The 72,089-nt window shown below is 32.2% G+C and overlaps 1 protein-coding gene across 1 annotated transcript; it reads left to right on the top strand.

The window, feature by feature from the left end:
• The first annotated feature begins 29,138 nt into the window (after positions 1 to 29,138).
• On the top strand, positions 29,139 to 64,592 carry LOC137397144 (tigger transposable element-derived protein 6-like). The gene is made up of 3 exons (XM_068083433.1): positions 29,139 to 29,799; positions 30,009 to 30,191; positions 64,390 to 64,592. The coding sequence occupies exons 1-3, from the start codon at positions 29,139 to 29,141 to the stop codon at positions 64,590 to 64,592; spliced, it is 1,047 nt and encodes a 348-aa protein (XP_067939534.1).
• Positions 64,593 to 72,089: the final 7,497 nt, after the last annotated feature.

Below are 72,089 nucleotides of genomic sequence, written 5' to 3'. Positions count from 1 at the left end.
ATTCCAAACTTTTTCCAAAGAACTAACAATTTTATTCTGACAAATAGTTTTACTAAAAACACTGATTTTTAAGCCTTTAATAGGCAATGACTTCTTGTGGAAACACCTATTTTAATTGTATTTTTTCAAATTTTAACAATCTGTTAATAATGTTAATGATCTGCACTAACACTGTTATATTTTCAAAAAAAATGAAATGGCTAGCAATAATCAAGAAAAGAGAACAGTTGTGTAGCCATTGTTAAAAAACTTCCTGTGTGGGTTTATAATTTCTTTCTGCAAAAAAGATTCACTAAAGTTATGTACTGTGAGCTAATTGATGAAGAGTTGCATTCTGAATAGTTTGCCTACAGAGTTGTTTTTGTTTAAGAAACTGCCAAAACAAGTTTAAAGTTTGGTTTAAATTAATACTTGCTGCCAATTCAAATTAGTTTACCAGGTGCTTTCTGTGAATGATATTTTCAACATCAATAAATGCAAAAGTTACGTTGTTTAATATAACTTTGTTAAAGATTTTTAGAAGAAAGAGCTTAATATTAAAAATACTTAGTTTTAATTTGCAGAGTAAAAACATGCAACATGCTCTCAAAGTTAATGGCAAAACCAATTTTGGTATCACATGCATTAGAATTATTGGCTGATCAAAGTTCTTACAAAATTTGCCTGATAATCTGCTGCTGTAGTTTGGGATTGTTATTAGTTCAAAAGTGTATAGATTTAGCAGTTTTTAAGAACATTTTAAAAAGGTTTTCTGAATTTATTTTGAAGTAATTGAAAACTTTAATAGCTTCTTTAGCAGCCTCAAACAGAATTAATATACATAATATGAAACATTTTATTGTCAATACAGCTTATAGCCCGGACGGATGTTAACTAAATCATTTTTCCCAAGTTTTGCCTTTTAGATAAACTTTTTAGTAATCTTTATTTAAAAATCATCGTAATATGAGCGCATGCAGACAAAGGTAATAAAAGTTCAAATACTTTGAATTGTTAGTCAAATTATTCAGAGTGACAGACATGCATTGACAAGGAGGGACAGGACTCGAAGGGTTAACTCATCCTAAAACCAAACACTTTAACAGTTTTGCGTGATCATGATTTTTCCAAAAAGCCTTGATTTTCTGTTACTGTATGTAAGGATTGTTTATATTGCAAAGCTGTAAAATATTTAGCATTTTTCGGTGAATTTCGATTAAATATTTTTCACAGTTATGCAAATTTAAACTAAAGCATTAGAAGTTTAATTGCTGATAGTCATAAGAAGAATGTACATAACATACCTTCTTTCTTATCGTCTATACTGTTTATACTGCAACTATGTATTGACTGAATTGCATAACTAAAGTGCAGCTCAAATCAAGTATGTTAATCTGAAACAGTTCTTTGGTTTGTCATAACTTAAAAGAGTAACAGAAATTTCCAATATATTGTTCATATTATTTATTATACAACTTAGGCATCTCTTTATTAACAGTTTAGTAATGATGGCTATCATGGAAGTTTAGATTGCTCTGGTTTGTACTACAATAACAGTATGAAATTCAGCACCCCTGATCGTGATCAAGACACCGATGGAGGCAACTGTGCTCAGTATTATAAAGGTATGGAGTTTAGCTAGAGATTTATCAGTTATTTGTTAATGTTTTTACTGCATTTGAGATTGGGTGTTATTCATAAACATCTTTTATCACTGTCATTCAGCTAAATTGTTATCAATAAACATTTGAAAAGTATTTGAATAATTACCTTTACAATTGCAAGTTTTGAAAGATTGTAATTAACCGTTTAGCTGATACTAAACTCTGCTCTACCGATGGCTCTACACGAATGAATCTGCTTTACTGAATTCTTTCTCACTGATGTAACTTTGTTTATGATCTCAAAAACTTGAATTTGGGTCATGAACTCAGTCAGCAAAATACCAGAAAGCTGAATAACAGCGTAAAACTGGAATCTCATTTTTTAGATTTGAAAGAGTGTGTTTGCTGAGCCGCAGTAAAATCTTTGAGCTGAAGTAAAGGTTAAAGATTCCAAAATAATAGAATCCTGTAACAACATATATTGCACTAAATGATGCAAAATTAATTTAGGAATAATGATTGCCATAAAAAAACCAATGTCTGTCAACAATATTTGTAATGAATTCAACTTGTTTATATTAGTCTACTAGTGTGTTCACGGTTCTTATTTATCTAGAAGAGTTTCCAGAAGGTTCAAAATCACTCTAGTAAAATGTGCTCATACTACATGGTGAAACGTTAAGAAACTTTTTTTCACAATCATATCACTATTAGCTGGAACTACAAAAGTTTTATTGTTTTGTCATTGTATTCTTTGTTTAGTGATTGTTTTTCAACTATTTTAAATATTTTCAATCTTGTGCTCTTTTTAATAAAGCTGAAAGAAAACCATGTTGACTTTTTCACCCTTTTTGACTTTTAGTGTACAATCCTTTCTGTGAATTTAAAGTATGAACTTAGACAGTGAAAAATACAATAATATTATAACTAGTATAATGGATGATACTGAAGTATTTATATAGACTCATGTTTAATGCAGTAAAAAGGAAATTGGAGGTAACGTATCATTTAGATATCATAAATTATTTTTCTTTCTGAGTTTATATAGTTACTTCTACCATTTCAAGTTGAAAAGGTATCACATTTCAAGGCATTTCATCATGACTGCACTTTGGGTGGCTGGTGGTACAAAGCCTGTCATCACTCATTGCTAAATGGATTGTATGGTGCTGGTGGCAGGGGAGGGATAATGTGGAGGAGCGAATCAAACCACTTCACTGAGTCTGTGATGAGAGTAACCAGAAATTAGAAGTGTGCCTGCTTTTTGTGTAGTACAGCAAAAGCCTTACCTAAAAATAAACACCTAAGTTGAATTATTTATCGCCTTTGTTGGGAGAGTAAGTAGAATTTTGTTGAATTTATTACAGATGGCGGAGTTAATGTTTGTTTCAAATTTCAAATAAGTGCATGTAAACAATGACAATATTAGGATATAGGCATTTGGCTGAATAAATTATTATTATAAACTTAATGATTATGGTGTGAGACTGGGATAAAACTGCTCTGGTCACTTCTGTAGTCATTTCTTTAGTCTTTGATTAGTTGATTGATAATGCAATCAGCTCGTAGTGTATATCTATTCTAAATGAAAATGATCCCCTTTTTGTGAGGTTATTTATTACAAATTTACATAGTATTTTGCATTTCATTGCTTATTATAAAAAAACATTGCTTTGCATGTTAATTTGTTAGCCATAATTCTTTTAGCAGTTTGTGCTGAGACCTGTATTTTATAAATACTTTAGCTCAGAAGCTATATTCCATCACAAGTAAGAATAAATGAACAAATATATTGCTGATGGTGGCAATGAGACCGTTGTTAGTTTTTTCAAATATCAATTTAAATTTTTCACAGCTTCTGCATATACAGTGTAACAAACATCAACAAGCATATTTATGAAATCAGGCAGAATGACACCCGCGTAGACCTAATTTTAATCAGCAAACATATCAGCACATAAAGTAATGCAAATAAAGTCTGATACCAAGTTTTTAAAAGGAAAATTTTTTGAAAAATAGTCAACATTTTTGGATTATTCGCAATTTCAACCATTCTACTTGTTGGCTATGATTAAGTCAGATGGTAATGATCCTTTTTGTTTTAGTTGGCCATTTATTTGGTTTCCTAGTTTTGCTTTGGGCATAAATAGTGAACACTCTTCAATTGATTTTATTTACAAATTAAAGTATAATCATACTAATCAGTGTAGTATGATTACTGACATGTTAATCGTTAGACCTCGTGTTCAAAGCAGTGCAAGCTAGTGATGGACAATAAGCTGTCAGTCAAAGTACCAAGTTCTTCGTTAAAAATTATGAATGTTCTGTGAACCTGCCATCACACAGAATAAATCTTTGTTGAGGGTCCACTTTAATATCTGTTTGACAAAAACAACAAAGATTTGTGTTGATAAAACAAGTTTGAAGATTACTCAGATGTTTTCTTAGATACTTCTAAAGGACACCCATGACACTTGTATATATGCTAAGATTAGTGTATATGTATAAAATAATTATTATTAGTAATTGATAAATTAATTGCATTGAGAGTAATCAGTTTTTTCTAAGAAATACTTGTAAAAATAAGCCAATGAACTGCGCCTGAAACATTGGGTTTCTTAGAATGCACATTGACGAAAATTATATAATTTAGGAACTGTGAAAAAAATTTAAAAATGTTGACACTGCATTTGGTGCACAAACTTTTGGTAAAAAGGTGACCAAGAAAATAACTTCATCAGTAACACAGATATGTCAGTTTTTAAATTTACATTTTACGATAAACAATGCTGACAGTGTTGAAAAACCTGCTTAGAAAACAATTCTCAGTACATCACCAAAACACAAAAAATAGTTAACTTTTTATTTTCACTAACAACTTGAGACAAGTAATTAAGTTAGTCAAGCAATACAATTTTAAATAATGTAAAAAAATCTTGCCAAGAGCATTCAAAAGTTATAGTCACCAGCCACTGGTTAATCTCATAATCAAATCTGAAGATAAATTAACACTTTCTTTAGATAAATTCATACTCTCATGTACATTCTAAACGTTCAAACTTTTTCCAATAAAAAAATTTGATGTTAACTTGCAAAAAACAGCATACAATGTAGATATTGAACAAACATTGAGGAGTTAATTTACTTTGAATCATATTTATTAGGTAGATAACTCCCACAGCAAATATGCTGCCACTTAGCTAATGTAATGCTCAAGTGACTTAAAAAAGGTTAGTTACATAAACTGTTACAAAAACACTAAGCAATAACTGCAAATGCATAAAAAATGTCCTTTTTATGTTTCCCAATTAAAAAAAAGACGTTTTTACTAAGGTTCTCTATTACAAAAAGTTAATTATTGGCCAATAAGAAACTGTTATATCCTCTGCATTTTGTAGTTCATGAAACTTATCTGTAGCGGTATTGCCATTACATTTGAGATTCTTTTGGAAGTTTTGCAACTTTTTGCAGTTTTTGCTTATAATTTTTTATACCAAAGATAACTATATTTGTAGGAATAAATGTAACTAATAAATAATTATAGGCCATGTTTTATGCATCGTTATATTTACTGTTAAATACTTTCTAAATAAATGGCTCAATAAATTATACTAAATTGTTGGTCGTTTTCACGTTAAATGAGTTTCTACTAATTTCAAATTGATTTGTATAAAGTTCAATGTTTGTCTTTCGTTCATCTGTCCAACCATAACCATTTAGTATTAGCCACAAAAACTTACCATCATATCGCTTTTGAACTTTTGAAATTCAGATCAGAAATTTGCTAACAAGTGTGCATAACTACAAGGCTATGCTGTTCTTATAACACTACTCGTTCTTACCATATATGGTATATTCTTTTTTAACTGCACAAGCTGAACTATTTATTAATACCGTTCACCCTTGAGTTCTGATGTCCTTGGTAAATCATGTATGTCAGATATACGGTATACTTTTGAATATACTATTCACGCTCATTTACATGTAAGTATGCTGTCACTATCACTCAAGTTATCATATGATAAGTGTGATTTATTTAATCATTTAGCATTATCAAGTATTTTATATAGTGGTAAAAGTGCAAAAAATACAAAAGGCCAAGTTTAGTAGATAACTAGAGAATAGAACCTATTCAAAACTGTTGAGCTAGGAACAGTACTTTCAGCCTGTCCAAGAATCAGCTGTATGCAAACTGTACTTTGTCTCTCACTGTAATATATATTTTATACACCAGCTCTTTGTGTTGTTAATTAACTTAGTCGCAGAGCCCGAGGTGACAACTCATGAGCCTCGGCCTCCAGATGCATTTTTATAATACAGTGGTCCCTTGCCATGAATTTTAATTTTATTCCAAAGCGAGAACCGTAGAACAAAAATGTTGCCTAGAAGATTATAGAAATCGTTTGTAACCCTCTAACGCTAACATCCCATAGCCAACGCCTTCAAAATTTAAATGGATGTGGTACATACTAAAATATGCAGCAAAATACTATATAAAATTAGTAACTGCTGATATGATACATAATCCTCTGTCTATAATAACAGCTCTTTCTCTTAACTATCTCAACTACCAAACTTCTCTTAGCTGTAAAGCCTATTTACCGCTCATTACTCATATCTTGATTGTTTTTTCTCACATTGTGTGAGCTTTCTCTGTCTCTATATCTCTCAACGACTATTTTGACCCTCATTTTTATTATAGCTGATGTTATGGTTTCTCCCTAATCTGTTGCTGTACGTACTATGAGATACTTGGCTTTTCCATTTTTATTTTTGTTGTATCGGGTTGGATTACGTCATTACCCACAATAAATTTAGTCATTTGACCTCTCTTTAACATATGGCTACAAAGCCTCAAATTGTTGCAAACTCCATATTCACTACATTGTCCGCATTGTTCTCCATGTATAGAAACACACCTCTCTCAGCTATTGTTCCGCTGTTATATATGTTATTGTTGTTTATACAGCGCCTACTTTCTCTGTCCTTACTATACTCTCAAATTGTTGCTCCATACCTGCCATAATCGTGCACACCATTTCTATCATCATTATTTTCACTGCCTCTAGAGCGACTTAAAAAGACTAACTACCTTCTGAATAATATATTTCATTGTCATACTTAGACTACTGTGCTTGGCTGTTGTACCAATCACCTTTGCTACTTTCTTCTTAATTTAACTTCTCAAGTCAACATGTCTACTCTTGGCTTTAACAAATTTGTGCAAGTTGTATTCCATCTGAGTAGCTCTCAATGCCTCAATTAACATACTCCATGTGCAATCTGCTTTCATCATTGAGTTTAAATTTACTCTTGTATCTCCTAACCCATTAACTGCAACTATTAGAGCAAAGCTTAGCCAATCATCATTTTAGTTGACTAGTCATATCTACTAAAACTCACTGCAAAAAGTTTTTGATCACTTTCACCAGCTGTCTGTTTAGCCATCAGGAATTTACGCACTTTCACAAACATAGTTTTCTACCTAACATACTATTCCTGAAAGGTTACTGCCTCTACTTTATTCCAGTCATAAAATTACAGTATCTTAAAAATTACATCTTAAGGGCTGTATCAAAAATTAAACCCGAAGTTAAATCTGTCTAAAGTTACAAAAATGTACCAAAAAGGAGGGTTTCATTTTTCCACTGACTTATATGTCATCTAATACTACCCGCTAAAAATTCCCCTGTTCTACAGCCCACGACCAAAGCGATATTGGAAAAAAGAAAGGGTGCTGATGATTGAGAAATGCAATATTAGCAGTCAAATTGCACTGCAGGGCAATAGGATAACTGCAATGGTAGCTGTAATGTACTGGGTGTGGATGTTATTATGTACAACAAACAGCAATAATGAAAGGAAGAGATTATATGTTTATATCTTTCTCTCTGCAATAGGAGAAATGCAATATTAGAAGTAAAATGCACTGATATTGTTAGAATAACCAATAGTATTAATATAGCAATACAGTAATAATAAAAAACCAATGCACAAGTTTGTTTACATTTCAAAATGTCATAGCAAACAATATCAAGTAGTTGTGATATTTATATAGACTTTTAGAAAATATATTTAACAGAAATATTTAGAAAAAACAATAATAGTAACAGATTGCCCAACATCGATCACTATATACTTTGAATTTGTAATTTCAAATGCTTAATGAAATGAATAATGTTAATTGCCGAAGGTTTCGGCAATTAACATAGGAGTACAGAAATCGTTTCAATTTTGCCGATTTCAATTTTTTCATTTTCATTTGCCGACACGTTTGAGTACTTTTGTATTCTAACTAATGTTCAATGCAGTGTAAGTAAAGAAAGTGATGATGTTATTTTTAACGGTTCATATGAGATTATTACAATAATTAATTATAAGTTTGGATAACTACAGAACAATGACTACGTAGTACAGATTTTCTAAAAATCTAACGCAGTGTAAGTGAAGGGAATGATGATGATATTTTTTTTAACGGTTCTAATGAGATTATTAAAATAATTAATTATAAGTTTGGTTGACTACAAAACAATGACTACGTAGTAAAGATTTTCTAAAAATCTATAAAAATATCACAAATTCGTGATATTGTTAGCTATGACATTTTGAAATGTAAACAAAATTGTGCACCGGTTTTATATTATTACTATATTAATAATATTGGTTATTCTAATAATATCAGTGCATTTTACTTCTAATATTGGCTAATATTGAATTTTTCCTATTGCAGGGGGAAGAGATATAAACATATAATATTTTCTATTCATTATTGCTATTTGTTGTATATAATAACCCTCACACCTAGTGCATTACAGCTACCATTGCAGTTATCCTATTGCACAGCAGTGCCATTTGACTGCTAATATTGCATTTGCCAACCATCCGTACCCTTTCTTTTTTTTCAATATCACTTTGGTCGTGGGCTGTATGACAGGGGAATTTCTAGTTTAGTAGATGTTATATTAGTTAACGTAAAACCATAAAGAAGTTATTTTGTGTTAGATATGATAGCTGAAATCAAATTCAACTTGCAAATAATATTTAGGTTATGTCTATCATAACCTATATTTTAGCATGTCTTTAACATTTATTAAATTCCCATTTTACAGCTGTCATAGAAAATATTTTCAAATTAAAGGATATTCCGACTCTTTAACGAAAAGGGTTAATACAGTCAGCATATTTGGTATGGTTGACAACAAAATTGTTCATTTGGAGTCTCTTGATGCAGAAATAATTATGTGAAACTCATGACAGTGTCAGACACTGCTAAAAGGTTTCATTACTAGCAGTGTTTGCTTTAAAGCCCTAAGTTTATTGACGAACAAGTTTTAATTTGAGTTTTTAAAGAACTACATTTACATTTACAAATGCCGAAAATATTTTACATAGTATTTTAGATTGTAAAAGTATTGTATTTTAAAATAAGTTATGATATGAATTTTATGGTTTTATTCAACAATAGTTACAAATAGGTTTTATAAAAATGGCACGAAAAACGATCCAAGCTCTACAACAAGAAACTGATGACAATTATATGTATGCGGAAACTAGAGAAGCCTTGAAGTTGTATATTTGGTACAGGTAATATTGAATTGGTACAGGTAATATTGAATTTATAAAAGGTTATAAAATACCCCATAATATTTTCGTATACACTTATTATATTGCACCTTTATTTTTATTGAAAAGCGATTTGAAATGTTGTTTCATATCACAGTAGAACCTCTTATAACAAATAATTCCTTTTATTTAAACTTCAAATAACATGAAGATTTAATGTGATGTTGTTCCATACTACAAAAAAAAGTCATAACGTAAAATCAGGTCAGTTTTCCAATTAAATTTAAAGGGTTACTAGTTTCACTCACAAAGAAAAAAATAATGTATGCAAAGTTATTTTGAAATAATTATTGTTATGCAAAAACTTGCTATTTTCCAAAAATGTCATATTTCTATTAAAAATACCACTTCCAGTACTTTTAAGTTTGTCTTGATTGTCAGAGGTGTTGACTGCACAAAAATAGATATCTAAGCAACTGTTCATAAGTACTAAAAGGCGGTCGACAGGCGCAATAGTTACATTGTTGATCTACCAATCAACATGTCATGAGCTGGAGTATTGTCAAAACTTATCGTTTATCCTAGCCGTTACTTATATGTACAAATAGGAAACAAACAAGTATTATCTCTTTTTTATTAAAGTTTGTTGATGTTTTGTTTGCTGTAGATGTGAAAGTATTTATTTTTTTTTTGTATGATAAACTTGGCTGTTAAGAAAAACTAAACAAATTGTTTTAAATTAACGTTAAAGATTCGTGCTTTCTATCAAATTGTTGTGAAAATACTGAAGTCATGTTCTATAAAACCCATCAAAACGATCAAAAAAGAGGGACAAGTCTTTAATGCAAACCACTACAATTCCAGTTACAGCCCAGCCAAGGAAATTAACCCTTTTGCTACTGAGCATGTGTGGCTCGGAAATCTCAAGCGTCCCGAGCCAATTACTAAGGCGATTTGAGCCTTTGACTTGACTGCATAAAAACTGCAGAAGCTTAAAGCAAAATTTTTGTAAAAAAACAAATCATAAATGTGCAGGAAAGCTGTGAAATCTTATTTACAAGTTGATATTGTTTCTATGTAAATGGCTTAACAATATTTTACACCACAAGCCTGAATCTGTTGAAGCTATGAACTTTTTTTATTTTAATATGCAAATTTCCATTACATTTTTCTAATTGATAAGTGTAACTGGCAATGTGGTATAAACACTACCTGTATGAATTTACAGACTGACAATGATTTTCAAAAATAATTAGTCTTCAAAGTGCATTGAAAGTGGAGTTATGAGCTCCGATGCATTGCAGGCACACCTTCCCAAATGCTAATTGCCTGACTCCAATGTGTAGTGCAGCACGAATGCCTGACGTGTTCGCTGAAAAAATGCTGAAACTTACATGAAAGTTGGCATAAAGCTATAAATGAACATCAATTGGAAAGCTAAGAATTTTTCTACAGGCAGCCATTTCCTTTTTGCAATTCGCCTGTAAACATTTTAGTCAAAGTTTCAATTTGTTGAAACTTTAACCTTATTATCATGAAATATTAAGAACAAACACAATTTTATAAGCGAAACTGCTTCATAAGAAGTCATTGCATGTATTTTATCAACTTCAACAATATTTTTATCATCTAAAGTTAATAAGTGTTCAAATTTAAAACTGTTCTGGTGGTTTTTGAAAACAATGTAAGCTGTTTTTTTTTACATTTAATTGTTAATTTATTTATTTGACACCAGTGGCTTAGTCTTTGAAGATCAGAATTAAATTTTGTGTAAGATTCATTCAAGTCAGAAGAAGAAAAAACAAATTTGTGTCATCAGCATATAAAATTAGAGTTAGATACTGTAAAGACTGACAATAATCATTTATATATAGCTACTAATTACACATTCTCTGTTATTAAAAGATTTTAGAATTTGATCAGTAAAACATAACATTACATCCGATGTGCATCTTCTTCGCCTAAAGCCAAATTGATTTCGATTGAGAAGGTTTTTGGATTCTAAGAAATCAAGAATTTGCTGATTTACAAGTTTTTCCATTATCTTACTAAAAATAGGTAAGATAGAAATAGGACGATAATTTGCACATGCGTCGCAAAATCTTTTCTTGTGTAATTGAATAACTTTCACAGCTTTTAATTGTGCAGGAACTTTTCCAGATTCAAATACAAAGTTGATTATTCTAGATAGCGGCTTGGCTATAGCACAAGATATAGTTTTGGTAAACTTAGCAGAAATATTATCGAGTCCAGAAGATTTATTTTAATTCATATTTGATATCTGTTTTAAAACTTCGTTTTTACCTGTATGTTTAAATTGGAAAACTAAGGAATCGTAATTGACCTCAGCTTCAGGACTGCTTTCAGGCTGCGTAGCAATGCTATTAAATTTAAAAACCAACTTATTTCTAATGCTACATAAATATAAGTTAGATTTATTAGCTATATCATAATCACTTGAGGCTATAAACAAAGGATTTTGAAAGCTAATCAATTTTGTTGGTAGCTTACGTTTTGCACAACTTGGTTTATTTAAAAGCTTGTTGTTTATAACATTCCAAATCTGCTTAGAATTACTGCATTGGTCAAAAGCTTGTGAAAAATATCTAAACTTTGCATTCTTCAATTTTGTGCTTAAATAATTTCTAAGCATGGTATATTTCCTTCTCAAATCAGGGTTTAATGGAGCATTTTCAAATCTTCTATAAGCTTGATATTTCTCTCTAATCATCCAAAAAAGATCCCTAGCTATCCATGGTTTATCAGGCATTGTATATTTGCTTAAATTTATGTTACCGTTGATTGTAGAATCTTTTAAACATTCAAACCTTGTAATGTGAGCAGCAAAAGACAAGAAGCATTATTTACTACAAGCAGAAACAGCAAATCATGAACTGCTAGATTGAAAAAGATATAACCAATAAACCCTTTGATTAGGCAGTTGGTCTGTAAAAGGCAGTGAGAATACTAATGCAGAACCAATATTAGATAATAAAATTTCAGCAAATGTATGTGCAATACCTAGCAATAAAATGCAATAAAGCATTTGAAGAAACTAAAATATCAATTTAAAAATGTTGTGGGTGACTCCTCTGCCAGTCTCTCTACCTTGCTCCTGCTCATCACCAATGAATACAGTTAGCTTGTCCACATAGCCTGAGACATAATCATGAAAAGTGAACAATCTTATTCAGAATCAAAATCTCTTAGATGGAGTATACTGCTTTGGGCAGAGCTGGCCATTTCAACTAAGCAAGATTTCTACTATAGATATAAATTTACTAAAAAGCAAACCGGAAGATAACTGGTCGAATAACATGGCAAATTTACTTCTCAGCTTTAACACATTATTATTTTCAAAGTCTTCAAACTTGTAAGTAAAATGCAAAGTAAAAACTAAACATGCTTCTTGAAATCATTTTATAAAAAACCTGCGTAGATAATAAAAGGTTGTGAATCAGCAGAACAACAGAGTAGGCTCTTTGAGAATACACACATGCAAAACTAAATTAATAACTCACCAAATATCTTTATAATTAACCGTCTCCAAAGCATTGCAATGTTATTGAAAGCAATATCTATTCATTTCGTTAAATATAAAGTTTTCAATGGCCGATGTTATGGAAAACTTCAAATAATAAAAAAATACCTGTTAAACATTTCCAACTTATACTTCTGCCAAGCTGTCATCAAAATGTAAATCTGTTGGTTTTAAATCAGCTCCTTTTGGAATTCGTCATTATTCCCTGTTTCAACGGCGTCTGTTTCACTCCCAATATCACAATCTTATTTTTTCTGTTAATGTTTTTTTACTTCTATAGTTTTACCTACCTTCTTTCGACCTAAAACTCTTTTCTTCAATTCAAAATCAGGTGATGTTTTCCTCTAAACAAATCACTTAGCAGTGCTTGAACAATTGTGTGTGTTTATGATGAACAGCTTTTCATGAAGGAAGATCAAATGTTTACCATGTGTACTCTTTGCAAAATCGTATTAGCGATTATTTAGAGCCTTAAAAAAGTAGTACAAAACCTAATGAAATTGCGCAAATTATTAGTTGTACTTTTTATTGCTACTTTTTAAATAACTAAAAGAATTTGAAAATGGTCTATCAAAGACTGAATGCTGTTGAAAAATTGCAAGATTAGTACGCCCAGACAATGGTCTCATCCTGACGTTCTTCAGCTTTGGTACAGAAAATATTAAATTTAAGTTTAATTATTTATTTTTTGCATGACCAAAAGAGTGAGTTTGAAAAGATCATGAGACAGATTAGGCAGTTTGCATGTAATTAACTGTTAGTATAACATAAAATTCCTGCAGCATGAATGCTCATGTATCAGATTATTTTCATTGTTGAAGCTGTTACTGTAGCAATCCTTTTACAACTGTGGATAACTCTTGCCAAATATTAAATTGGTAAATTGGTTATTCTTTTAGTTCTGTTTTTGTTTGTCGTCAGCAGATTTATAGGAAACGTTATATGATCATGGTTTGTTGTACTATGAATATATGTTTTATGTTCCATGTAATGTTTTATTACCGTTGATGGTCTTCAAAATTACAAAGATTTTTGTGCACAATCTTTGTACTTCCTTTGATATTCTCCACACTAAAATGATAAAGTAAGGCATATCTAAAATGAACAATAAGGTATTTATAGATAGTTTTATACTAGCGTTGTTTTTATGTTACACTATATGTAGCAGAGCTTCAAAAGAACTCATGAAATTGTATGTTGAATAGTCCATGTACATCCATTGACATAGTGTAGCAGATCCGGAACAGTTAGTTTGTTAATAGCAGTTGGTTGAAGCTTGCCGATGAGAAGGAATTGTTGGAAAGTAAAGGCATTACAAGTTGAGACAATCTAGCAATTAGAAAAATAATAGTCAAGCCGAATTATACATTTAGGATGAATTTTTACATTTTAAAGTTTTTTGCTAAGCAACCTGGAACACTGATTGAGGCTAAACAGAAAATTATAATCATACATGTGACTGTACTGATAGACTATATGATATAGATGTTACATATTAGGCACCATTAACTTACTCTTTATGTTAGAAACATATCTATCTCTCGAAACTCGCACCTAACACTGCAGGCTGCTGTTAGTATAAATAATTACTAGTTATAGTAGATGGATACTAGTTATTCGATGCTGCACAATGCATTTTACAATCAATGTGTACTCAACAGATAGTCACCTACTTTGATGATAAATGTTAGTGAGCACATTGCATGGAAAACATTTTAAAACATGATTGATTTTTGTAGGTTACAAAGATCAAGTTTTAAAACATATCTCCTAAACAAGCAAGAATTTGAAAAGTTTTTGGTACATGAAAAAAAGCCTTTGAAGTGTCAAGCAAATTTTATAACATCACTTCTGTCTTTAGGTATGTATCTGCCTTTAATTATGATCTCATCTGTTTTTCTCAAATAATATTTGATGTACCATAATTATTTACTTGTGATTTGCTGAATGTTCTGTTTCTATTGTGTGTACAATTTTAACCAAAAAAAACTAGTAACACTACATGACAATCTATTTGATTATCTCTGAAAACCTTCTTGAACTGTAATCTAGATCTTACCATTAAGGTAATTGTCATTATACATTAGTTTCTTAATCTTTGCAATTTTAATGGTTTTGATTCATGATATCTTTCTTTTATTGTTTAACTCCATCATATTGAAATAGGTTATAAGTCTAAAAATGATTTCCTTTGCACATAATAGATTCTAAAAAAGAGCAAAGTAAAAACTAAAACTTACTAAAAAAGTGTGGTTGTATCAAAAGATGGAACCTTCCAGTGAATCTTGTTGATCAGCTGACTAACGAGCACTGCTGCAGTAGCCTAAAGCGTGGCAATGTGTGGGTAATAAGAAGGCTTTAGCTCAAAAATTAGTGTTTGTTGCAAAGTTTACGTTAATCAGTTAAGGTTATTTACTCAATGAATCTGATAAAATAAAACTAATAACTTAAGCTAGTCTAAATATTTGCTACAATATAAGCGGATATAATAACCTACATCAACGTTAGAAAATAATATTGCATAATGATCTCTCACGCAATCATTAGTGTGAAGCAAGCTTTGTAACACTAGTAGCTATAAATAATTGGCATTTGTGATGAGCATGACCACAATTTTTCCTTGTATAGACAATTCAGTGTGTAGTGGTTACCACATATGTCCAAAAAAAAGTTCCCAGTTTTAATGAAGTGAAAATTAGATTTTTATTTTAAATATTTTATTCTATATATCTGTACAAACTAAATAAAATTCTCAATTATAAACATTTAAATGTGAAAGTAAAAAAATTGTTCATAGATACTCACAATACTTAATACTTTGCTTTTATTTATTAGTATCGCTAACATGCCTTCTTGGTCGAATCAACAATGTGGAATTGTTTGCATAACGATACGATCAGTTTAAGTTTTGTTAGGAAAAAAGGCCCTAAAAACTTTAGCACGGCTGCAAATAGATGGCTGAACAACTATGATTGTTAAATAATATCCTCCTGTAGGCTAAAATTAATTTTATGAAGTGTTAGCATCATTTTAAACTCTCCAGCTCTCAACTTCTTAACTATCTTAACTTTTCCTCTCATCACAATTTGTCTCTAGCTATACTCACAATTTGTCTCTAGCTATACTCACAATTTGTCTCTAGCTATACTCACAATTTGTCTCTAGCTATACTCACAATTTGTCTCTAGCTATACTCACAATTTGTCTCTAGCTATACTCACAATTTGTCTCTAGCTATACTCACAATTTCTCTCTAGCTATACTCACAATTTGTCTCTAGCTATACTCACAATTTGTCTCTAGCTATACTCACAATTTCATTCAAATATATATTACTATGAGTACTATTCTTCAGAACTTATTAGCTTTGCTATCATATTGACCTTATCAATATATCTCAGTTTTTTCTCATAATATGTTCAGTTTTTGCTCCTGATGACTATAATATGTGGTTGGTTATTTTCAGCAAAGAGCAATCTCACAAAAAGTGACAGAGATGACGTTAAAACAGTTGGAGCACTATGCACCGACTTCAATACTAGGGACGTAGCGGAATGCTTGAATGAATCATTCAAAGTTTTGTTTACAGATGGATTAGTTTATTGGGAAAAAATCCTTCTGGTAAATATTTTTAACTCTAGTGTAATTTATTGCTTGTACACTTTCTCAACTCCTTAGTTCAGACATGAAGTTTAAATCAACACATTCAAATTTAGAAATGTCTGCTGAAGTTTGTATCCTTGCTTTGCATATATCAACTAAAAGTAAGCATCTATATTTTGATTTAAAGTTATATTTGTAAGGTCCATCGGCATATTTGGCAGGTTTGAGTTATCTATAGATATATTTCATTTTGTTAGATGCCATAAAAAATTGAAAAAAGACTCATTTTGTATCATTCATTGACTTCTTTAAGGTACAAAACTAGCTAAAACAATACATATAGCATCGCATGGCGTCTTTTCTAACACCAGACGTAATTGAATCTATTAGATCTTGGGTCTCTGATCTTGAAAAAAAAAACAATAAAAGCCATTAAGTCTTCCTGGTAGCTCTACTCTAGACCTGGAACAGAAACAAAACACACCTCAAGCTGTGTACTATATCAATAAGATTTAAGTATATATATTTATTTTTTGTCATTAATACATTAGTAATTAGAACACATTTTTATACCAATAGACCTAGAGTAATCATTTCATATCAAAACCACGAGAGCGTCTAAGTATTCATTAGAATGAACTGTTTTTATTTGTAACCAGTTCATAATACTAAATCTTGGTTTGTCGTTGTGTGTCAGTAAGTCTGTGTCTCTACATGGGTATCTACATTGTTTGGTCAGTTTTATGCAAATTTCGCACGCATATGCTCAGCGCCTTTCGATGGGTTGGCAATACTGGTTAGTTTTAAAACTTGTTCCGGCTCATGAGAACCAGAACCTTAAACACCTGTCTACAAGTTAGCTGATTCAAAATTAAAGAAATCAAGAGCATGGCCAGATATATTGCAACTGTTTTAAAAAAATTATATTTTTGCCAACTCTGCTTTGTATCATAATACCAAATATATTTTTATCTGTTTCTTTGGGTTGATTATTTAGTGTTTCAAATTGAGTTTAAAGTTGGGTTTGTATTTCTATCTGTAAATATTACAAAATAACGACTGCTTTATAGAGAAACAAAATAATTTTAGTTACAAATCACTTTGAGCAACTTCAAGCACTCAAGACATTTGATATTTGCATGGCATTTGTGCAGCATTAGAAAAAAATTGGTATCTTTTGTGACCGACATCTGAAAATTTAATTTAAAAAAACTCATGTTTGTTATAACTTTTTATATTGCTGTGAAAGATTGTATCTTTGTAACACAAAACAAATAAGTAGAACATTCACAGCCACTTAAAATAATTCACAGAACATTTAACTTACTTTTCAAAGTACTTACTAAAACTATTTAGAAAAAAGTTTTACAATGGTTTTGCCAAACCCTTTGAAATTTGGCTGCTTTTTGTGTCTGTCACCCTGGTCAATTTCTCTAGCTATCCAAAGTTGTTTAATTATTATTAAATAAATCAAAATGTGCTCAAAATCAATGATATCTGGTAAAGAATTAGTAAAAACGGGCAGCTCTCAGTATTTGTCACAAACAGAAAAAAGTTTTTTACTGCTGTTTGGGCTTAAACCATAACAATTCGTACATTTTTAGCACTTGTCAAAATATTTAAAGTTGCACCCTAGCTTTCAAGCACACATTTACACCCTCATCAAGCCATCATTTCATGGCTTAATGAGTTGCATCATCGCTCTCAAGCACACATCGCACAAATCAAGTCATCACTTCATGACTCAAAATAAACTGGAACATACTTATTAGTACCATATAGTTTTTCATTCCCCTTTGATTTGTTTGTTTTTGAGACGTTGTTCTAATAAAAGTTTTTATTATATTGAAGAAGTAGGTGAAGATACCTACTACTGAAATAAAATGGATGTAAAATATATCGATTTGGTGCAAAAATAATTTTGATTGATTTACACAGATACTTAAAAACAGCAATGTTGCTACTCAAGCTGTTAGGGTTTCTGACCCAGCTTAGGCCATGTCAAAATACCAGCCATGTGTGTTGACAGGGTTAAGCATAACTTGTTAAAATGTACATGCAATACCTAGCAAGTCACAAAGAAATGTTCTATTGCCAAGTTAACTGTACACAAAGCAGCAAAAATCTTGTTACGCACCATCGAACTTCAATGATGGCACAAACTCCCTTTTTACATCATCCTTCCCTACCAGGGCGATACATGTCTACAGCAAAGTGATGCCACCAACCTTATGGCAGTGCCTACCGTCACCTGTCTACAAGCCAAACAAAATGTATTGCTGCTACATGACGGTCTCTTGTGCCCAAATCTACCCTCATACATTTCGAATCAGCAAAAGCATGACAAGTCAGTAGGTCAACTCACTGGTTCATTTCTCTTAGAAGAGGCTTCTTCAGCCACCAATTTGGGTAAACGATATTAATATAGAGAGACCTGTAAGATATTCATCTGGCTTTACTGTTATGAGCCAGTTTTTTAAAAGCTCTGGCTTTCTATCACAGCCAGCTCATGCATTACCAGCTAATGACAGGAAAACCTCGGATATTGACATAATATCCCACACTGAAATGATTAAAAGTGTTGATAGCATTCACAACCTACCTTTTTTGATCTGTTTTTTTCTAAAGGCTTGAGAACTGTACTTATTTATTAAGATAACTGCCTGCTGACCCTGTAGTACATCTAAATACTATGTTCAATAAGCACGACATATTTGACTTTGCATGAAATAAAATCGATTTATACTATAAAAAATTGGTTTACTTACATAACAATAATTCATTAATGTTCCAGGCTTCTTTTGAACTTTATATAAACAAGTGGTGTTAATCAATACAATTTTTATTGCCCAAATTTAAGAATTTTTTTGAGGGTTCATGTTGTGCATTAACATGCCTTTTTTAAAAGAATGTTATAATTAACTTTTGTTTTAGGTTTTTGAACTAGCTGGAACAATTGTCAGCTATCAACCTCATCTTATGAAGTTAATGGTAGATAAACTAGCAAACCTCTTCAAGTCCACTGAAATTAACACCGAGGGAGATACCGTCAACAGGATAATTTTGCAAACTGGTTCATGGGTAAATGTCGCAGAGTGATAATTAGTGTATAACCATAATTTACATTAACATAATCATAACTAACCAACAATAGGTTTTGACTTATAAAGATAATGTATATTTGTGAATTCTTCAGGTGGTCACAAAAGTGATATTTTTTGAACAGCTAAACGTAGCTAACTAAATGAGAAGCTAGTTCGTTAACAAAAACAATATAGGTAAAACAGAATATGTTAAGCGTTTCTAACATTTTAGACTTTAATCATTAGTCTACTGTGAGACCAGCATAGTTGAAAAAGACTATTGCACCAAAATATTCATTAGATAATTTTCTCGCTGCTAGAATTTCTTACTTAAATATGTCAGTTGGTAGGAACCTAAAAGTAAGTTTTGTATATTTTATATTAGGGCGATTATTGAGATAATGAGGTAATAATAAGAAATAAGATTTTCATCAGCAGAGTTATTATTTAATTAAATTGAACATACTACATTATCTCATGTTACAAAGTGGAAAATTTTGCTTTCGGTAAGCAGGGACGAAATTACAATAAAAGAGTTCAATAATGAAACTATCCGAAAAAATGATGGTAATTTTTTAGGCCGCCCTAAATGGTTACAATTCATCATTACTACCAGTGGTAGATCTTGAAGAAAACTCTACAGCTACCATTGTCACTCAATTGACCAACGGCAGATACGCTGTTAAAACAATCACATCTAAAATATGCCAATGTAAAACTGTCACAAAGAAAACATTTCAGCATGTGTGTAGATGCAAAAATTGTTTGCTTTATATCTGTATGTTTCCTAAGTGCGATTTCACTGCAAAGTCAGATAACACAGTTTATGGCCACCGTATATTCACACATTTACAAGGAAGCAAAGGTACAGCTCAGAGCCACACTGATCATAAGAAACCCTCAGATTTAACGATAGAAAAATCCTGTTCTTGTGGCACAACCGTTCCAATTACTGATAGGAAAAGCTGGAAATGTAAAAATTGTCAAAATTACCTTTGCATGTACTCTAACTGCTCTAAAGAGGGAAATATGAGGACTATACGATCCCATCAGAGGTATCAGCATAGAAATGAAGAGTTCTCGACTATTAACAAAGAGATGTATTGCGTTTGCAAACAACTAAAGAACAGAGAATCTGGGAGATTGTATGCGGAATGCCCCAACTCAAACTGTAACTATATATGGTGTTTAATAGATCGATGTGAAAGGATATTTTTAACAATGACAGCTCTGTGCAGGCATCGAAACATAGACCATGCAACAAGTTGTGCTAAACAAATTAATTCATGTGGTAACTGTGGAAAAGTAGCTAAAAAGAGAGATGGCAAGGGTAAAAGCTTTGCCTGCAGAAATTGTGGTTATTTCTGGTGCCTCATCGGTAACTGTACCAGGGAATTCAACACAAAATATAGTCTAGAGATTCACCAAAGATGTGCTCACAAAGTGTGTAGCTAGTCTGTTTGAGATAGTTTTAATGCTCGGTAAAACCTATTTAAACCTGATGGTTTTGAAAAAATCTACTTTACAATAGGAATAAAAAGTTTATATGAGGCATGAAATTTGGATTTAATTATAAATTAATAAAGTCACAAAGTTCACAATCAACCTCCATAATTTGTTGTGATCTGATAAATACTTTTCAAAGTCTATTTTCAAATAAACTAGAAGTTTATAGTAGTAATGAGCTTAATACTATCATGATTAAAGTTTCTTATCAACTTTGCATCCCAGTCTTAAAAGTTACAGATACTAAAGACTTGACCCTTTCACTGCCAAAGACGCATTTATGCGTTTATGCGTTTTCTATCGTTGAGTGCCGTAAACACATTTTTGCGCAATTCCCAGCAATTGCATAGTAACATAATTTTATTGATCCTTGACATCATAACCCACGATCTTTAGGACTTTTATGATATTGACAGTGTTTTCTAAAGATTTATCTATAAACTTACCATAAAGTAACAGATAAATTTTAAATTTTTATTTGAGAATTTCCAACCTAAAAACAAAAATTTTTCTTAGTGTAAGTTTTAATAAGTACAGAGCAAGTCAGAAACCAGACAATTAATCATTTTGATAATATTATAGCCAATTCAGATTCAAGTTTTCAAGGTTATACATATAATGAAAAAAAAACAACACTGACTCTGATAGTGGGGAAAGTAATAGTTTGTAAGAGTAAGGAACCTTTAGCTTTATTGCGATCGTAAATTTACATAGCTTTATCATCACACAAAGTATAGATACATTAAATTTTCTGCATAGAAGTGTTGTTTAAACTGTTGAAAAAACAAAACATGTAACAAAAATATTCTAAATAGAATTTGAAACTTAACAAAATATTGTATATTTATAATGAACCGATATCGGCAAATTTTTGGTAAAATGGCTGGCAGTTGGCCTAAGCTAAATTTTTACAGCCATAAATTTATTAGGGATTCAAAATAATGTTGTGGGCTCTTAGAATCAATTGCTTCACTCAGACTGCATGATCCTGATGATTGGTCTATACAGCTTCATTTAGAGTATTCAGTGTTGTCTGAGCTTGCTGAAGAGAAAGGACAAATTATGCAATGTGCATGTCAACAACTAATTCAACTTGGTTGAAGTTACCATAAGTTTTTGCATTTCTTTTTGGGATTTCATTTAATGGAAAAACCATGGTCACATCCATCAAGCAGTTGATCTCAATTTTTAATTTTTGATCAAAAATGTTAATTTAGTGTGCTCTATTTCTAACCCAATAAATCTACACCGTGTTTGTGAACTATTCAGATGGTTTTTTTTGTGAAGTATCAGTTATTTTAATAACCAAAAAAGTTATAACATAGCGCTCAACTGAGTTTACAGATAGCTTTGTTAAGGTCATGATTAATTAGTTATCCAGTAATTTCGGGTCAAGTTTTCTCAGCATTAAAATAAATAGTTCAATGTTGGACTAAATAGCATGCCTAACAATCATAGCTTTATACAAACAGAGAAAACCACTAACTGCACAATTTAATTTCATATAAATGTTGTTTATATTCAACCACTAAATCATTTTGATTTCATAAGTCAAGTAATTCTGTTTGCTTTTGCATCTGTTCTACTCTCTTCAAGACTGTCTTTTTCTCATCAATTTTGATATACTGTAGCTTTATGTCTGTCAAAATATCTGCACAAATAACTGTTTACTAGTTAATTTTTTACTTATTTGCAGTCCATTTTTTGTGGCTTTTTCAGTCTCCCGTGTGCAAGTTATCTTAAAAATTATGTCTCAAAATTTTTGACTCGCATTGATTTATATATTTATTTGAACCTAATAAAAAAGCAGTATAAAATATTATTTAAGAACAAATACAAGCTAGTACCAATGATAGCGGTTATAAATGATGCTTTTTGAAAACATTCGTATATGCGGAATTCTGTACCTCAAGCAAAAAACCATAATGCTATTTTGAATTGATTCAAATCCTTATCCCGATATGTTTTAGTTTGGCATAACCTGCACACCTTTCTTTAAATTTACAACTTTCCAGTGCTGAAAATAATTGTACATGCACATATTTTCAATACTCCATGGCAAGTATATCTGGAAGCGGCGATAACATAGAAGTTAGTTTTAAAGTTGTGCAAATGCATGCCAATAAACAAAAGTTAACCTTGGTGATACTTTCCAAATACATAAGTTTTTGAATGCCATGGTATTGAAACTTATGACTAAACACAGACTGCTAAGCAAAGATATTTTTTTTATTTCCGACAAACGCCCTTAACAACGATAACATTGTTTCGATGCCGACAGTGTTTAGTTTTATAAAACAGTAAAAATTTTTCATTTCTATACAGAGGCTTAATTTAATTTTAATACAGCCGGTAATTTTATTTTATTTTTTGGCATAACGTGGCTCTCTTGTAATATTTGCAGCTGCAGTAAAGTATGGTCGCACGCCAGACTAGCATTGTTATCTTATGAATAATGATGGAAATACTTATTTCACCTGCTCTTATGAATTGAACCAAAATTTTTCATTGTAACAAAAAATGTATAAACAGAAGTGACAGGTATTTTTCGAACAAAGTTTAAAATTTTTATCTCATATTGACAGTATTTAATGTACATTGACCAGACTTGGTTACAGGGCCGCTAAAGACCAAAATCGAGTTCAACTAATAGTAGTTTCAACTCACTCATACAGCTGCGCACACAGTATGATTCTTATTTTTTAGTTTTAAACAAAGCAGTTAAAAAATTAGTCATTTTTGTTTGTGCAAACTCTTTAATCTATCGTTATTGCTAGTGGCTGCATAAAATACCGCGTCAATTTGCTAGATTGTATTGAAAAATGAAAATGGCAAAAACAGTTTTTTCTAATAACAGCACCTAAAAACTTTTATCAGCATTATTCTACTTTTATTTTACACTGCTAACTGTTTTCAACCCAAATTTTATAGCTGTGTTTAAATATAAAAGAATTAGCAAATATATTTTAAGTGCTGATGACAACTCTTTTCTTATGTGGTAATCCTTAGGAAGTTGTTTAAATTGAAATATGTTTTATAAATAAATGATAACTCAATCTCAATGAATGTGAAAAAATTTACCATTGGATACACAGTTTTTGCTATTGGTAGAAAACAAAGTGGTCCATTTCGTGGTCCATATTTGTGAGGGAAAACTCTTGTTAAATAATATACAACCAAAATTTTCAATTTATTGCATTATTTTCAACTAGTGTTCTGGGGACATTTATTGGTTACTGCCGGCACAGTTGATACTTAAATGTAACTGAAAACTAGTTAACAGCATACCGCTTTAAAAATATGACAGTTGAATGAATTAAAACATACAAAATATTACAGTGTCTTTTTTAAACTTTATCATTTTGAATGATCTTCCGCGTGGGAACCGGTCTGTAAGTATGTCTAAAGTCCGGTCGGTTGTAAGTGATCCATGCATTTACGGTAATTTAATGTAGCCATACGAATATGTAGTAGCTCAGTATCAGTGTATTTTAACTGGGCGTAAATGATATGCTAGGCCTCTCTCAAAACTATATCATTTTTATTTTTCAACAAATTAAAAAAAAAAAATTTATATATCATTTATGAAGTTATGAAATCATATTTTAATTTTGATTATTAACTGAAGTTGAAACTATTACTGTTTGAGAAAAGATATTGTATGCCAGACTTTCATAACTTTTGTCTGAGTAAAAAAAAGGTTCTTGAGAGGAGAAAGTGGTGAAAATAGAATATTAGGAAATGATATTACAAATTGTGTAGCTAAAGGTTTGAAATAAACTAGCCATTTGCAATAATTTGAAGTCAGTTTGGAATGGTAATAGTCTAGATGTAGATTTTATACTATGGGTAGTCTTGATGCAACAGAAAAAGTTGTGTAGATAATAATGATTGAAGATATATGCTCGGCTATGAAGTGAAGAGTCATGAAAATGATAAGAATAGAGCAAAATGGACGATGCATAGATATAGCAACAAAGAATCATAAATCTCAAAACATGGAAAAAAAAGTGGAAAACAAAGCCGGAGATTTCTCGGTAAAATTGCAAGCATAGCAATTTACAAATAAAGGCTCACCCTCATTCCAATAGTTTTCTTGTGATCTAGGATGTCATTCACCAACAAGTTGTGGATATGCAGGCATATATATATATGAAGGCTAGATATTTTAGTTATGTCAAAAGTTGAATTAACACAAATATGCTAAATATTAGCTACAATAATTGTTAGCACAGTTGCAGGGTTAATTTTGATGTTGGGAAACAATTCATCAAGTGAGAACCTCAACGGAAGAATGACAAATGTCACAATTTTTCCAAATTGATATATGGGCGTCTTAAAGTTCAAAAACTTTTCTAGAGAGAGAATCCCAACATTATATCATGGAAACCTTTTAGCTGTTGGTCAATAAAATGTTACCTGTGAATATCATCAGTAAAAAGTGGTAGCCATAATTTGGTGTGGCACAACACGGCCTAAATTAAAACCCCTACACAAATATTGATCATGTTACTTTGGAAAGCACTGACACCTCTTTACACATTATGTTTTATTAGGTGATACTGTTACAATACTATAATGTTCTGACTTTGGAAACTATATTGCAGTAAAATATGGAGTTTCAAGCCTCTAAATTTTAACCAAACAAAAAACCGATGGTTCTTAAAACGTGCTCTCTAACGAAGACCACTTCATGATCACCATGCTTTGCGACATAAATATTTTTAGCAGTTGAACATAAAAATTTGGTCAAAACATCACATATGAGTACTTCTCATAGGACAATTTCATTATTTTCCAAGGTAATACAGACTATCCTCTTTTGTTTGGAATGACATGCAAGCGTGGAGGCCAAGAGTATGCTTCTTTAACCATAGCAAACCTCTGGCTTGTTGCATCAAAACTGATCACTCTGATTGGACAAGTGAGGAAAGGGCAAGTCAGGCTTGTAAAGAATTTTTAGGTTATTGGTCCAGGCTAAAAAGTGTTCCTGCGTAAGTTCGATTCCATTAAAGAAAAATGGCAATTTTCTGCAATGTCTATGTTCATGCCACTAATCTTGTGGCATCTCAGCAGGGTTTTTTGGGTTTTCCAACTCAAACTGCTTATCACACTCCATGTATGAGTAACCTCAAAAAGAGAATACAGTCAAAATATTGCTGAACCATTGTTTTAGACGTACTAGGTAGTGCATGTACCGGAGTACAATGTAGTTTTTGTTACGGCCGGCACACCAGTCACAGAACACAGCGAGATTTTGAACATCAGGTGAGCAGGCCTCTACAGAGGGATTAAGCAATGAACAGCCATCATCTGATCCTTTCTTTGCTACAGTTTTGTCATATTCATAGAAACGGGATTTCTCTTAGCCAAGCCTATGAATATTACATGATATGCATGTTAGCTGGGGTTACTAGTATGCTTCATTTGTGCTGATGTTTGGGACAGGAAGATTATTTTGGTAATTCATGCATATTGCCATTGAGGTGCGGTATTTTTTGGGCCTGCTCATTCGCTTGCTGCTTGTGCATGTAAAACTGGTTTGCCTTTGTTAGGTTTAGGGTGTTGTCAGCTAGCGCTTGTAAGAGCTGTTTGGCCAGTGACTCAATTCCTGGTTTTTCCCTCAGCTGAGTGTCAATCAGGGACATATTGGCTCAAAACTCATCACACGTAGAACATGAGTCTGTGCGTGGACATCTGAAGGAAATGTTTTATTCGTTTACAAAGCTTTTTCTCCAGTCCTCATAGCTGCACTATGTGCCTGGGTTTTTTAACATGTTGAAAAACTTTGTCTCGTTGAATTCTGCATTTTTTTTATTGCAACCTGTTTTGCTCCTTGACATCTTTTGAAATATGACAACTCAACTTAGCAGTAATGGTAGTTGATAAACTTGGCTCAACTAGGTTATCACCTTTAAACTTTTTCAGCAGACTCAGATTTGCTCTTGCATTACGCTTACAACTGCCAAATTATTTGGTTGCTTAAATTAAGTTAGACCCAACATTTTTTTTCTCAATTATTTTCCATGTAGACTTTAGCATCCTTAGTCTTGTGTTTACTTTTCAAATGAATGACTTCATTTTTAACCATGTTCAAATCGCTACTATCAGTTTTCTAAATATTTTTTTGGTTTCTTTACCTAAAAGTTTAACATGCTGGCTGGTTACTATCAGCTCATCGGCCCAAGTATCAAATATAAACTCAACATTTTTCTCTAAACTTTCAATTACGGCAATATTCTTTGATTTAATAACTGGTAATCTTTATTACCAGTCATTATTTAGTAATCTCAATATTTTTCTCATAGCAAGCAAATCTTACAGTTTTGTCTCTGCTGCTGTCACTGTACATGGCAACACCTATATTTGTCTTTCACCGCTCATTCTGACTGTCTCTCATGCCTGTTCACTATATTCAATATATGTATCTTTCAGCTCGTAATGTTTTCTGTCCTTCTACCTTTTTCTATTACCATCTCAAGTCCCCTTCTTTTAATAACTGTTGTGCCTATTCATCTTTTGCTCATCATACCTATTGTCTCTTTCACACCTGTCTATAGCTTTATTCCTGCATCTACTCCACTCATATCTATCTCATATCTCTGTGCTTTTTCTGTATCTATGCCTTCCAAATATGTATCTTGACAGCCATATATATTATAGCTTCTGTAAAGGCTACCTCTTAGCTTACTTTAGCAGCTCGTAGCTTATACCTTGCTTATCAATGCATATCTCAGCAATATGGGAATGAATTACCTCGTTTTCCGCAAAAAAACATCATTGGAAGGACAACTCCACAACTTATAGACACCTATGATTGCAATTATGCTAACCTCCATCTTGACTACATGATTCACAACTTTCTCCCTATCTACAACTATACCTCTTATTGCTATTTTCGCTATGGCAAAAACAAGCCTAGTTTCCCGACCTTGCTACATTCTCAAATCATCATCCCATACCCAGCATCTCACTCAATACTACTATTATCATCATACTTTTTACTACTTGTAAGACTACTTTCAAGAGACTATCTACCCCTGAAATATATATTTCATCACCATCATTAAACAACTGTGCATGGCTGTCATACCAAACATATCTGCTATCATCCTCTTAATTTCACTTCTCAAATAACCACATCTAATCTAAAGAACTTGTAGAGATGAGGCTCTAAATAATCTTTCAAAGTTAATTGCCATCTCATGAGATCCTAATGCCTAAGCTAATATACCTGAATATGTTTAAATATTTGGGTGTATTAAATATACAGGGAAACATGGATGACTCGCCCTCGAATATAAAAAACACATGGTTAACTCGAATGGATTTGCTTGGTTCATTCCCACGCAATGGTAAATGGCTTTATATAACTCGAACAGTTTTTTGCCGAATTCACAAACGTGGTTTCCATTCAATTTATTTTGAAGGAGTTTCCACTAGTCACGGAGCTGAGACTACTCTGCTTTCTCAACAAACCGCTTTTTATACGCGTATAGTGTACATATAATTTCCCCCCGTACAGTATAAGTGAACCAAGAAAGAAATCGTATAAAAATGATTAATAGGGTCGCTAAGACGTTCGCTTATTTGCGGCCAAGCTATAAACGTTACAAGGTATTAGCGATAAAAATTTAATAAAGAAAGACACAGCATGCGAAATACATATTGTAACAGCGATTATATGTGGATACATGAAGATAAAAGGTCACAAATAGGCTTCTTGGCTTGGTGTCCGCTACAACAGACATCCGCTTTACGATGGCATCACGCAAACAAAGAAAATCGTAGAAACCTTCTGACAAACTTAAAGTACTCGAGAAAATCGAAGCAGGACAAAAGCTATCAGCATTATCAAAAAGAGCAAATCTTTCAAAAAGTACAGTGTCAACATGGAATAAACAAAAAGAAAGCATAAGATCGTTATGTGACCAAACTTCATCAAGACTAAGAGATCGTTCAACGTCGCACAATGATTTGGATAGTGTATCATTGACTTGGTTTAGACAAGTGCGTAGTGAAGGCGTACCTATCGAGAGGCCAATTTTGTTAGAAAAGGCTAACAAGTTTTTACAGGATTTAGGAAAGAATACTACTGTTTTTCGCGGTTGGATCGACAGGTGGAAGAAAAGGCATTCTATTGGCAGTCAGATAGTTGTTGGAGAGTCAGCTGCAGTTAACGTTGGAGAAGTGGAAAAGTGGAAAGAAGAGGTGCGTACTCCATTACTTCAAACATACACTAGTGATGACATATTCAATATGGACGAAACCGGGTTGTTTTACAAGCTCATGGTCGACAAAACGTTGCATTTTAAAGGGGAGAAGTGTAGTGGAGGGAAGTTGTCAAAAGAAAGAATGACTGTGGCACTTTGTGCTAATATGTCGGGCACCGAGAAGGAAGTTCCTATTGTAATAGGAGAGTTCAAAAACCCCCGCTGTTTTAAAAGTGTTACTAACCTTCCATGTCGGTATTACCACAATAAGAAGGCTTGGATGGTGAGTGACATCTTTCAAACATGGGTAAGAGATTTTGATCGCCGGATGACCAGAAAAAACAGGAAAGTGCTTCTCATCATTGACAACTGTCCAGCACACCCAACTATAAATGGGCTTATGTCAACCAGGCTTCTATTTACACCAGCCAATACCACAAGCGTGCTGCAACCTATGGACCAAGGAATCATTCGAACTTTTAAATCTTACTATCGTCAGCAAGTTTTGCAATTCACTGTTGATTACATTGACACTCATGGAAAGAAGCCAGATGCTTCTATCAATGTTTTGCAAGCTATACGCTGGGTGCATAGAGCATGGAGCCATGTCACAAAAGAAACAATTGCCAACTGTTTTCACCACGGGTTTGGTCATACTAACCTTGATCAAACAGATGCGACTTTAGCTGCTAATGATAACGAAGAAGGTGACACTGTGAGAAATATAAATCTTCTACTACACACCATAGATTCTACATAAAATGTGACAGCAAGTAAGTAATCTTGAAATAGCCAATGCTGTTACATTATTATGAACTCGACCCGATAAAGGGCTAAATTTATGACTGTCTAAGGTGCCTAACAAATGTTTTAAAAATAATGTTACTTTAGCTTAAAATCAAATTTGGTTTTGCAGATGAGCTTTTAGTGATTGATGCAGACATTACCGTTGCTGAGCATTTGAGTGATGCAGAGATTGTGCAGTCCTTGACATATTGTGGTATTTTCAATGAGTCCGATAGAGAGGATGAGGCTGAGGTTGTTGAACCTGATCCACCTACCTTGGCTGATGCAAACAACGCTTTAGATGTCCTCAGACGTTTTATAGATACGAGAGAGTGCAAGGACTATAATAACTGTTTAAAATCTATTTCTACAATAAGTCACGCTGTTGATTTTTGTCAAAAAATCCCTTGTCCCAGACTAAACTCGATAAGTTTTTTAAATGAAACAACTGATCAGATATAATGCATGCTTTTTTGCATTGGTCATAAATGTTTACTTATGTCCAGTTTTAAAAATTATCAGAAAGAATAGATATTTTTCTATTGGGCTGAGATTTGTTTGCAGTTTTAGGTGATGTGACTGACAAGACGTTTTAAGATTAAAATTGGAAAAATTGATCTCGAGTAAAACGCTCAGAAGAAAAAATGTCTTCTGAGCATTTTAACCGCAATTAGGTTTTGCCAATTTTAATCTGAAAAGTTTCTGGCAGTCACATCACCTAAAACAACACACGAATCTCAAGTGCATAAAAATATTTATACTTTCTGATAAATACTTTAAAACTATACATCAGATGCCCTTTAACTTGCAACACACAACCTATACTTTAGTGTTATATATACATGTAGTTTGTATATGTATCTACTGATAAATACATTCACTTGTGACTGTGCTCTGATAACTTGAATGCTCTAATAACTCAAACACTTTTGCTCGGTCCTGTGAAGTTTGAGTTATCCATGTTTCACTGTATATATATTTATTAATATATGTTTAATATACATCAAATCTTGCCCTTTTCTACACTTATCTATCACTCTGCCCAATGGCTTTAAAAAAGTAAACCAAAATTTTTCTTTTAATTACGAACCCTAAGCATTTGTTAAACTAATAACATTTTGGCTCAAATAAAACAAAATTGTTGCCAATCACATGCAAGCAATAGGAAGAATTTGCTAGAAAATTCCATTTCTACTTATGTTTTAAAACAGGAAACCCGATCGCTATTGTCATGGCAATAGCAAGTTCACCGTGCAATTCCATGCAAAGGAAGCTTCAAAAGACTAGCGTGAGTAAAAGTCACAGAAGGTTTTGTATTTATCCTGCAGAGTATTCTGTTTCTATGATATAAAAATGGCACACAAATTGATCCAAGCTCTACAACAAAAAACTAATGACAATCATATGTATGCTGAAACTAGGGAAGTCTTAAAGTTGTATATTTAGTACAGGTAATGTTGAATCAATAAAGTGTTATAAAACAAAGCATAAAATTTTATATTTTATATTTATATACACTTATTGTATTGTTTTTTATATATAATTATACTCAAAGACAATTAGAGAGGTTGTTTCATAGCACTGTAGACACTCCTATAACAAATACCTTCCAAAAAACATAAACACCAAATAACATAGATTATTTATAGGATGCTTTTGTTTTTGCTACAAAAATTTCTTGCTAACTTAGTGTTTTGTTGGTTTTTTTTCAAGTTTAATTCGAAGGGTTACTAGTGTCACTGCATTTGAAATATTATGTGTGTATTGTGTTATTTCTATTAAAAATACAATTTTCAGTACATTTTAGTCGGTCTTGATAGATCGTCAGATGTGTCGGTCAAACAATAGATAGCTGCACAATTCTTCATTAATACTCAATGACAATCGATTATCGCAAAAGTTATGTCATCGGTCTACCAATTTAAATGTCATGAGTTGGAGTATCATCAAAATTTATCTTTCATCCTAACCATCAGTTGTATGTACAGACAGAAAACAAACAGGGAGTACCACTTTCTATAGTGATCATACTTTAATTTTTTTTATTATTATAGACATAACGGTGTTTACAGGTATATTAGTTTCACTTTTTGTGATAAACTTGGATGTTACAAAAGCTAAACCAATTGTATTGAATGAACAATAAAAATTTACGCTCACCATTAATTTATTGTAAAATTACTGCAGTCATTTTCTATGAACCCGGTTGAATTTATCAGAAAAAGTAAAAGTCTGTCGGTGGAAACTAATACAATTAGCCCAACTAATATAAAGGTAAGCCTAGTCTTTCCTTTTCACATGACCAAATGCATGAGCTTGAGAAGATTACATAATAAATTAGGCCATTTATATGTAATTACCTGTTTGTACAACATAAAATTTTTATCTATTTACTTCTAGACTTTTACAAGCACGTTGTAGAAGTGCCTACTGTAGCAATTGTTTCAAAACTATCTGAAAATGTCTGCCTAAAGTTAATTGTGCTTCAGTTAGTCTGCTAGCTCTAGTTTAGTTAGTTGTGAGCAGATTTGAAGGAAGTTTAAATGATTTTGATTAAAAGTACTCTGGAAAAGCTTTTATGTTCTATTTTATATTTTATTGCTAATCAAAGTATTTTATATTACTAAACTTTTTTCGCCCAATTTATAAAATTTATTTAGTATTTTTAACACTAAACAATATAAAGTAAAATATACTTGAAATATACAATAAGGTATTAATGAATAGTCCTAGATCAAAGTTTTGTATGTTTTAATAGCTGAAGCAAAGCTCGAAAAAAGCTTGAAAACTGTTTTTAGAATAGTCCATACATAGCAATTGGCATAGTCTAGCAGATCTAGAACATATAGTCTGGTCATATCAGTTGGTTGACACTTGCTAATGAGAAGGAATTGTTGGAAGTTTTGGTTCTTACAAGTTGAAACATTTCCTGAATAAAAAAATGATAATCAAGCCAAACTATAGGATGATTTTTTTTAAAAGTCTGTTGCTAAGCAACCTAGAAGACTGAGTAAGGACAAACATAAAATTATCATAAAAACATGACTATACTGACAGATTATGTGATATAAATACAACATCTTAGGCAGCATTAACTCATATCTTAAGTTAGAGACTTCTTTATCTCCTAAAACTAGTCCCCTAATGCTGCAGGCTGCTGCTAGTACAAATAGTTACAGACACTAGTTATTTGATGTCACGCAATGCATTTAAAACTAACATATACTCCACAGTTAGCAAATAAATTGGATGATGCATGTTACTGGGCAAATTCCATTAACAAAGATTTTAAAACACCATTGATCGTTTTAGGTTACAAACAACAAGTTCAAAAATATATCGCCATAACAAGCAAGAATTTGACAAGTTTTTGGTAAATGAAAAAAGCCCTCGCAATGTCAAGAGAACTTTATGACTACTCTTCTGTCTATAGGTATCTGTTTAATTATTATCTCATCTGTTTCTCTCAAATAAAATGTTTTTTGTACATTAATTACTTACCTGTGATTTGAGAGTTCTGGTTTTATCTGTAACAAAACATGAAAATCAATTTGATTATTCTTGAAAACCTTTTTGAACTGTGATCTAGATCTTACCATAAAGTTAATTTTAGTTATACATAATTCTGTTAATCTTTGCAATACAATGGTTTTGATTCATGATAGTTTTCTCTTAATGTTTGACTCCATCATATTAAAATAGCTGACAAGTCGGAAATTAATTATATTTGCACAGATTAGATCCCAATCACCATAAATAGCAAAGTAAAAACTAAAGATTACTAATAGAAGTGTTCTAGTATCTAAAGATGAATCCTTTGAGTGCATCTTGTTGATCAGCTGACCAACAAGCACTGCTGCATTAGCCTAAAGCATGACAATGTGTGGGTAATAAGAAGGTTTTAGCACAAAAGTTAGTGTTGATTGCTAAATTTACATGTACTTTCTATCAATTAGTTATTTTTACCCAAAGAATTTTAATAAATAAAGCTAGTAACTTGAGCAAGTGTAAACTTTTGCTGCAATATAAGTTGATAATTGAACTTACATCAGCATTAGAAAAAAAGATTACCTCATGATCTCGAACACCATTTTTATCGTGAAGCAGGCTTTGCAATGCTAAAATCATCAATGGTTGGCAGATGCTATACATACGACTATGGTTTATCCAAAGTATACCCAATTTAATGTGTAGTGGTTGCCGTATTTGTTTGCAAAAAATGTTCCCAGTTCTGATGAACAGCAAAGTGTACTTTGTGTTGAAATATTCTAATACATATAACCGTAAAACCAACTGACTTTTACAATCACAGGCATGTAAATGTGAAATTAATAAATGTTTCCATGAATCCTATCATTAATAATATTTTACATTTTAATTTTTAGTAACCCTGCCATGCCCTTTTTGTTCAATCAACAATGTGGAGTTATTTGCATAGGCAAATAATTGTCTTGATTTTGGTGAAGGAAAAAGTGCCGGAAAACTTTACCATGGCTGTAAATAGAGAGCTGAACATCTCCGATTGTAAAATAGTATTGATCGTCAACATATATAACATTTATGAAACGTTACTATTCTCTTAGAGTCTCCAACTCTCATCACTTTTTGTGTTACGCTATAAGCACAAGGTCATTCAATTCTTTAACTATGAGTATTGTTCTTCAGAACTTATTAGCTTTGCTATCCCATTGACTTTACCAATATGTCCTATATTCTTCTTATTATATGTTCAGTTTTTTTCATGATGACTGAAATATGCAGTTGCATGTTTTTAACAAAAAACAACTTTACAGAAAGTGACAAAGACGAGGTCAAAACAGTTGGAGCACTATGTGCAGACTTTAATAATGACGAAGTAGCAGAATGCTTAAATGAATCGTACAAAGTTTTGTTTACAGACGAAATAGTTTGTTGGGAAAAAATAATTGTGGTAAATATTCTTAATTATAAGGTACTTTATTGCTTGTACGTTTTCTCAGCTCCCTAGTCTAAGCATGAAGTTTGAATCAATAAATTAGGGCTCAGAATTACTCAATAAGGTTCATATAACTGCCTTGTATGTCGGAACTAGAAGTAAAAGTTTATATTTTAGTTCAAAAATCTATATGTGACATCAACTTACTGAATTAGTTGGTTGTAGCTATCTACATATATATTCTGCATCACTCCGTGCAATGAAAAGTGGTAAAAACTCATTTTGTAACACGCGTTGACTTCTTGAAGGTACAATACTAACTAAACCAATACATAATAATTGCATTGTGCCTTTTCTACCAACAAATATAAATAAATATATTATATTGAGGGTTTTTGGTTTTGAAGTAGCAATAAAAGCCCTTAGGTCCTCCCGGCAGCTCCACCATCTGCTTGGAACAAAAACCAAAACCATTACAAGCAGTGTGCTATGTAAATAAAGTATTAGTATATATTGTTCTTTATAATTAATTCATTACTATTTAAAAATTAATTTTTAGACTGATATACCTAAAAGGTAGAGTAATCATTTTATACCAAAAAGTAAAAGTTTGTAAGTAACAGTTAAAATGATTTTTTTATATGTAGATTGTGTAGAGTAATACTCTAAATGGGTTTCTACATTTTGGCCATTATTATGCATATTCCATGTGCACATGCTGAGTGCCTTTCAATAGGTCCATAATACTGTTTGGTTTTACAACTCTGTTCGGTTCATGAGAACCAGAGCTTTTAAACACTCAGCTACAGGCTGGTCGGTTCAAAACTAAAGAAATCCTTAGCATGATCAGAAATATTGCTAGTGTAGTTAGAAAATAATGCTTTAGCTAACTCAGCTTAATATATTTGTACCAAATATCCTTTTAACTGTTTGTTTGAGTTGATTCGTCAGTATTCTAAGTAGAGTTTGATGTCAACTCTAAATTTTTATCTGTAAGTATTACAAAATAAATAGTGTTTTCTTGGAAAACAAAATATTTTCATTGACAATTCTTTTTGAACATATTAAAGCAACCACAACCTTTGCTAGTTGCTTGACGTTTGCACAACATTAAAAACATGGATATGTTTCGTGACCGACATCTGAAAATTTACTTTAAAAATAATGTGCATTTACTTTTTATACTTTTAAGAAAGATTATATCTTTGCAAAATCCTTGAAATAATCAAAACACTTACAGCGGCCTAAAACAATTAACGGAAGAATGAACTTCTCTTGAGAAAAAACTACTAAAACATATACTCACCAAAACTATTTAGAATAGTTTTACAATGGTTTACCCTTTAAAACTTGACTGTCTTTCTCAATGTGTGTCTGTAAACCCTGGTCATAAACTCCAGCACTCGAAAGATGTTAAACCTTTATTAAATTTATACAAATGAGCTCAAAATACAATGAATTCTTGTAAAGCATTAGTGAAAAAATCTAGCAACTCACACCATTTTTCACCAAAAAAAGTGTTTTACTGCTCTTTCGGGCTACAACCATAACAATTTGTACATTTTTTAAAAATTGGAAAAATATTCACATTAGCATCATAGCTATTGAGCACGCATTCATCATTACTTCATGACTTGAAATTAGCAGTAAAATACTTGTTAATACCATAAAAATCTTCATTTCGATTTTATTTGGGTTTTTCGCAATAAAAACTTCTGCAAGAAATAATAATTTCCAATAAAAATTGTTATTATGTTAAAGAAAGTAGATAAGTACACTTGAAAATTATTAAAAGCAGAATTAAAATTTAATTTAAAAATTAATTTGATTGGTTTACGCTGCTACTTAGAAACAATAATTGTAAACAGAGCCACATGAATGCCGTTATTTCCGATCACTAAGGTTTTTGACCCACCCTGAGCAAGCCAGAATGCCAGCCGTTCAAGTTCAAAGGGTTGAATATAATTTGTTAAAATATACATGTCACAAAGAAATATGCTATTACCAAGGTAACTGTACACAAAGCAGCAAAAATCTTGTTACGCAGAATCAAACTGCAATGATGGCTGCAAACTCCTTTTTGACATCATCCTTCCCAACCAGGGCGATGCATGCCTAAGCATAATGATGGCACCATGCATAATGATGTCATCGATCTTATGACAGCGCTTACTGCAATCTGCATACATGCAAAACAAAAGGTATTGCTGCTGTACGATGGTTTTTTGTGCCCAAACCGACACACATATTTCTTATATGCAAAGGCATGACAACTCAGTAGCTCAGCTAACTGGCCCTTATAATTGTGGCTTATTCGGTCGCCGATTCGGTTCACCCATGATAATATAGAGATACCTGTAAGACAGTCTTCCAGCTTTTCGGTAAAATGTGAGTATTTAAACAGCTCCGGCTTTCCATATAAGCCAGTCCCTGCTTTACCAGCCAATGACAAAAAAGCCTCGAATATTGACTTTTTATCCCACATTACAATAAATAAAATTGTCGATAGCATTCACAAACTACTTTCAGTGTAAATAAACTGCTTTAAAATGTTTAAGAAATTTTTTTACTTAACAAGATAACCACTTGCTGACTTTGTGGTTTGTCTGAATATATTTTTTCAATTAGTACATCATAATTGACTTGGTATGTGATAAAATCAATTGATACCTATCAATTGAAAAATTGGTTTAGTTACATAATAAAAATTTATCAAGTTCACTGGCCCCATTTGAACATCATTAAAACAATTGGTGTTAATCAATGTAAAGGTTTGATTGCTTTGATCTGAAAAATGTTTTAAGAGTTCACAGAATGCAAGTTATTTTTTGTAACACTCATGAAAAGTTTTTTGTACTAAGCCCCGTGCTGTGCAGTAATGTGTATTTCCTCAAAAAGTATGTAATAAATAGCTTTCGTTTCAGCTCTTTAAACTAGCTGGAACTATTATCAGCTATCAACCTCGTCATATGAAGTCATTGGTAGATAAACTAGCAAACCTCATCAAGTTCACTGAAATTAACACCGAGGGAGATATTGTCAACAGGAGAATTCTGCAAACTAGTTCATGGGTAAATTGTTGGAGAGTGAGAATTGGTATATAGCCATAATTAATGCTTACATAATTATAACTAATCAGCAATTGGTATTGACTTATGAAAATAATGTATTTTTGTGAATTCTTCGAGTGATCACTACAGAGATATTCTTTGACCAGCTAACAATAGCTAACAGAACGATAAACTAGTTTGTTAATGAAAACAACATAAGGGAAATAAATATGTAACACACTTCTAAAAATTTAAACTTTAAACAATATTTTACTTTAAAACGACCATAATTGAAAACGGCTATTGTACTAATTTATTCATGAAATAATTACCTTATTGCTACAGCTTGTTACTAATATATTTAGATTGATGTGAAGGCTCAAAGTATGTAAGTTTGGTATAATTTTCAATTGCCATTACTGAGAAAATAAAGTACCAAGAACAAATAATATTCCCACAGCAGATTTAATACTTAACTAAATTAAACACACTCAATTATTTTGGGTTACAAAGTATTGAATTTACTTTCAGTAAGGAGTGACGCAAATACAATAAAACAGTACAGTAGCAAAACCTTCCATAAAAATGTTGAATTTTTTAGGCCGCCATAAATGGTTACAATTCATCATTTCTACCAGTAGCAGATCTTGAAGAAAACTCTACAGTTACCATCATCACTCAATTGACCGACGGTAGTTACGCTGCTAAAACACTCACATCTAAAAAATGCCAATGGAAAACTGTCACAAAGAAAACATTTCAGTATATATATAGATGCAAAAATTGTGCTTTTTATATCTGTATGTTTCTTAAGTGTGACCTCACTGCGAAGTCAGATAACACAGTTTATGGCCACCGTATATTTACGCATCTAAAAGGAAGCAAAAGTACAGCTCAGTGCCACACTGATCATAGAAAACCATCAGGTTTAACAATAGAAAAATCCTGTTCCTGTGGCACAACCATTCCATTTACCGATAAGAAAAGCTGGAAATGTAAAAATTGTCAAAAGTATATTTGCATGTACTCAAACTGCTTTAAGGAGGGAAATATTGGGACTATACGAGCCCGTCAAAGCTATCAGCATTGAAAAGATAAGTTATCAGACATTAACAAAGAGATGTATTGAATTTGCAAGCAACTAAAGAACAGAGAATCTGGGAGATTGTACGCGAGATGCCCAAATTCAAACTGTAACTATATATGATGTTTAATAGATCAATGTGAAAGGATATTTTTAACAATATCAGCTCTGCATAAGCATCGAAAGATAGACCATGCGGTAAAAAAACTAGTACATGTGGAAACTGTGAAAAGGTGGATAAAGAGAGAGATAGAAAAAGTAAAAGCGGTGCGTGTAGAAATTGTGATTATTTTTGGTGTCTCATCGGTAACTGTATCCAAGAATTTAAAACAAAATGGAGACTAGAAAATCACCAAGGAAGTGCTCACAGTATTTAGCTGGCATTTTTGAGGTAGTTTTGTTGCTTGGTGAAACCTACTTTAAATCTAATAATTTTAGAAAAATCATCTTCACAATAAAAGTATATTATTTGTATAATGCATAAAATTTGAATTCAATTCTAAAATGAGCAAAAGCTCAAAGTTCACAATCAACCTCTACAATTTGATGAAATTTTATAAAAATTTCACAAAGTTTGTTTTCAAGCAAACGTAAAGTTTATACTAAAAATAATCTTAATAATATCAAGATTCAAAATTATTATTAATTTTAAACACCCGTCTTAGCAGGTACTGTTAAAACTAGTAAAAAAACATTAATATGAATAAACTAGTGGAATACCCAGTGATGCGCAAATATTCAAAATCAGCTTATAAACAATGAGCGGTAATGTAATTGTCCATCACATGCCGTTGTTTTTGGACATTTTAATAGCTCATTTGAGTAAGCTTACTAAAAAGAGCTGTATATTTGTTCTCACTGTTGATTACGTGTAAATTGAGTCTACCGCTCTCTGTGACGGTGTTCCATCACCAATAGCACTAGGGTATTTACACCAACTTAGCGACATATATTACCTAACGAATTCATTAAGTTTGAGTGGCTTGACTGGTTAAGGGTATATATATTGTTATGTTTCTGCACAGAAGCAATTAAATAGAGTATTAAATTAGAGAAATGGTTTATTGCACACTCCAGAGACAACTGATTTGATAACAGAAAACCCAAGTATTTATATGTTTGGTCATAGAAAAGCTTTGTAAAAAGCTACAAGCATTATTAATAGCTATCATGAGACAGTACTATATAATATTAGCTTGTATGAAGCTTTAGCTAAAAAGCATAATGTTTGTTGGCAAAGTACCAGTAATACTTGGCACTTGCATGACACCTCCTCACTAAGCTAAAGGTTCTTTCTGGTTCTCTTAGACCTTCGGGGTTTGTCTCTGCTATACTCATCTCCATCAGGTAAACGAGGGTTGCGTGGTCTTCTTCTAGACGGAGGTTGCTCTGTTACAGTTGTAGGGGCTGGTAGTTGCAGTTTTGTCTCCTCTGTTATATCAGGTTTATCTCCAGGGTCTTGATCTTCTTCTGTTGAGTATCTTGGTCTAAGTTGTTCAACATGTCTTCTCCAAGTAGGTCCCTTTGGTACCACTTTGACATTGAGACTACGAGTTCCATATATCTTAGTAACAATGGCTGGAACCCATCTAGGTTGTCTGTTGCGTCTAGGTCCATGATACAAGGCATAGCATGGTGCTCCAAGATTGTAGCTGTGTATCTTGCTAACTGTCTTTTCTGCCGATCGGTTGACTTCTCTGGATTGATGAAAAATAGTGCATACTGTATCAACATCATCCTCATCTTCTCTTGCATCAAACTCTTTATCAGGTCCAACTGGCAGTCTTGAGAGGACATCTGCATTTTGATGATGCTGGGTAGATCTGTATTCTATGGTGTAGTCATACTGATTTAGTACCAGTGCCCATCTTGCTAGTCTGTTGGCTGCTAGAGCTGGAACTCCTTTGGTAGGTCCTAGAAGTGTGAGAAGAGGTCTGTGGTCAGTTACCAAGATAAACCGACGACCATACAGGTACTGGTGATACTTCTTTAGAGCAAATATGATTGAGAGAGCTTCTTTTTGTATTTGTCCATATTCCCTCTGTGTGCTGGTCAGTGTTTTTGAAACATTGGCTATTGGTCTCTCACTTCCATCGGATAACGATGAAATAGTACAGCTCCCAGTCCAGCTTCTGAAGCATCACATGAGATTCCAATGTCAAGATCTGGGCTGAAGTGTGCTAAGACACTATCAGTTGATAGCATATCTTTCAGTTTGTTGAAGCTCTTTTCTTGTTCAGTGCCCCACTTCCAGGTCTCTCCTTTGCGTGTCAGTTTGCGCAATGGTCCTGTGAGTTGTGACAGATTGGGTATGAACTTGCTGTAGAATTGTGTAGCTCCTAAGAAAGATCTTAGCTGAGTTAAGTCTGTTGGGACTGGCATCTGTTGTACTGCATCTGCCTTCTTTCCTTTAGTGATTCCCTTTGAAGTGAGTTTGTGTCCCAGATACTCTACTGTAGGTTGAGCAAAACAGCACTTGTCTTTTCTACATCTGAGCCCTCTTTCTTCTAATCTTTGAAGAAGTCGACGTAAGTTTTGTAGATGGCTCTCTGCATTGGCTCCACTCACTAGTATATCATCTAGGTATACTGCTACTCCTGGGAGGTCTTGTGTCAGTTGCTCCATGATTTCTTGAAAATACCCTGGTGCTGAGCTTATGCCAAAGGGCAACCTCTTCTGTAGTAGTACTCCTCGGTGTGTTGATAGTGCTAGTCGTCGTTGACTTTCTGGTGCCAACAATATTTGATTGTAGGCATCTGCTAAATCAATCTTTGTGTAGCAATAGCCTCCACCTAGTTTTCTGATTAGATCTTCTGGTAGTGGGATAGGTTTCCTATGTGTTTCTAGCTGATTATTGATAGTCTTGGAGTAGTCTCCACATACTCTGATCTTCCCTGCAGCTTGACCTGTTGTAGATTTGCGTACAGGTACAACTGGTGTTCCATACTGGTTGAATTGAGTTGGTTCCCATATGCCTTTAGCTACACCTGCTTCGTATGCTTGGTTGAGCTCTTCTGTCAAGGCAATAGGAACTGGTCTGGGTCGGCAGAAGACTGGTTTTGTTGAAGGTTTGAAGTTTATCTCTAGTTCAAAGTTCTTGAGACATCCTAGCTCGTCTTTGAATATTTCTGGAAATTCTTTGCACATCTCCTTACACTTGATTTGTAACCTCCCATCTGGCTGGTTCTCTGTGATTGTTGATACAAGGTTCTGTTGTAGCTTGTCATCAATAGAGATGCCTAGTTGCTGTATAGCAGTTCTTCCTAGTAGGTTGAGATCTTGTACAGCACTAATCACAAATGGTAGTCTGACTTCTTTCTGTGCATCCAATTGGGCAGTTAGCTCACATCTGCCAAGCATCTCTATGAGATGTCCTGAGGCTGATTTGTAGTTAACTGTAGTAGGTTTTAGGTTTGGCTTTCCTAGCTTCTCCCATATTGATTTACAGATGAAGTTGTCACATGCTCCAGTGTCCAGTTCAAGTGTGAAATTGTCTCCCTCCAGTTTGATGTTTTCAGCAAGTTTCACCATCTTGGTTGATGTGCATTCTATCATCTTCACTGGTTTTTCTGCTGCAGATGATTTCTTTTTCTTGCATGCTCTTTCTATGTGACCTAGTTTAGAACAAAAGTTGCAGGTGGCTGCTTTGAATCTGCAGTCATCCGCTGTATGGTTAGTTCGGTCACATCTGTAGCATAGCTTTCCTTCCTTCTGCTTGTCAGGTGTAGAGTTGTTTTTCTGGATTGGTTTGTACCTTGATATCTGTTGAGCAACCTTGTTGACTTTAGACGAGTTTCCATAAACTGTCTCTTTGGCAACTTTAGCTGCTTCTTCTGTTTCCTGTGCTACCTGTATAGCTTTGTTGAAGTTGAGTTCATTGTCCTTGACCTTGAAGAGAGATTTGAGAACTGCTTCATTGTTTACAGAGCAGATAAATCTTGTTCTGAGAGCCTCATCTAATGGATCTGTAATGTCTATGAAGGCACATGTAGTTGCATCTTGACGAATTCTGGCAGCTAACTCTTGAATAGTTTCTCCAGGTTTCCTCTGCATGTCACTCCAATACTTGTAACGCTCTCTAACAATGAAGCGCTTAGGGTCATACTGGTCTTTGAGAAATTCCAGTATTTCATCCATGTTGAGGTCGTTGATCTGCTTGGGTGTTGAAAGCTGAGCTGCCATATTACTAAGCTGCTTGTAGAGTGTAGGCTGTCGGTTGGTGAGAAAAGTGCCAGCAATCTTGTCTTGATGAATAGAATTTGCTGCAATGAATGTGTTGAATCTGTCTATGTAATCTGTTAGTAGCTCTGCTGTTGGGTCAAAACCTGGGAAGGCTGGAACAGCGGTTGCAGCTGTTTCTTGTTTCCGTTGTAGGTTTTGTAGTAGTAGCTCCATCAGTTTCTTATTCTCCTCCATTCTTTCATCTTGCTGACGTCTGTATTCCTCCATTCTTTCATCTTGCTGACGTCTGTATTCCTCTTGTTGCTGCTTGAACTCCTCATGCTGCTGTTGTCTATGCTCTTCTTGCTGCTTTCTCTGCTCCTCTTGCTGCTGTCTCTGGTCCTCCTGCTGCTTCTGCATTAGCTTGATCAGGTCTGCTACTTCTGTCATTGTAGTGGTGCAATTTTGAACAGTTACTCTTGTAATAAACTAGAACTCTTTGTATCGATTTTATCAATGATAAAATCTGAACAAAACTCTTTGTAACTGTTCAAAAGAGAAATCCTTGTCGCCAATTAGCTTCTGTTATGTTTCTGTACAGAAGCAATTAAATAGAGTATTAAATTAGAGGAATGGTTTATTGCACACTCCAGAGACAACTGATTTGATAACAGAAAACCCAAGTATTTATATGTTTGGTCATAGAAAAGCTTTGTAAAAAGCTACAAGCATTATTAATAGCTATCATGAGACAGTACTATATAATATTAGCTTGTATAAAGCTTTAGCTAAAAAGCATAATGTTTGTTGGCAAAGTACCAGTAATACTTGGCACTTGCATGACATATATATATATATATATATATATATATATATATATATATATATCTATATATACCCTTAACCAGTCAAGCCACTCAAACTTAATGAATTCGTTAGGCAATATATGTCGCTAAGTTGGTGTAAATACCCTAGTGCTATTGGTGATGAGCGTTTGAGTTACCGTTTGAGGTAACAGTGTGGAGTTCGAGTTATCTATAGCAATTTATCATTACATGGGAACGGACCAAAGAAACCGTTCGAATTAACCATGTGTTTAAGCTATCCGTGGGCGAGTTATCCATGTTTGACTGTATATATAAATATATATATAAATATATATATATTTATATATATACATAGATATATACATATAGATATATATATATGCATACATATATATATACCTATATATATAGATATATATATCTATATAAATATATATATATACAGATAATAGCTGAGACTTTACTGATATAGTACTCAAAGTTGTACATCGAGCCTGTATAAATACAGGCTCGGCAGTATTTATATATACATGTATATATATATATATATATATATATATATATAAATATATATACATATATATATATATATATATATACATATATATATATATATATATATATATATATGTATATATAAATACTGCCGAGCCTGTATTTATACAGGCTCGATGTACAACTTTGAGTACTATATCAGTAAAGTCTCAGCTATTATCTGTATATATATCTATATAGATATATATATATATCTATATATATAGGTATATATATATATGTATGCATATATATATATCTATATGTATATATCTATGTATATATATAAATATATATATATATTTATATATATATATTTATATATACAGTCAAACATGGATAACTCGCCCACGGATAGCTTAAACACATGGTTAATTCGAACGGTTTCTTTGGTCCGTTCCCATGTAATGATAAATTGCTATAGATAACTCAAACTCCACACTGTTACCTCAAACGGTTTTTTGCCCAACTGCTACCGAAACAGTTGTTATCGCGTTAGAAAGTCACTTTATTCCAAGCCGTAGATGTAAATCTCAACTTTTCGTAATTCATAAGCGTCGTTATTTCCACCATCGGCAAAATATTTTTGTCAACGACTTTTCTAAAGGTTTGGTGAAATTTGATTTATACCAAACATCCGCTTAGCGATCGCCCTTCGGAAGCAAGGTAAAGTGAGGTAATCTTTGCATAAACTTCAAGAAAAATTGGCAAAATTGATTGTGGGTGCTTTAAAACGCTCAAAAGACAAAGATGTATTTTATTTTGAACATTTCAGCAATGATCAAGTTTTGCCAATGCCAATCTAAAAAACGTCCTGGCAATAACATCACCTCAAACCACAAACCAATCTCAAGTGATAGAAAAATCTCTATACTTTTTGACAAAAACGGTTTAAACTTTACATTAAAAGGATTTAATTTGAAACAAGTCATTTGTGCTTTCGATTTATATTATAGTCTGTATATGTGCATGTATCTACTAATAAAGAAGTCAATACATGGACTTGTGGCAGTGCTCTGATAACTTGAACGCTCTGATAATTCGAACACTTTTGCTCGGTCCCGTGAAGTTCGAGTTATCCATGTTTGACTGTGTATATACAGTCAAACATGGATAACTCGAACTTCAAGGAACCGAGCAAAAGTGTTCGAATTATCAGAGCGTTCAAGTTATCAGAGCACTCTCACAAGTCCATATATTTACTTATTTATTAGTAGATACATGTACATATACAAACTATAATATAAATCAAAAGCACAAATGGCTTGTTTCAAATTAAATGCTTCTAATGTAAGGTTTAAAACGTTTTTATGAAAAAGTATAGAGATTTCTCTATCACTTGAGATTGGTTTGTTGTTTGAGGTGATGTTATTGCCAGGACGTTTTTCAGATTGACATTGGCAAAACTTGATCGTTGTTGGAATGCTCAAAAGAAAAGACATTTTTTTCTTTTGGGGTTCTACCCACGATCAATTTTGCCGTTTTTTTGAAGTTTATGCAAAGATTATCTTACTTTACCTGGGATTCGTTAAGAGCAACACTCCGAGGCAGTTCAATTAGAAGTTTTACGAGGTTTTACGGTACATTCTATATCACTCACGTTTTTTTAATATATACTTATTGAATGTGCACACGTATTCTGTGTTTAGGTCAAACGATGAATAGTTTTTTGTAGCTCAGACAACGTTAAAGTTTAATTACAACAATTTTTAAGATGTTTTAAACATTCAACATTCCGACGTTGATTCAACATGAAATCAACGTCGGGAAACTATTCATCACGGACTAGCCGGGTCACGCACTCAAGGATTTTCGCCACGCACATACAAAACAAAAACAACATGCGATTTTTGTTTTGTATGTGCGTGGCGCAAATCCTTGCGCGCGTGACCCGGCTAGCCCGTGCTACTCATCGTATAGCAGTATAAATCAAATTTCACCAAACCTTTAGAAAAGTCGTTGACAAAAATATTTTGCCGATGGTGGTAATAACGACGCTTATGAATTACGAAAAGATGAAGTTTACCTCTATGGCTTTGAATAAAGTGATTTTCTAAAGCGATAACAACCGTTTCGGTAGCCGTTGGGCAAAAAAACAGTTCGAATTAACAGTGTTGAGTTCAAGTTATCTATAGCAATTTATCATTACGTGGGAACGGACCAAAGGAAATGTTCGAACTAACCATGTGTTCGAGCTATCCGTGGACGAGTTATCCATGTTTGACTGTATATATATATATATATACAATGTATAAGCGCGATATGCAAAGCTCATCACTTTTGTGATTTGAGCACTCTGGTGCCAGCACATTGACTTTCTTAAAGTCTGTGGGGCAACTTAGTTGTTTCGTGGCAGGAAGTCAACTCTCATGGGTAATGGGATTGATGTCCCTTGCCTAAGCTCTGAGCTGCACTGATGAGGCTTCAATAGCCGAAACAGTACTGTCTGTAGCATGAGTATATATATATATATATATATATATATATATATATATATATATATGTGTGTGTGTGTATGTATACAGTCAAACACGGATAACTCGAACTTCACGGGTTTATAATACATAAAAATTTTTATAATACATAAAAAAAAAAATATATATATATATTTTTATGTATTATATAAACTATATAGTACATATATTTATATATATGTATATTTATATATACACATATATATCTATATATACATATAATATTTAGTCACTTGTGGCTATCACAAGTAGGAACATCCTGTCACAGTTGCTAATTTGTGTATGTTTATTTCTAAGTTATAACAGTCTGCCTGAGTAAGCAAGTATTTTGATCATCCACACTTAATCATAGTAGTTGAGGTCTGATAGGAGCATAGTAATCAATCCATTGTTAATAAATCACTCTGGCCTTGCAGTTTTCTACTGCTAGTTTATCTAAAATTGAGTGTCACTGTTCTATTTATTTTGGTTCATTGTAGTTAATTAGGACATAATACTTCCAAAATATTAGATAAAGTGCTATTAAAACATTTTTTATTAATAATTTTGGTGCTCACTCATATTAATTTGTACATCACTGGCAAACTGTTGTTTCTATTTTCATTGGAAAATATTTATTGCTGTAGTCCTGTATGGTATTATGCAGCGCTAGCTTGGTGCAGTCGGTATTTGGAAAATATATTTATGTCTAATAACCAGGTGTAAAATCATTCTTAAATGTGAAAAACAGATTGAGTGACACATATTGTTCTGCTTTTGTTTTGAAAGTCAAAGTTAGGTTGGATTCTTGTGTGCTATGAACCTTTTCTCTCGATGTCCTTCAGCGTGGCTAAGATGCAAATGGGCAGACCTGACTGTTGTTATACTAAAGACTAGATGAACGTCCGGCTTACGTAATAAAAAGGTTTTCAAACTGTTTTAAACAATTGTAACTCAAAACTTCATGCCATGAGGAAACGTCCTTTTGAACAGTTCAAACAAATTGAGAGAAAAACTTAACAACTGTAAAGGTATTTAAATGTGAGGGTAAAATAATTAGCAAGTGATGATTACATATTGTCTGTTTTGCTATAATCCTAATAAAAAGTGATTTGATAAAATTAACCCAAAATAAAAAAAAATTTCAATAAATATAATGTTGCATTAATGATAACAATTAGATAGTAGAAGTGTGTGTGTGTAAAAAATAGTTAATCTTGCAGCAGAGGCGTTTTTTATACCTTAGGTACTACAGCACTGGTACCTCCTGGAACCGAAAAAAATATAAAAATGAGATATTAGTTTGTCTTTGTTTAAGAGTTTTTCTCACCACATGAAAAGATAATCTAGAAGCAATTCCAACTTAAGATAATAAAATTTCTTTGAAAAAAGTATTTAGCCCGTATAGGTGCTGCGAATTAACCTTATGAACAACTGAAAGCAGGAATGTTGTGGCGCATTGAAATTTCAAGCGGTTATTGGAAAATTATAAATTAAAAAACAGTTATTGAATCATAGTAAATGCTTTTTAAATTTCTAGAGTAAATAAAAACCTAAAGATAGTATTATGTAATAATAAAAAAATATGTTTAGCGTGCGCAACTGTGATGAGGAAAGATATACTGTTCAGAATGCAAGAGCTACTTACTTTGGTGGTTACACATGCTTATGAGTAAACTTGTGATTTGAATGTTCCGAGTTGAAATTCTCAAAAAATGTATTTTTAAGCTTTATTGTTGTAACTGGACTGATAAACGACAACTGACAGACACTGGGATTTATATAAAATAAGGTATGCTTAAAAATCATCATCCGGAAAGTATGTCAATAATATTTAAATTCTCCATAAGAGTAACAACGTGAGGGAGACTATTTATTACATGTATGAATAGGAACAAGAAGTTGTTTTCCTGTTCATCTTTTTATATTTATTTCTACACAAACCATGTAAATAATTTTTTGGTAATCTGAAAATTAGCGCTTTTCAATTTACAATATATTACAACATTGTAATCACAGATTCTCTTTTAGGGAACGTTTCAGTTTAACCAATGCAACACACATAGTACAATAACACTATAACATAGTTGAACATTCTTAAACATATGGTTAAATCTACTAACTCAAAACTGTCTCCTTTAAAGCCTTTCGTGGTTTAAAATGCATCATAACTGATTATGCCTTTTTATCTACCGTATCAATAAGGTAAGTGTAAATATACTTTTGTAGCTTTGAGCTTTGTAGCTTTGTCTGAACTCAAAGTAAAAATGACAAAGGGCATCAGAGAGTTAGACCTCAGCCGCTGACTCTAGATTTTTCTTCAAAAAAGCTTTTGCTTTACACACCCCAAGAAACTGCTGGAATAGTTTTAGTTTAGATAAATGTTTTGAATAAATATAAATTCTTTGGAAAAATCATTTGACATTGATTATTTCTGATCTGGACAGCACAGAGGGGAGGGGTAAAAGGCTAAAGACTAATTGATCACATAATGATGAGGAATGTTAATACTTTGGATGATGACTTTAGCATAATTTTCAAAAAGTTTGCTGTTTTGCTATTGGCGCATTATTTAATCAGTAAAATTTCTTAAATAATAAAATTTCTTATATGTCAACAATTGACATTGACATTTATATTTTGTTAAATAAATGCAGGGAAATTTGCAACGATTTACTAGAGCTTCAAGTGCAATTATATTAAAAAAATTCACTTTCAAATAAACTATTTTACTGACGTTGAATAATCTTAATAAATTTTAAGAGCTAGATTTAGAGGTTGAGATAGAATATCTCTGCCTGTTTACAGATACGGCTGAAAGTAGGAAAAATACTTCTTACAAAATTCGAATTCATAACTTTTTCGTGAACGACCAACATTCCAACAACTGTTCCAGTCAACTTCATGTATGCACCAGCCTTCCACCATAATTTTACATGTAGAGGGGTTATTACACTCAAAGTTATCTCAGTGCGCACTAAGATGTCAAGGTGCTAGTAAATATGACTGCCAGCAAGACAGAATGTTTTTGTCATATTTTACCTGAGTAACTCTGTGTTTTATGAGTCTGTCATAAAATAAAACGCTTCAAATAATTTATTTAGTATTTTTTTCTTTAATTTTTAATTAGAGTTGACTTTTAGAATCTTCATGTGAAGGGCATGAGGCCAATACAATGTGACCCAGCTTAATCAACGCAAACCACAAACAATTACGACATATGTAGCAACATTTCAGCATCAGATAGATACTCAGAAAACATTAAAATCAATAAACAGATAGATCATTTTTTAAAGAATCTAATGTCAAGCCTTACAACATTAAATTCTTAAGTCAGTCTATTGATGAAAAGAAATATTCTAATAATGATGTAAGCATAAAAAAACAGTTAATCATTTGTTGGCATCTGCAGTATCTGTTGATGATATAAATATGCTAGTTCTGTTATCAGACTTGACAGCCTCAAAGTTTGAATACAGGTGACTTCTACTATTACCTGGTACATACATGTAGGTCATTTCCAAAACAACATATTTAGTATAAATATATTTTAAAATTTTAGCTGTTTTTTTTAAATGGTATTTATTTTGCTAATAATTATATTTTGAGTCCTTCAATGTAGCATTAGTTATTATGAAGCATTTGTTATTCCTTAGATCGAGCGAATCAGCAGTCATTTTAGAAGAAAAGATGATCATCAGAAGTGGATTCTTTCTAGTTCTTGTTGATCAAATAGCAGTTTGTAAGTTAATCAATTTTAAAATGAGTAGCTTCTGTGTTTTTTTCTGCTTTGCTGGTTTTTCTTTGTGTATAGAATCGATTAATCACAGTTTTGACAGATACCAGCACTATTTTTTTTAGATGTAATGTGGCCGTATGGTATAAAGAATATGTTGCTGATCAAAGGAAGCAGATCTTTTTTCCTTTTTTATAAAAACTCATACTGAATATAGACTGTTGAATTTGAGAAAAAATTTCATTTATAAAAAATTACCTTGTTCTTGGAATATTGTCAGGGTGCAGCTAAATATTGGAGAATCAACTGAACGGCTAAAAAGTTTTGAACAATTCATAAGGACTGCTGTTTAATCCAATAGCTCGCAAGACCAAATAACATAATAGAGTTAATAAAATATCAAATTCAGGGTGATTGCAACTTGGCTTAAAACTTTATTGCATTGAATAATTAATTTCCATTTTATTTTCTGTCAATTTGTAGTAATAGTAAATATTAGTTTTTACCTAGTTTAGAGAAATCATAAAGTTTACTATTGATGTGCTGAAAAAGTAAAGTTTTGTTACCAAAAGTGACTTAAACAACTAAGAAGAACCAAACACAGAAGAAACACAAATATATTTATATTTGTGTTTCTCTTTTGTGAAAAGTTTTTCAACAATTTTAATAATTCTTACTGTTTAGCGTGTCAACATGTTTTGAAGGTTTTGAAAAACCCAAGTGAGACTTCATCCAAGATGTAATGATAAATGATGCTCTCAACTCTGTTTGGACCGTTTTGATTGTGGAGGAGGAACTTTTAATGACAGAAAGTGTGAATGCCAAAACTGTGAGCTTTGTTTCGATGATAAATGCAATACTTCTTGTGAAGTAAGAAGATATCGTTCTGGTTTTTGCCGTGCAAACCGCGGACCATGTAGATGCAGACGCAGTGGTTATTTATGGGCTCAGTGTTTAGATGCATGCGACCAGGATGTAAAGATGGTAGCACCTGTGTTGATGAAAGTTGTGATGGTCATGTAGAGAGAGAGAGCTGTCAGTGTGACTGCTAGAAGCACATTTTGAGAAAAAAACTTCTCAACCCATGCTTTCTGTGGCAGATTTAATTACCAAACACTATTCTTATATCTGTTTGAGATTATAAAAATATAACGACTGTTTGATGAACTGTGTTTTATTGCTATTCACTAGTTTAAACCAATTGCTGTATGTGGTACATAAACGAATTCACAATTCTGAGATTATTTTGGCATATGTAAAGTGTTATGCAGCATTATCTACTTTTAAACAAGTTTGAGTGTGAAAATAAAATTTATATAAATATTTTCCATTATATATACCTTGATTAGTTTTTTTAAGCTAGCTTGAAAAATTACAACACATTTGATGAGATGAATCTACAAACAAGCATAAAGCCCTCATCTATGTTACAAGCCACTCTCAGTCTTAGACAAGTTTAGATACATTGAAAAAATCATTCATCTCATTTACATTTCGGAATATACATTTTAACTCGGTTATTCCTTGATACAGGATGCTGCTTTTTCACTATTTGCTAATTGGGTTAAGGCTTTGTATCACAGAATAAATGGTTGTGAGATCTCATATTACTTTGCTTTAAATTTTCCAAAATCCTTTGCACTATGAAATATTTTTGTGAAAATTACATATATTATTAAATTGGATGATTGCTATACAACAGGTGAAGAAAGAACTATATAAGCTAAACTATAAAGAATTTGGAGTCGATAATAAAATCTTTACTTTTGGGTCACCTTAGACACCTGGTTATGAACATCAATTTGTAAAGTATTGATTTAATAGCAAATTGGTGAATCAAACCATAGCATAAGCTAATCTAACTAACAGCATATATAATGTTGAATAGGTTTTAGTATATTTGCTTTCTTACTCTCACTGTAATTGCTTTTTATAAACATGTACAAAAAGGACATATTTCAGAAATATTTTATCGAGTCATTTTAGAGACAGGTTTGAATATTACACAAATGTTTTCCAATTTTGTTGTCATTTGTCTGATGCATTGTTACTAATTGTGGTAGGCTAACGCTTGAATGTAATTAAGTCAAACATCAGTTTAAACTCTGATGAATTTAGGCTCCTTGCTTTGAAACTGAAGTTACCCAGGTTTTGGTAAGTTTTATCAAAAAGTATTAGAAGCCGGTGATCATTGAGATCATGTTTCATGATCGACGGGATAAGATTGCCAATATTTTCTATAGGATAAATTTGATAAAGCTTGATTGAGATTAAAGTGCTCAGAAGAAAAGTATGTACAAAATGATGTCACTAATTACTAACTTTGATACAGGAGATATCGGCCATTGCATTCAAGATGAAGAGTTAAACCTTTCTACTCTCCTGGTTTCTTTGCTACTAGATGTTATAATTGCACTTCTAACTGAACTGAGTGTTCTAATTGTAATCATGTTTATCAATTTTAATTTTGGAACACCCTATCAATCAAATCAAATATCAAAAAAGTTGCAAATGATGAAAAATACCAATATTTGCTGATAATATCAGCAAAAAACAACTTTGAGTGAGTTAATTTTTGTTGGAAAATACAAACGGAAGAATAGTTTCTATAAAGTCAGCCTAAAAGTGGGCAACACAACTGATTAAATAAACCAGTTATTATCAAGACTCGTGTACCTGTCACATCATGGCATAGAATCATGTACATGCCACACCATGACATAGACTCATGTAACTGCCTCATCATGGCATAGAATCATGTACCTGCCTGCATAGAATTCTGTGATAGCGCCTTTGGCTAATGCCTAGACAGTGTATAAAGTTAGTCTAAATGGGGTTATAGGTGTGTAGTGATAAAATATGAAAAAATTCAAAAAGTTATAAACTTTAACAAATATACGTTAAAACTAAATGGTGTGTTAGAATTAAAAAAAAACAGAATTTGACCTAATAATATTGTAACTGACATACAGTAAAAATGATAGCTATTGTAAAACAATTTTATGTTTTCTTGCTTTTTAAGTACAGCTAAACAGCTGAACCTTTGCCTTATGTTCATATGCAATAGCACCTTTCAAATAATTTACAACATGTTTTCTGCTTTTAACTGAGTTTAGGCACTGAAAACAATTCATTAGAAATGGTTTTGATCTACATTGATACTCTGGGCAGTTTTTCAGCTAGCTCAAAAGATTACAGCACAGTTGATAGAAGCAATTTAACAACTACAAGAAGCCTTACCATATCATACTAGTTACACTTTCGGTAAATAGATGGTCATAGAAGAGCATAAAATTGAAGATTACTAAAAAACATATGGTTAGCCTGAGTAAAGCTGAACTCATTTAGTACTAGTACATCGTTGTTTCATTTGCCGTTAAAAATCATTAGGTATGCCGATAAAGCACAGAGAATAATTATGTGTGCAGTTATTCAGGAATGATAGGAAGAAATTGGCGCAAGTGTAACAGAGTTGAAATACCAAGTGAAAAGTTGTTGGTATAAATCTGCTACAAAGCAGTATTTTAACTTACTTTTAACAGTGGCTTTAAATGTTTTAATGAACTCAGCTGTTTTAAAATAAATATAGAATTACAGTATATCATAGAATGACTGCTTTGCCAGTAATTGAATAAATAAGAAAGACACAACTGATGTTTAGCTGGATCATCAGAGATCACGTTTTCAAGTAAAGTTGTGAAAACTTCTGCACACAATTTGCAGCTTTTGTGTAATTATAAACAAATTTGAAACATTCTAAAACTTTTTAAATGAACAGTGTGTGGTTCACATGCTCAAAAGTTGTTAAAAGCAACATAGGTTTATTGGTTTGAATAGTGTTGGAAGAGTTTTTGCCATATGGACTTTTGATAGTTAATAATAATTACTCTTTTGTCCATAATATTTACATTGTTCTATGCAAGTATTGACATAACAGGCAGATAACTGCCTACCTCAAATATGATTTATTTAGAGCATGCTAAAAATCAATAGTTGTACAGGACAAAATACAAGCGTCACTATGAAAGGTAAAACCTGATTATTGACCTCATCGACATTAGACATGACATAAAATAAACATTTTTACCTTGCTAGAATATGTATCAATGCATCTTTGTCTCACAGCTGTTGCTAGCAGAGCCAACTAATCAATGCTTGTAACCCAGGTACTATAGTGCATTCTATCACAGTTTTAAAAGAGCTAAACAAGATGACATTGTTTGGAATTGCCGAAGTTTCACCTTAGTTTAAAAGAAGGCTGAGCAAGTACCAACCAAGTTCAAATTTTAGTCAAGTAAGACCATGAAGCTTTCAGGTCAGTACAAATTTTTCATCTTTAAAATAATCACCTATTAAACGATATATATGTAAAAACTTCTGAAAAATTAATTGTATAAATTCAGAATCACATTTCTCCTGAGTGTTCGGAAATTTAAATAGCTTTTGATACATATTCTTGTCATTAAGTTCTATGCAAACGGTAAAAGCATCAGCATATTTTGCTTCTAGATTACACAAAATAAAAAAAATAAACTTAATTAAATGATTGCTAACAGCTTTATTTTAAGACGAAAAACACAGAAACTCGTTATTTTAACTGAGACTCACTAACTCAGTATTTTAGGATTTACATAAACTATGAATAATTCTGAATGCTCTGAACTTATAAGTTAGTTTTGCAGTTGAACAGCTCATAAAGATTTATTTATTTTACATAAAACCTGTATAATATTTGATATTCATAAGTATATAACTTAGTATATATATTGGTAATTCCTTTAGTTGTAAGCGATGTATATATAAAACCGTAAAACCTCTAATTGAACACAATAGCGTTCTATTTTTCAACCCTTCCTCTCAAGTTGGTGTCAATTGTTAGCCTTAATCTTCTGCTTAGATAGCTGCTGTCGGATTGTTTATTTTGATAGAACAAACATATTTTGGTTGTTTAGTAGCTCTCACTTTGTATTCTGACCTCAAATCTTTTTCTGCACTGCTGAGCTATTCAATATTAGCGTCTAAAATATCTGTTAGCGTAACAAAACTTTTACACGTAGCATTAAGCGCAACTGTGACACATAAAAGTTCTGCTCGCTAAATGTAATTTGCTACCATCGTAAATGTAAACTTTATTTATTTACATATACTTTGCAATATCGAAACTGCGTTAAACAAAGAACTGCTATTAGCCTGAGGCAGTTAATAAAAGTTTCTATGGTGTTGTTTTGAAAATTTTAACAAAAATAAAAGAGAAGCTTCAGAGTAGGACACTTAGAGAATCGATTGTAAATGCTGGAAACAATTAATTATTAATGCGATTTAATGGACACTTTTCTACTGATCAATTGATATTACGAGCTTGTAAGGATAAAATAATTCCAAGAGGGTGATCAAATAGTGTTCTATTTTTCAACCTTTGTTTCAAGGTGACGGTCATTTGGAGGTGGCGTACAGATAGAAGGTGTTACATGTACAATTAGAGGTTTTAAATTACTTCGAAAAGAAAATGTACTTAGTTATCAGCTGCTGTCAGTTTTTTAGACGCTTTATATCTTTTAACAAGCTTTGCTTCATATAAATAACGCAAAATGATTAATCATTCAGGTAACTAGTAAAAGCATATATTATAATATGCAATATAAGCCTTGTTTACATAAAATCCATCCTGAAAATATAATAAAAATCAACTCTTTTGAAATCAGAAAAAACTTTTTACGTTGAATGTGATGTAAATGTTGTCAATTTAATCTCGGGCAAAATGCAAGTTTAAAAAATAAGCTCTTTGGTAAAAACATATATAATAAACTAAAAATAACTACACATATATAGGTCGAAAACTGTTCAAGTAGCATCACCCTATATATAAAAGCAATGCAATACCAATTAGCTCTAAAGATGCTTAGAAAGCGTCTTTATTCATAATACATCAGAAATATTTTTCACAAGCTAAACACATATTTTTTCATTCTACAATGTTATTGGAAAAGTCGTAATTACCAGGACAGCAATAATATATTGTGTTTCTAATGACAAGATCTATGTTTGTTTACTCTTGTAAACAATGATTTTTGACAGCAGTCTAATACTGGGTTTTCTACTCTGGGTTAAAATTGTGTCTGTTTGTCTAAGTACATTAGGATCAATGGCAGAAGATTAATACTGGTTGTTATAATTTCTGTTAATTTCCTATTCACTCAGCTTTCAACAAAGTTTTAGAGCTTATTTCTTTTTATACATATCCTAATTTGCTATATAAATAGCAAGCTGTTCAAAATTTGTTTGGCAGCATTTTTGTTTAAAGAGAGTTAACTGAAATCAATAATAATGTTAAATACACTATTCATATACACATATGTGATAGTATTTGTTTTCAATGAAATTAAATATCAGAATAGGCTTGTGCAGTCTGTGATTTCAAAACAAAGCAACATTTTTAGGTTTATAGTCAGAGCTAGCTTAGTGGTTCACTTTGTTTGCTATGAGTGATAAAATTTTTTGTGAATTATTTTGTAAAGGAAACTTTTAATATTCTATAGCCAAAGCTATTTTCATAAAGTTGAGATTAACATGAAACTTGAATTATCTACATGTAATTAGTTACATTTACATCTGTTAGAGGTTTGTACTAAATAAGGCTTATCGCTTTGCTACAACATTTCCAATTTTTTTCCATAAATTGTTTTAAATTTTTGAGGTTGAGATTCACACAGAGGAATAATAAACTACATTGTAATACTTGGAAGTTGTGTAGATCTAGCGTTGAAAGTACTTGATTGTTTTTAACTCTTTTGAACCCCGAAAATCCTCATCAATGTAGGTCAGTATCCATGAGTTATGTACCAAAAAGTAGGAAATTTTAAATCTTTATGTAATAGATTTGAATAAACTGTTTAATATATATAAATCGGCTCATAATCAAATAAGTTTTTGTAAAAAATGGAAACCTTTCGAAAAACAAATCGCAATTGATAGCAAAATAAAATAAGTATGAGACATATTTTGTACGAAAACCATTTAAGTTGATAAATCTTTAGCCAGTTCTGAAACAGTGATAAAAAAATTTATTGAAGCCTGTATTACACGGTTTGTTTTTTGATGACTAATACGAAAAATCGAACAAAGCTTCAGCGTCTATAATCTTGTTCAGTTTCGATTTTTTTTGTGGTAAGCTTTGAAAAAGTAGAACTATCACTCCGACGCTAAGAAGATTCTTGCGTGACAAGCATTTGTACTTTTTCTTTGTAGTTATGGAAAGTATTGCATATAGAGGATCAAAATTCTGCTTGTTTTCTCTGTAATGTTTTTCAAAGCAAAAACTTGCTTGCGGTTTGTTTTAAGACCAGGATAAAGAGAAGAATCTCATTTGCAACTTCCTAAAAGTTGTGTGCACAATTTTTTATACACCATTTAAAACTTAGTTTCTATTCAATCTGAACTTTATATTACCAGTTTTAAGTAGATCGCATATGAGTTATACACAGTAGATCACATATATATACATATATAAAATTGTTTCCTCACCCTGGTTAACTCGTATGGGTGGTAATTTCTGCTCTAACTCGGGTCTCCTACCAGAGACCTGGGAGTTTGAGCATTTGCCTCAAGATCTTAGCTGTTCCCAATAGCGCACTTTTCTGCAACTCACCTGAGTTAATTGCTGTCGGTATTTGGGCTATGTATATATAATTATATATATATAAACATATATATATATTATGATATTTAATAGATATTTTAATAAATATAGATGATAAATAAATAAGGATCATATTTATTTGCTTATGATTAGCTGTAGCTGATCTGCAGTCCTAATATGAAATATATTGTAAACAAGCATAATAAGAATGTGTCTAAACCAATTTCCACACCAACAAAGAAAGGTAACTGCCGCAACGTGGGTCAATGCCCACTAAACAGGAAATGCTTCCACAAATTTCTATTCTGCCAACAAGAAAAACTCCACTAAACTGAGCGAATACACACGGAAGGTGAAAGAGAGTGGCATTAACTATAACATAAGCAGGAAAATTGTCAAGCATGGATCTTCTTTTAATCGATCTACAAAACTATGCAACCTCTGTCAATGGGAAAAATTATATATAGTTCACGAGCCACAGCTATCCACATTAAACAACAGATTAAAAATGATATCAACATGTAGACATGCACGAAAGCACAGACTGGGTAACGTTATATCAATTTTGTTATCATACAACATTCGTTTATAGCGTATCATAATCCTATTTTTTAAACCTATAAATGCTTAGCTTGCGTTTATTCATTTTACCAGCCTTTGGTCATTTTACCTGAAGAGTGCACCTACCGTGGACGAAACTGTTTAGTAGTAAAATGCTTTAACCATTTTGCTAACTTTTACCAAATTTGATTTTAGTCAGCTCTAGTTTTACTATTGAGCACTTTTTCAAAAGACACAATAATCGTTCATATATTTATACATATGAATAAGCATATGTATACACACATAGATATAAAACATACATATATATGTATGTATACATCTTGTATATATTATGCATATATACATGTATATATGTATATATATACACACACATACATACAAATATATATATATATATATATATATATATATATATATATATATATATATATATATATATATATATATATAAATATATGGATTATGATATGGATTATGATGGAATATTAAATGGATTATGATCATTTTAACAGTTTTACAATTGTTTTGAGTTGTAAAGTCAGCATAAAATAATCTCTAACAAGAATAGTTTGCTAAAACAATTGTTATTGACTCTTTGCAAATAGACTTTATATTTTAAGTCAAAATTATTGGCATCTCACAGTTGCAAAAACTGGAATTCCTTTAAAAACGAAAGTGCCCACTAGAAATAAAATTGGAGTTGCCTCAAAGTGCTACTACTATCGTTGATTTCGCAACAAACAATTTTCAAAGCCCATCATGGGTTTGAGACATTTATGTATTTTAAGTTTATGATGGAGCCTGCAACATAAATAGCAAACCTTTACCTAGTGTCATTAAAAGGTCTAACCTTGGTACTGTTTGCATTCAGAACAACGCTGCTATTAGAGCTCAGACAAGTTGTATCAAACGACAAACTATTTTTATTTGAGGTAAATTGGCTTATAGTATACTTGGTACAAATGAAGTAGCCTGTTTTAACGGGACAAAAGGCCGAAACATCAAAAAATTTTAAATTACCTGATAGCGTCTGCCATGCCATTCACAAATTTATGTTTGCCTAAACTTTCTTTTATCCAGTGAATTTAAGGCTGATGTCTACTGAGTTTGAATATAATTACATGTATAATGAAGGCAAAGAGCAAGGCAAGTTTTTATTTAGCACATTTATTTTTTTCACTAGACGCTTTACATCATTGTGGATTTTTCAGAAAAGCAGCGTGAAATATTTTGAATTTTGCAGGATATTGGATAATTATCCTCTCCCGTGTTGCTCAGGCAAGTGCAGGATGTAATGTCACATTTGAAAGACAGAAAGTTTCAGCACACACTAAAAGTGAAGTAATAATATACGGCATCAGAGAGTTAATTGGATGCGCCTTTATGTGTGCACGTATTTTGACATGTGAAGCATTTGTATACGACATACATGATGGTATGTGCTCCGCTGTCAATATCTCTGCAACTGATTCTTCAGTAACTACAGCAAGTGGAAGTACTGTTGACGGTTATAGAATCATCATGAATACACAGCTTGCTAGAGGTACTTGATGCATGTTTTTATGTTTTAGTAGAGTTTTAGGTGTAGTAAAACACAGCTAGTACTGCTGAAGTCATTTCAGGTATAAATTCCTGTGCAACATTGTAACACTTACTTCTTAAACATTCCCTAAGTTATATAATGTCTTCAACAAAATTTAGTACCTAATAACAGTTTGAATTGCACTAAGAAGAAAAATATGTAATTTAAAATGGTTCATATTGACGCTTTGCTAAAAAGAGCAGGATTAAATTGGCTACCCAAAAACAAACATTAATTATATACAACAACTAGTTGAACACTCAGCATTACACCAATAAGAAAATAATTGTCTAATGATTTTGGGGCATTTTAGCTGAAAAGCCAGATCTTAACTAAAATATTAACTAAAATGACACTGATGTTTTGGGCAAGCTTAACAATCATTACGCATAATCGTTAACAGTGCTAGTTATTAACCCCAAGTGAGCATCTTAAGCACGAGCATCTTAACCAATGTAAGATCTATTTGCTGAATGAATCCATTTTATTCCATGTAGCTTAATAGTAAAGTTCGCTGCTTCTAGATCCGAAGGTCCCAAAATCATTCCTATGCAGATTCTTTGTTGCTAGATTTTCATTGCTGTAACTAAACACAGGATTTAAAAAGAACATAAAAAACTGAGATTTATATATGTACAGGTATATGTATACATATATATTTATATATATATATATGTATACATATATATTTATATATATATATTTATGTATACATATATATACATACATATTTATATATATATGTATATATATATATATATATATATATATATATATATATATATATATATATATATATATATATATATATATATATATATATATATATATAACAACTCACATTATCCAGTCTGAAAAAGAGATTGCAAAAACAGTGTGAATTGAATCAGACATTTTGATTTTGGATCAAACCAATTAGGAAATGTGCATATGAAGTCGTCTGCTTAGACTAACCACTTAAAATTTGGTTTGGAAAGCCGGTTCTCTTATCTTCTTTAAAGATAAGTCAAACATAATACTGTAAACAATGCAGACTAATTGGCAGGTAGTGCAGTTTATCCCCCCCCCCCCCATTAATACTACTTATAAAGCTGTATGAATAATATGGCTTGTTCAGTGGTATGAGAGAGGTCATTTTAAAATCACTCATGCAGTATATTAATTATCACCACTCGTGGTGTGATATTAGCTAATACCACAGTATGAGTGGTAGGAAATAACTCTTTGCCTTTTAGACAAATGCTATATAACTGTAATGAATAATATATAATATTATAATATATCATGATAATATTACTGTTCTTTCTGTTTTGTAAACTTTCTTACACTCACATTACGTGAAATATGATGTGTTAGCATAAAATGGCAAGCCTTCTAAATTGCTATAGTCATAGAATATCCACGGTGACTGCCAAGCCAGTACGGGTTTTGTTTGGGTTTTAATTGCTACCACACCACTAGTGGTAATAAACTAATACTACTGCTTGAGTAGTTTTAAACAATGCTATAATTAGGTTGCTGCATTATAGATATTTTATAATAAATCATCAAGATAAATATATCTGTAAGAGTGATGCTAATAAAACCACATCATGAGTGGTACTAATAATACCTGCTAATAAGTGGTATTAATGGTGCCATCTAAACCACTAATTTAGTGATACTAAGATGCGGGATGACATCTGTAGTGTGTTATAGTAGTTTATTGTTAAAGCTTTCCTTGTTCGCTCGCTTCCTCAGCATAATTATTTAAGTTTGTTTTGAAGTACCATTGGACTTCTAAGTATTTCTTTTCAAAACACTAGATTGCAAATGATTATATACATGTACGTAGGTGATCTTACTGTTGTACAATCTGTAGTGTTTTGACTCTCAGTCTAAATTATTTTTTGTACAGTGGTGTGCATAAACTTGGAATCACATTGTTTTGTTCACTCTATATCGAATGGATCTTCCATTTGCTTTCTATTTTCCCGCCAATTATGATGCCATGCCAGATATTATATATCAATCTGATCAGCAGAAGATGTGCTTTCAAACAATGCATTGATTGATTTAACACAATCATTTCTGAGTGATTTATATTAATCCTATTAAACAGATTAGCAATTTTATTTGCTCAGAAAGTTGGTAAACAGCATGCCTCGACGGTGTCAGATGGTGATCAAGAACAAGGGCTGGCCAATAAAATACTAATGCTCAGCTCAAGACACTTTACCAGTCTTTCTGAAGACCAACAATAACCCAACGGCCCTTTTCAGGGCCACCAATTTGTATAAAAGCGTTTGTTTGTATCCTATTTTATCAATTTTCACTAACAACATTCATAGCCTGCAATAAGTCTGCCTTTCGGTAGATCCACCCCCAGCGATGAAAATCAGAGAATATTTTTGAATATTTGGCATTATCTTGTTCTTCAGAATTTTTCCTTTCAAATGATATATATATTGATGGGGTTGAGGCACTTAACTCCATAGAATTTCTTAGACAACAGCATATAAACATACATATTTGAAGATTTAACTGGTGATTCCAAGTTTATGCACACCGCTGTAAAGCTTAGATTACAAAGCTTTGTTTACAAACTAGATTACAGCTTTAGATTACAAAGATTGTAAAGCTTAGGCTTTAGATTGTATCCACTCCGAATCATAGAAATGGTAAAACTCAAATGAATTTGATGCCATTTCGGTTTGAAAAAATTTGTGTAAAGGCATTTACATTAAGATTAATATTTGACAGCGCAAAAACGCTTCTGCAAATGAATTTCCATCAATAATATCTAGGGAAAGCTTTCCTTGGTAGAGGTGAAACATTCGGCGCACTCTGTCACACTACCATGCATGTATATTCTAACTTTATTAATCGTTAGAAAGGAAAGATGTGAATTAATCGGCAGTGGTCAACTCCAAATCTGTTCAACGTATGGAAACCTGGTGAATATTGTTAGTAGAATAATTACGTACCTAAGAATAAATTTGGCCTTCAAAAATATATACACACCTCATATCTCTGGCTCCTTCATCATCATGGCTAGCCATGTTAAGATTTGACAGGGCGTTCTTATTATTATATAGATTGGATTATCAGGTAATTACTGTACACGTACATAATTTTTAGCTATGTTTGAGTTGAATATAGCAAAACATTTTAGACAGCTAGTGCTTTATTTGAACAATAATTTGAACACTATTGGTAAGAGAATACTACGCATAGTATGAAGGAAACCGAAAATGTACAGCTCTTATCAATTTTTGAAGACACGAAAATATGTCAGGCTCGGAAGTTTTTCTTTTCAGTGATGTGAAAAGATAAAAAATTAACTAGTAAAAAAATTATGTCCAAGGTTTTCTTGTTAGACTTCTCAGCAAAACCATGAATATGTTGTTACGCAGCAAAAATCTGAAATGATGGTGCATCAGCCATTGTCTAACACTAGTTTAAGAATAATGACTTTTGTGCCAGTAGCACCGCAACTACTACCAACTCTAGGCATATACAACAGCCCCTACTGCCAACCTGTGCAGAAGCTAATCAGCAGCCTTGTTGCTATACAATAGGCGTTTATGTCCAGACCAATTAATGCTGAAGGTTTCCAGTCTGCAAAAGCACAGCTCACTGTCTCATTTTACCCGCTCCGCTCTCATCACTGAGGCTTTTCCCATTGAGTACTGATTCATGTCAGCACAAATAGCGGGTCCCTGGCTTTCTACGACTATTAGTTTTTCAAAAGCCCTGGCTCTTTATAAAAAATCAGAGCTTTTGAATTGACTAATCAAAATAAAGACTCAGATGTTTGCATAAAATCTCATAAAGTGAGCATCTTCAATGTAGCATTGGTAAATAGAACAGCAATCGATCACGGTTTTGTTCAAGGACAAAAACTTCTCAAAACCACCTAGGTCTTTTTTACGTGTAAATAATTTTAACAAAGTTCAATTTTTTGTAAAATCCTTTATTTAATTTCAGATAAGAAGACACAAATGTCAAGTCTTTATGCTGCCCAATATAGCGGTGATAAGGCGGTTGATGGGATTTACATGCCAATTGATGGCGAGCTCTCTTCCCTTATAACTACTCAGAATGAACAGAATCCATGGTGGAGAGTTGATCTGGAGAAGCCGCATTGTATATCAGCTGTCAATATACTTAATAGAGGTAACTTGACATAATTCATCCAAAATACTTTGAGTTTCTGAACATCATGGCTAGCAACCTAACAGTCATTTAGAGAAACCCTCTATTTGCTTTGTTATTTAATATTTAATAGATACCCTTTTCTAAAGCGCTGCTAAAAGTGTAATAAATAACCCAAAATACAATCTCAAACTTTTCAAAATAAAACTTTTAGAATTTACGATGTGTAATTTTAGTGTTGAATTTGGCTCTTCAGATGTCTTAGTTGAACTAAACTCTTTATTTCTACGACACCGAATGCTGCTTTCATCATTAAGAGAACTAGTGAAGTGATAGTTTTATCGTTTAATGAAAATAATAACACTACAGTAATGCATTTCAATGCTCTGTGTTTTATTATTTTCAGCTTATTTAGGCTTTGAACGAGCAGCTAATGCATATGTGACAGTGACAATCGACTTATCTTCAATATTCTATACATCAACTAGAGCAAGTAATTTCTGCGGAGAACACCAAGGAACACTCAATAGATATTACACCCTTATCAGTTGCGTCACAAGGGTCAGAGGTCAATTTGTACAGATACAGCTCATGATTAATAACTACTTAAACTTTTATGAGGTAGAAGTTCATGGTAATTAATTTCATGCGTTAGAGATTGTAGTGTGTATTATAGTCATTGTTGGTATTTCATGGCTGTTTGTAATATGTTGTTAGTTCAATGTTTGTTAGTGTAATTTCTTCAGAGATGTTAAAAAGCTTTTACCTGATAAAATCTTTTGACTTGATTCTTTTTACACTGTTTCTATCTTTGCTTTCTTTAACAAGCTGGAATTTTAGCCAAGACTCCTGGTCGTTTCTGAATAAATAGCACCGTGTGCCATAAACTGCACTTACAAAGCTCATTGCAATTATGTCCTAGTTATTGTTTTCGATTTTTTCATTTTTTCCAAGATTTAAAATTTCAAAGATTCTCATAGCTGCAGTCCAACATACCAAAGTAAGTTTGCCCATATGTCCTTACACCTCTACACCCTTACGCTCCTAAACCACTATGCCCCTACAATTCTACCCCCATATGCCTATAGGTGCATATGCACATACAGACCAACTCTGATACATATATATATATATATATATATATATATATATATATACGTATATATATATATGTATATATATACAAATAAATACATAGTTAGTCAGAAAGAATATTTTTGCAGAGTCATTAACTATTATTTAGAAAGCTCACAAAATGGTATTCTTTAAAACAGACATTTTTGTTTGGTTTCAGAAATGGTTCTCTAAAGAATATCATTGTAATATTTGGGTCTTTTATAAAACTGCAAGAATGTAGCCTAAACTGTTAACAAAACAATTTTGCATTCAAGTTTGTAGAGGTTTAGATTAATTTCCTATTAGTTTAAACTGTATCATACAATGAAATTTGTTTTTTGTCTATGATGTTTACTCTAAGCTGTACAAACGGGGACACGACTACCAAAGTCTCCTCAATTTCAAATATAGTTTCCTGGCTATTTGTAATTTGTTAGATAACGGAAATTATTCACATGTTTATACTAAAGACACCCAGCTATAGAAGTATTGACACAACAAACACAAACTCTTATTCAGTATAATCTAAATTGTCTCTAACCGGAAGGTGGATAATTGTACAAGACCAAATACAAACTGCGAAACAAAAGAGAAAACCCACTTATTGAGCTCATCAAATTAAGGACTGTTTTACCTTGCTAAGTTTGTATTCCAATACAAGTTCTTTTTGATGCAGTTGTTACAAGGGAGCCAACAGGTCAATGTATGCAACAGTTGTGCTATACATGCATGCCTTTACAAAACTATTATCAATAAAATCTAATGCACAATCTAACTCTGCTTTTAAACAATCCATTCCATAAAAAAACTCCTCAAAAAGCAAAAAATGCCAAAAACTAAAAGCAATTTTTTTCTATTTAATGTGATCTAAATAGTAGTAATCTGATCTTAACAATCCAAAGCTTTTAATGCTCTCTGTTGATAATGGTAGCAAACAAGCATGTACTTAAATAAAATCTTTGACAAGCATCCTAAATTCTTTATTTTTATTATTCAATACCAAATACTTTTAAACTCAAAACTTACAAAGTGTTGGTCTTTGTAATGCTTCGCATCAGCAAAAAGATTAACACAATTTGTTTGTTCCATTTGTTATTGCAAACAACTATAAAAACCTTACACATCTCATGACAAGAACTCTACATGTTTGTTTGAGTTGATGGAAATACAAGCCGCAGGATAATACTGGTTTTTGAACTTAGTTTATTTTCTGTTCACTCAAATTGCAAAAAAAGTTAAATCAATTTTGGTTTATCTGTTTTAATTTGTTGTATAAATGGAAACGCTACACAGAAATTGTTTGGAAACATATTTGGTTTAAAAACATTAAATAGAATTATTGATAACAGTAAATAGTGGTAGTAATTACATTCTTATGTCATGTGTTGACAATGTTCTTTTGTTCTAGTAGAGAAACCATCCGTGTTTTCTTACTAGAAAATGAGTGATTCATTTGGTTGTGAATAGTCACCATCAGGACTAGTTTTTATAAGCTACTACCTTGGGTGATCGATACACTTATCAAGGTCTCTTTCTAAAAATTGCCAGATTAACCTGAAGGAATGCATTTTGCAACACATCTAGTCTGACGTGTAACCAGGTAGCCATTTCACTTACCCATTGTAGAAAGAACAAAAGTGCATCTATAAAGTACCCATGTTGTCCGCAGTGTGGTACAGGGCCTCCAAGTTATGGTCTAGATCCAAAAGACCCAGCAATTTAGGATTGAAAGTTTGCTGAGAGCTTTCTGTCAGATCGACATTAAGCAGGGCTCAAACCACCAACCCAATGGTTGAAAGTCAAAGACACTACCACTAAGCCATCTTGACACCTCGACAAAACTAAATAAAATAGCTATATATACAGTTTTCATTATTTGGTTTCTTGGTTACAAGTTTAGATTAGAAACATCAAATATTTGGAAAGTAAGTTTAATGCACGGTATAATGATCAATTTTAGGCTCTAATTTTACTAAGTGATTCATATGATTGTGAATGATCAGCAGAACTTTTCTTATAATGGACTTGAGAACTGTTAAACTGAGAAAAATGTTAAACTAGAAATTCCCCTGTCATACATCCCACGACCAAAGTGATAATGGAAAAAGAAAGGGTACTGCTGGTTGAAAAATGCAATATTAGCAGTCAAATGGCACTGCAGTGCAACAGGAGAACTGCAATGGTAGCTGCAATGTACTGGGTGTTATTATGTACAACAAACAGCAATAATAAAAGGAAAAGATCATATGTTTATATCTCTCCCTGCAATAGGAGAGATACAATGTTAGAAGTAAAACGGCACGCTACTTTGTAATATACGTATATATATATTTGTTATATATATAGATATGTATATATCTACATATAAAATATGTACAAGTGTATAAGTATACGCTTATAATGTATAAGTATATATACAATATGTATAAGTGAAACTTTATTCTATAAGTTAAACATTTTATTACTAATAGTTTCATGTTGTACAATAAGCATCACACTCTTCAGATAAAATGTCTAAAATGAAATTTATACACCAGTAATATGCTGTTATACAGAGTTAGATAAGCTGATAATTGGATGAGGGTACAGAAGCCAAAATCCAAATAGTTAATGTATATATATTTATATACATATATACATATATCTATATATATATTATTATTACTACCATTACCAACCTAATTACCAAATGGAAAACTTCCTGCAGAAGTCTTCAAAACTTATTTTGAAGATACTATCTCAAGAAATTCAGATTAAATGCAGCTGTGTTTTACTAAATTATTTAGTTCACCGCAAAATATAACCTTAGGTGACAGAATTTTTTATTTTGAACAAGAATAAAACAAGCAATTTATGACAAAATGTTTGTGCAATAATTTTACAGATCTCTTTACTTATTAAATATTTTCCTCTGTTTTGATATTTTACTACAATCTCAGCTGTGTTCATTCATCCATTCATTTGAAGCCATTGTTGGAGGTTGATGTGAAATACTGCTTCTTACCATATTTATGTAAAATATTGCTCTATTTTTTCATGGTTAAACTTGTCTAACAACAGAAATTGCTGTGTGAAAATTTCTATATGCACCAATAGTCTCAGAATAAAGCTTTGTTTGTTTATCGCATACAACCTTTTACATTTGAATCTTTAGTGCATGGCAATAACAACCAAAGTAATCAAACAGTTGTTATACTTTTATGTTATCAGACAGATATAATAATCATACGTCCAATAACTAGATCTGTCAGTTGCAGCATTGGTTGTAAAATTATATCTCTAAAAGTGGTTCTAGCAGTCACACTGACAGCTTTCCATCCCCATCAACGCAGCTGCCACCATCTTCACATCATGTTCACATGCAGTTGCACCAAGTTGCATCAAGTTGCACCGCCTGTCAAAACAATGATCTTATAAACGACAACGACCACTGCATCTACATGGTCTGTCATCGGCAGGGCAAGATCCAGAGCTGTAACCTCTTTCCCACAAAAAGTAAAGCAATCATCTTCTACCAAAAGGCTCAAAGTCTTGGCCTTGACCTGTATTAAATCATTGAAAGAAATACTCACGAATGCAAAAAACAAATATCATTGGTTCTTGCTAGGTACTTAAATCACTTTCTGTTACAAAAATTTACTGCTGTTACAACCGATAGTTAAGTTTATAATCTCTCTAAGCTATGTACAACTAATAGTTATTATTACTACAGATAGACAAAAATTAAAACCTAAGTTTATTATTTAAAACAACAAAACTTTGGGCCGAAATTTGCAATCGCCCTGAATCTAATTTTTTATGCTGTCTTAGTTGGTCTTGAGAGCTGTCTTAGTTGGTCTTGAGAGCTGTCTTAGTTGGTCTTGAGAGCTGTCTTAGTTGGTCTTGAGAGCTGTCTTAGTTGGTCTTGAGAGCTGTCGTAGTTGGTCTTGAGAGCTGTCTTAGTTGGTCTTGAGAGCTGTCTTAGTTGGTCTTGAGAGCTGTCTTAGTTGGTCTTGAGAGCTGTCTTAGTTGGTCTTGAGAGCTGTAGGGTAAAACAGCAAACCTCATGAATTGTACAAAATATTTTAGATGTTGAGTTGATTTTCTAACATTCAGCTGAACCATGTCTATATTTTAAGAATAGGCTAAACTTTTTTTTTCAAATAAAGTGTTTTCTGCTTCAACAGTCTATTTCCAGTATGAATTCTTATAAAAAGAAATTCAGATCAGCTTCCTTTGATCTGCAGCATATAATTTAGGTCTTAAGCCAACATAACTTCTAAACATACTGGTTTGTCGAAGCTTGAATATGCATGCATATATAAGCTTCGGCGTTAGATATACACATGAACATATATTTTATCTAAAACTATATTTCACAAATAAATATATACATGTATAGGAAGAAAACAGCAAAAATTTATAACTTTTGATGTTTGTGAATTTTACCCTTCAATAACAGAGGCACTATTATAAAAGGCATTAGACTTTGCAAGCAACATAACAAAAATCACAGAAGACAAAAAGACAATTGGGCGATTGCAAAATTTGGCTTAAAGTTTGGTTGTTTTAAATAATAAATTTTGGTTGTAGTTTTTGTCTATTTGTAGTAATAATTACTATCAGTTGTACCTAACTTAGAGAGATCATAAAGTTAACTATCTGTTAATTATATATATATATATATATATATTTATATATATATATATATATATATATATATACATATATAGTTAACCGATAGTTAAGTTTATGATATTTCAGTATATATATATCATTCTTTTTTCTGCAGTTGTTTCTAGATAAGTAATATGTACCATTTTATAGTTATATATTATGTGTATATCTATTCTTCATTATATACAAATCTCAAATTTCGTCTTTTGTCGTTTGCTTTGCGTCTGTCCAGCTACTACAGCAATTAAAATCTAGGCTTGAAAATGGCAATTCATTCTGAATTTGCACTCACAAAGACTGCAACCTCAAGTATGTAGATACGAGCACCTAATCACATTGCTGAGCCCTTCTCACCATTATCTTCCCTCTTTCAATAAACTGTGCTCTTTTCTCACAATTGTGAGCAGCCGACTATTAATTAGTACAATGTGCCAACAACCTACAATGCTCTGGTTATAAGATTTTTTCTCCTTACCTCATCTCGATAATTTGTCGTCCTAGACATACTAGGACAAAGTTTGTTCTACCACACGATAGCAACAAGGAAGTGTCTCATATTTAAAATTTTGGCAGTCGGTATACTTATTACAGCTAGATAACAAAATATCTGCTATGCAATGAGGTGCCATTTGTCGAAATCTTACCCACTACGCCTGAAAGAGATATATGATGCTCACTATCTCTGTTTAGCATTATTCATCATAAGTTACATCTAAAACTGATTCGAAAACAGATAAGGAATTAAATTTTAGCCATGACAAAGTTGAAGTAGATTTTAGTGAAGCACATACTAAAACTTATCGTTAAATATGTGCTAAATGAGGTAAATAAATATAAGGTAAGTTCAACATTTATTTTATACGCCTGTCTTGAAGGTTACAACCTTCATGGTACAAAATGCGCATTTTACATAGTAATGTTACATTTTCTTGCAGATCATAATCACTGAACACGCCAAAGTTGATGTAGGTTGCTACACTTACTATGGTCAGCATATTATCTTTTTACTACCTTTTAATATGTACAGTACTTACAAACAATTTGGATGATCTTTACTAGGAGGCGTTTGCATTAGATAACTAATATGGGTTTCTATACCTCTCTATACAACACTTTTGCCTCACGATTCTAACACTGAAAGTAATTAAAATCATATTATTGCATACCAAATAAGTTTTCATTGTGACTGTAGCAAAGTAAACTTTATTTAGCCATTACTTGCTAATTGTTTCAAATGTACATTTAAGCAACTCTACAGTTGCTAACTTTTTTACAACATATTTTAACAAAACACTTATTCGATAATATGAAATTCAAAGGTGTTATTTGAGAAAGTTTAAAAACCTTTAAAGTTGTTTCATTTTGCGAATTAATTTATTTGAATTGTCCAAAACACTTGTGTCATGATATGAAGCTTGAAATTTACAGTGGCACCTGTTGTTATTTTTAGTGCAAAACATTTTTTATTACCCGGGCAACATCAGGTATTAACCTAGTATATACATATGTACATATACTTTTATATATAGATATAAATATACAGTAGAACTTCAGTTCTCAAACATAATTTATCCAAGAAGGTTGTTCAAAAACCGAGTTGTTCGAGATCCAAAACAATTATTCCCATTAAAATTAATGTACGTAAATTTTAATCCATTCAAGCCGAGATAAAAACAGTTGTAAAGTATTTTTGTAACATTTTACACCATAAACTGTACTGTAAACTACATACTAAAAATAAAAGCGGGTAGATATAGATC

The sequence above is a fragment of the Watersipora subatra genome, chromosome 5 (genome assembly GCF_963576615.1).
Source record: "Watersipora subatra chromosome 5, tzWatSuba1.1, whole genome shotgun sequence".
Lineage (NCBI taxonomy): Eukaryota > Metazoa > Bryozoa > Gymnolaemata > Cheilostomatida > Watersiporidae > Watersipora > Watersipora subatra.
The sequence above is the reverse complement of the archived record's forward strand: the minus strand, read 5'-3'. Positions and strand labels throughout refer to the sequence as shown.

Bases quoted from the DNA above. Each gene is read 5' to 3' on its own strand.
- LOC137397144 (XM_068083433.1), top strand. From the start codon at position 29,139: ATGGACGAAACCGGGTTGTTTTACAAGCTCATGGTCGACAAAACGTTG. The intron at 29,800-30,008 runs GTGACACTGTGA...TTGGTTTTGCAG, and splicing joins TGCTAATGATAACGAAGAAG to ATGAGCTTTTAGTGATTGAT. The intron at 30,192-64,389 runs GTTTTATAGATA...ATTTAATTTCAG, and splicing joins CGCTTTAGATGTCCTCAGAC to ATAAGAAGACACAAATGTCA.